The sequence below is a fragment of the Citrus sinensis genome, chromosome 3 (assembly GCF_022201045.2).
Source record: "Citrus sinensis cultivar Valencia sweet orange chromosome 3, DVS_A1.0, whole genome shotgun sequence".
NCBI classification, from domain to species: Eukaryota; Viridiplantae; Streptophyta; class Magnoliopsida; order Sapindales; family Rutaceae; genus Citrus; species Citrus sinensis.
Genome location: NC_068558.1, coordinates 51,761,452 through 51,831,216, shown reverse-complemented (window position 1 = coordinate 51,831,216; position 69,765 = coordinate 51,761,452). Strand labels below are relative to the sequence as shown.

The window sequence follows — 69,765 nt, the reverse complement described above, 5'->3', positions numbered from 1 at the left end:
ACTATAAGCAGGACCTCCCTCTGCTTCAAGCCAGTGGAAATACAATTAATTAAAGTCCTTAATACAAATACGCTACACTACCCATGTAACAAATCGTTCGCCCAAAAAAAAAAAAGTGTCTAAATACCACTATCTACCACAATCCAACCTTCCGGCTTTTCAAGGTTCTTCTGCTTCAACACATCATGGGCCTGAAAGAAGAGGTAATATTGATATTGTTTAACAATGTCCAAGTAAAGATGAACTGCAAATTCAAAAAAAAAAAAAAAGAAGAAGAAGAAGATAGTAATACCATGCCTATCCACATTGCATAAACATCTCGACATTCTTCCAGAGTAGACTGCACTATTTTTCCTGTAACCACAAATACCAACTAGAAGTAAATCCTAGTTTCAAGCTTCAAGGAAATGCACTGAACCATCTATTTTAGCAAGCAGGCAAACCAATATTCAGCAAGCCACAGCTACCTCCCGGCACCCCAAAAAAAAAAAAAAAAAAAAAAATCTAAAGTACATTTCCCTGATTGCAAATCTCAACAAGTTATTAAATAATTTGCTCAATTATTTACACTATGTCATACACATTAGAAAAATAAACAAATCAACATAACTATTTCACAATCATTACTTTCAGATATGAAAGTAGCTGTTGCCTTTCTTGTAATGAATCTAACTCATCAGACGGAAGCAATTCTATGGAAGTACACTGTGTCAAGAGTTGCAAGTCAAATCACAGTGCACTGTGAGAAAAGGAGGAAGCATAACATTCCAACGTAATTCAGATGAGCACAGCATCACACGTGCAACAGAACACGACAAGTAGGTGATATTAACAAATGAATAAGCAGTGGCAAACCTTTCCAGACAGTTTTCTTAGAAAATGCCACATTTACATATACCCGCAGAATGCAACCTTCTTTAGATCCACCATCATCTCTCATTACGTCCCAAAGACCCTAATACATGGAAGATGAGGCCACATTCATTGACAAAATCTAGTCGAATTCAGAGATCTTAAACTTGAAAGGAGAATTTTCAAAACAAAACAATCACGATGGCACTTTCAGAGAGTCACAAAGACAATGCTAGTCAGAAATTTAAGCTGCATAAAATATCGTTTATGCTGCATACCATTTGAAAAAGCACAAGCTTTCTTTCCCTGAAATCCATATATAATTTTTATTTGCATAATTATATATTAATTGAATACAAAAAATAACTATTCAAAAAAGTCTAACAATACAAAAAATGCACGGATGTTTGACACCAAACTTCAACTTAGTGGATATGTTTCAGTCCCAAATATACTTTTGATTTCTTGAGACATTGGTTCTATAATCTACAAAATAAACATCAAAATTATATTCTAAGCATGCTGGAAATAATTAAAGTTCATTTTAGATATGCCTCTATGAGAAAATAATCTCCATATGGTGCGACATTGATTTCTTGCGATGTATTTTAAGCATGATGGAAATAATTGAAGTTTCATTTGAGACATTACCTCTACGCGAAAATAATCTCCATAAGGTACGTCATGGACTTCTTGAGATGTCTCAATAACCAAATGACTGGGGAAAAAAGTCAGAATGTCAAAAGAATAAAAAACCAGTAACAAATCACCATCGTATATGACAAAAAGTATCTAGGATCAATTATTCTTGAAAATTTTAAGAAAATCAGAGATAATTAGGGGGTCACAACAAACAATAACAAACAGATCAGAAAAAGAAAAATTGGTGGAAAGAGAAAGAGAGAGTATGAAACTTTAGCTTTAAACTTAGCAAGGCTTCAGAGAGTTCAAAGACCGTGTATTATAATTTCTTCAATCCTGAAGCAATTTATGTTTATCTTTATTCAGATAACAATACAATAATGAGGAAACATGTCTTCAATTTTGGGAACACCAGGAAGAGATTCTACGTCCCAAAAGAAGGGAGTTGAATCTCATTGCGATTCCCAGTGGAAATAGAAAACAATAACAACTATGAAAAAAAGCTTTTCACAGAGAGAGACAAGTCCTCAGTGTACTCTACAGGGAAAAAAACAACATCACCCTATACGAATATACAAAAATGACATAAAATTGATGTCTTTCAAGTATATAAAGTTTATTATTAATATTGTTTTAAATAGCTGAGGCAAAATAATGTCAGAACACACATATGAATATACCTGTTTCTGTAGACTCGAAATTTCTGAGTCTCCTTGCAGCTACCAAATTTAGCACCTTATTGAAACACAAAAACTCTGTACTAATCAATACTGGAAGCAAAAAGAGTGTAACCTCTATAGACCATCTACCAATCCTTCATTCATAATAAAAATATAAAGAGATAAAATTAAAGAAAATATAAATCCATACCAAAATATACTTTTATTGGATGTTGAAATGACAAGTCACGGGAATACCCAAATTCATAATGTCGGTGCCACGAGGTGCACTTAAATTCTGAGATAAAAACAGGCGAGCAAAAGAATTGCAAAGTATAAAATTAACCTTAATTAATATAAAAATTCAATGAAGATCGAACCTAAAATATGCCCTTAGGAAATAATAATTTAATAATTCAGAGCAGATTACCTTTATCTCCACATTTTCTATGAAACGATTCGATAAAATTAACAGTGTCATCTGAGAAAAACAAACTGTAAAAATCCTCTACCTTCATCTGCAGTCCATTCAAGAAAAGAAAATCAAGTCTCCACCTTCCAATATTAATTTAAAATTATAGGATACTGTAAAACTTAGTACATGGCTACATGCATGATAATAGGAAAACATGACACTACCTGAAAATTGGTTTCTGCAACCTTTGTGTAACATTCTGGTACTGCATGTCAAACAGAGCCAGTTCAGATTAATAAGATGTAATAGAAGTGCCTGCCATCTTAAAGCAATTTGTGCAGAGTGATAAATGCAAGAAAGATAAAACAACTAAAACTAGCATGTTTGAGGGTTTGTTTGGCACATCATATTACATGGGACTACATTGCATTAGCAATGCAGTCCCATGTTTTCCTGTTCACATTATGGTGTATTAAGATACACCATAGTGTGAATAGTTCCGCATTAAATAAACCCGGGGGAGGGAGTGGGATTTGTGTAATAGGCACTGTTTACATTTGCTTTTTTTTTTAAAAAAAAATTTCTTTAATTAAAATAATGAATATAAATACAAATATATAATATTAAAAACTCAAATATATCTTAAAGTATTAGTTTAATATAAATATTAAAATAAAAATATATATAATACAATCCATATTACACCAAACATAGTATTGCATTACAGCTTAATACAATATAATGCAATACGGCTAATTCAATACAATACAATGAGTACACTCAACAGGACCCAAACCCTATACCATATGGCATGAGATATACAATTATTTCCAAGCCCATAACAGAAACTACTTCAGTATGCTTTACAAATTTGTTAATGCCACCTTCAATGTCCAATCCTTTCCTACATTAGAATGTCAATCATAACACAGAGAAACCATGATAAAGAGCCCTTTTTTCTCCATTTTGGGTAAAGGGTTATCAAACATCTCACTTTGGCATCTATGAAGACTCAAAAACTCCATGTGTAGGTGTCACCTTTAACCACCCATTACTAGTTTCTTCATCAACAGATTCCCGCAATTCATCTCAAGTACTAAACAACTTCTATTAATTCAATTTTAGTCCATTGAATGGTGATCAGTTTACAAACCTTAAAAAGTCTTGCTCAAAATTCTAAAGACTTAAAAGTTCATAAGTTCTCATAATTTCAACCAAAAGCAGGCTGGATAACTGATCAGTAATGGTCCAATGTCAATAGGCAATCACATAGGAACTAAAAAGCGATGAAGATCTTCACATGACCCATCTTCTAACAAAGCTCCTACATTAGCTGCTAAACAGTAGTGAACAAGGTTTGAATCAAATAATACACAGGCTCTCACAGAAAAGATCATCTTAAAATCCCAACAATTTAGCCTACCCCCAATTACCAAACAACCATCAAAATGGACCCTGCACCCATCATCTAGTTTGTCAATTCTAGCGTACATCAACAAGTTTCCAGAAGCCACTACAACTAAAACTTCAACACCCAAAAGACCTAATATTAACACCCTGCACCACTTAATCTAGAGTTGGCTAACACCATGGTGCAACACAAACTTCGAAAATTAAAAATAAAACAAACAAACTTTGAAAATTAAAAATAAAACAAAGGTACCAAAACAAGATATAGCAGTGTTAGTTGACTAACTCTTAGGCGCATCAGAATTCTCTATGTTCCATGACGAAGTCTTTATTGGATGCAAAGAGTCAGTATCTAAAACCGGTTCAAAATCCTGTTCCACATTATCATCTTGCATTTCCACAGGCGTCATTTCAACATTAGCAGGAAGCTTAGAGTCACTTGAGAGATCCTCTTCCCTGTATCAGAATTCCAATACAATAAGGAGGAGATTTAACAGGATCATCAAAACCAAAATAAATAACTTTATTTCAGCTTATAAAAGTACCTTATAATGGAATCTGATTTGGCGATGGGATCTGCAGAGCAGCAATTGACCTTTTCAATTACAACAGGTCCATTCTGTGGGCTGCTAGTTTCAGATGATGAATCCTGAAATATGATCACCAAGAAAAGAAAATTCAACTTAGTGAATAGTGATTCTCAATGTTCTACAGCACATGATATAACAAAAAGTGCTGTGCAAAATGTATCCATTGCCTGGAATCAATCATGAAGTACATTAAATATATACTTATTCCTTTATTACAACACAAACTCAGAATTTTCAAAGATCATTAATATAGTTGCACAATATAATTTCTATACTAAGATTTACTTAACAGAGCATGTCATTTTAGATGTGACATACATTATTCACTGCCTATCATCATATTGTGTACCATAAAACAGCCAGAAAACTATAGCAATAACAAAAGGAAATGGTATGAATCACCAACAGGCTGGTGTGGGGTAGGATTTCTCTCAAAGAACACCTCCAATAATTTCAAAACTCACACAGCCAATTATATTCCGTCAACTACCTGCTGTTCTGCACTTGCTAGGGAACCACTGCCATGCTGTAACCATCCATCAGTAATGAGCTTGAATGCTTCATCCCGGGACAGAAATGATGCAAAGAAGTACTGCCAGATCAATAAGTGGGTTTAGATTTTGCAGCTGTTAGCGAAATTTGGAGGTAAGCAAGCAATATTGAGGACAGAAACTTATAAGACATTTCCGAAAGAAATCAATATAGCACAAAAGGTAATGGTAAGAGTACCTTCTTCCCTGCAGCAAAAATTTCTATTGCATTAGGGAAGATGCCAGCTGTCTTCGCTCTTCGTACGGCTGTAACTTCATAGAATGGGATAATTTTCTGAAGCATAAACTCATTAGAAATTGCAAAACACGATTGATACTGCAATGTTGAATTGCAACTAGCAACATAACACTGAAACTTTGAAGTTACCTTTGTCTCAAATCCAAATATGTTGGAATAAAAGCAAATAAAATGGACAAACAGGTACATATGGCCCTACAAAAAGATAATAATTTGTAAGAATCAGGAAAGATGCACAATTAGACATTACAACCAAGTTAAAAAAAAAAAAAAATGAAAGAGTGTGACAGGCCAAAAATGATGGGAAAGAATTCCAAATGCCATCTCTGTACAAGAGGAGGAAGGTGGCATGACCACCTAAAAAATCACAGCACTGTAAAGTAACTATGAAGAAATGTAAAAAAATTCAGACGCAGAAGCTATTTTAAATAACAACATTACCTGAAGAAGGATACTCTCCTGGAATGCACAATTAAAATCTTGAACAAGCACCTAAATTTTAAAAAAAGAAGTTAAAAATTTAAACATGTTTTAGGAAATTAAACTGTAAGGAGAGCATGTTTTTCTGTTGACAGGAAAAACTATCACTCACTTCCTCAGATGGGAGACGAAACAGTTGCCGATACTCTTCACTTCTTAGCGTCACCGAAGACTGTAAAATAAAACAGCATATAAGATATGCATAATGTCAGTGAATAATCAAAATACTTTCAGGATAATAAAGAGGGCTTGTTCAAGAAAGAGAGAGATCTACCATCTAGTTTAACTGAGTTGATAATTTCATTTTCTTGAATATCAGCAGGTAACACAGAATATAATTCAAACAAATTAAATCACAAAGCTAACTATACCTGAACTTCAACGTCCCCGTTAGGGATTGGAGAAGTACTGAACTGGACATTGCGATCGGGTGGGTCGGCAGCGCACGAGACATTGGCAGACGACGTCGCTTCAGAGGTTGATCGTGAGGAAGACGGGTCCGTAGGTCCACATAAGTTGATCCTCTCTGTGCTCGCAGACACCAGTGCCATGGCGGCAATTTAACAGAGAGAGAAAAAAGATCTAGACCCTCTTTTTTTCTTTCCGAATACAGAATTTTGGACGATTTGTTGAAAGAGACAGGAAGGGATCTCCAAAGAAAGCAACACGCCGTGAACAAACGAACTGGTTGGTTTCGGCAACGGACAAAATAGAGGCACCGTCGGTTTGAGTCCAGTTTCAGTCAATTCATTGCCAAGGAACCGAAATGTTGACTTTTTTACACGTGGCCTTTTTGCCGAGCGGATAAAACTATCAACGGTCGACGGGTCACTTTTGCGTATTTCCTTCGCATTGCGCTGCGTTTGTTGGTGTGAGTGTGGGACCCAACCTTAGTCTGGCTCTGGTTGTGAAGTCAAGTCGGTTTTCCCAAACGGACGGCCCAGATTTTCCAGAACCTAACAAGGTCCGACTTTGGGCCGATCTTGGGTTATGTTCATGAACGCCTCGGACTATTCCAAAGATTTTCAATTGAATCTTTAGATTCTCGGCGACGGTCATACTTCCCTCTTTTGGACCATGGCCTGTGCAAGTATTTATTTATTTTTTTCATTGTTTCCGCTAATCACTATTATTCTAATGGTTTAGTTCACTGAATAATGCTTTTCACACTCCTTTAATATTCATATAACACCCTTTTTTCTTAATTATAATTTTATTATCACTGAAATTATATAAAAGATAAATTTAAATTTAAATAAACTAAAATATCCTTGTAAATCAAGAACCACTTGTCAAGAAATTTTAAAACCCAATATCTTGTAAGTAAAAATATCAAATAAATAATAAATAAAAAACAGATGGAAAATAAAACTAATCACACAATACAAGAATTTAAGTGAAAAACTCATATACTAGAGAAAAACCACGGCTGTCAAGGACAACAAGAGAAAATTCATTAAATAAAAGTCATTATAATCATTCCATTATTTTTTCTCTCACCTAAAATTCCAATAACACACAATCTCTCAATAAACTTACCGTTTCTCTCACACTAGAAATTGTCTACTTAAAGATAATAGATGTATTATACAAATAAGTGAACCTAACCTCCTTATATATAGTGATTATTTCTTGTAAGAGAAATATTTATTTTCTTATATTAAATGTATTTCTCCTTGAATAAATCAAATTTCAAAAGGGAAATTGCTCCTTAAGGTACAAACAATTAGAGATGTTCTTTGTCTGATATAAATTTCTAGCCTCTCCCAAAGTTCTTTTGCCGACGAAATTTTTCATACATTCACTATAACATTCTTTGCTAGATATAATCGTATAGCACTTGCTGCTCTTTTATCCAATATCATATAACAATATGCATGCATATTAATAAAATATTAATAATACATCATCTCATTTATGTTGCAACTTATAATAAAATCAAGAACTCCACTAACTTAGCATATAAAAGAGGACTCTAAAATCCCATATAAGTCACATGTTCCTAAGAAACTTTTAGAGTAGGCTTTAATAAGTGGATCATCCAATATGAGTTCAGTAGGTATATATCAAACTGATACGTAAGATTGAGTAATTTTCTCTCCTATAAATAAATATGTAATATCAATGTGCTTGGAGCATGAGGAACTCCTAATATTATGAGACAAAGAAATTGTCGTAGAAATATCATAATATATATTCAGTAACCTTAGTACAAACATCACAAAGTCCAGCCTCGCAATAAAATTTTTCATCTTTAATGCTTGACGTTTAGCTTCAAAACATGCTATGCATTTTGCCTTTATTGTTGAAGAAGTTGTAATTGTATGCTTGGCACTTCTCCATAACATAACTTCTCTTTCTATCATAAAAAAGTAACTAAATATCTAAGCACTTTCTTTACAGTCTCTCGGTATTCAAAACTCGGATTGCTCAAGTATCTCTTACGCATTCAAAAAGCAATAAGGCATGTACAAAATTGAGCATACATCAAGCTATCCATAACTGAAGCATATGGGACTGTTTGTTTTTTAGCTTTATCTACATCATTATTTAGATATTGAGACTTAGAAATTTTATTGTCTTTCATAATTGGCGCTTTCGAAGAGCACAAGACTGAAAATTAAATCTTTTTAAAACACGATCATAGGCCTTCTAAAGACAATCCTAAAATACCTATAGATTTGTCACCAAGAATCTCAATTCATAATATGCAATGGGTTTCACCAAGATTCTTCATATTGAAGTTATATGATAGCATGTATTTTGTCTAAAATAAGAATTCACTATCATTAGCTGTGAGGAATATATCATCCATATAATAAAGCATTAAAATAATACGCTTGCTCCTACTGACCTTCAAGTATATATACTGGTAAACAATCTTTATATCAAAGTTATATGACAACATGTGTTTAATAAATAAGTCTATTAAAATTACATTTTAGTATTCGAAATGAGTTACATATGAATCAATAAAAATATAAAATAATTATAATAATTTATTTGAATCCCCACTATGTCAGAAATAATGACATCATTGTAACGCAAAATTTCTAAAGCAAGAATTAAGACCCTTTTTGCTTAGTTTGACGAGAATTTACAGAAGACAAAATTGGTGTCTATGGTAACCACATCTACGTGGGAGGTAAATAAGCAAATGAATTGGCGAAGATGGAAAGTGTCTGCGTGGCTTAAGGCTGCATTTACTTGCTGGAGTGGGAGTGAGGAGTGTGGATTCCTCCCACTCCAGTGTTTACTTCATCAATTTGGAGAAGGATTAGGAATCTCACTCCGTAGTCCCCACTCATTTTTGGAGTGAGGAGTGGGAGTGGGAATCCACTCCCATCTCTCCCGCCTCTCCCATTTCTACCATTTTTCTTATTTAATTTAATATTCTATATTTAATAAAATAAAATAAATAATATTATATTTATTTGAATAATATTATTATATTTAACTAAATAATAATTTGCATTGATTCTAAGTTAAAATTACTTAAAAATAATATTATTATATTAATAGAGAATTAATAAATATTACTATATGCTATCTTCATTTGAAAATTAATAGTATTATATTTATTTATTAATAATTATTAATAATAAATAATTTATTCTAAGAAAATATTAATTTTGTACTAAATAATATTATATTAAATAAAATAATTTTTCATTTTATATTTACCCTTCTTTTTTACCCTCCTTTTATTAAATTTACTATAATTATATTTAATAAATATTTAAATAATATTATATTTATTTAAATAATATTATTATATTTACCTAAATAATAATTTGGTTTGATTCTAAGTTTAAATTACTTAAAAATAATATTATTATATTAATAGAGAATTAATAAGATTACTATATACCATCTTTATTTGAAAATATAATATTATTATATTTATTTAAAAATAATAGTAATATATTTATTTAATATCAATAATTAATACTAATAAATAGTTTATTTTAAGAAAATATTAATTTCGTACTATATTAATAGTAAAACTGTTTCATTTATATTGCCCTTATCAATAATTTTTAATTTAAATAATTAAAATTAAAATTAATAAAAATTTGTGATGTACATAATTAAGAATATTAATAATTATTATAATTTTACAAATATAATAAAATAAATTTTTATTCATTAAATATATATTTTTATTAACTTTGTGATTAAAAACTATAATTATTTAAATAAGGATAAAATTATAATTTGAAACTATTTACTCCCAATCCAAGATAAAGTAAACACATAAATTGGATTCTGATCTCCATTCCATGCTTCCATTCCAGTGTAAGTAAACAACCTACTCCCACTCCCACTTCACACTCCCAATCCTAAGATTCCCACTCCTCATGCTTCCCACTCCAATCCAAAAAGTAAACGCTACCTAAGATTCCAATAAAGAGATTGAATTTGATTTCATTATGGGCAATGGCACCACAATTTACCGAGTATTTTACGCAGACATTAAAGAAGAAGTGAAATAGAAGAATAGAAGTTAATATTACAGACTGTAATTATTCGTCTCCCGCGCACCATTATTGCGTAAATAGGATTTTGTGTTAATGAATTAGAGACTATATATATAAAGATAACCTAGAGGTAGCAAATGTTTAGAATATTACTAGACATTCATCAATTGAGTATTATTATTTAAAATTTGTAAAAAAAATATTAAGAAATATTTATACCTCATTATTTAGAACAAAATCTTAAAATGTGCACCGTTAGGGGAAGTGACTAGAAGGGCACAATTTTGCCTAGTGTTTTATGTCTTGGTTAAAACTCGCACAATGCTGCTTTATCTATGTGCAAATAAAGTGACCCAAATTACAATGCGACCATGCTGGTGACAAAAGAAAATCTTTGTACAGCCCTGGACACGTTAAATGTTCGTCAGCAGAGGGTTTTAGGCCCAACCCATTCTGCCTAACCCAAAAAAAATTTTTTTTTTTTTAAGTCTAGCATCATATTCCGCCTTTACAGTTTATTAAGACTGAAATCTTGAAAACAATTTGACATGCATTTCGAGAAATCTGGATCCCAAATACTATGATTAATTAGCAAAGCCCGAAACTCAGAGGCTTCTAGAATCTGTAGAATTACATGTAATAATGCATGATTAAAAATTACTAGTGACACTAACTATATATATATATATATATATAGTTTTGTCTCTTACATCAAGAAGAATCGATAAAGTGACACCTATGATCCTCATTTGGTGCAGGATTTACAGGTAATCACTAAGAATAGCCACTGAAAAAGCTTATGGCGGGCCAAACTCGAAGTGAGAAAGGAACTATGAAAGAAGCCACCTTTGAATTGCTTCCCTTTTTCTAATTCCAATACTCAAAGCCCACACTTTCAAACCTCTAATTTCCTCTTTTCAAAAAGCAAGGGGAACAACTAAGACTTACAAGGCCCACTAAAGATTACAAAACACTTCTTTTTCGGAAATGTGGGTATGAGTTTTTAGCATATACGAGTGGTAAAATATTTGATCCAATCATTTTAATCACTAACTATACCTTTCATGGGATTTGAGTCTCTCACATGACATCTTCACCAACTCATCGGGACCATTATTATTAACTCAATATTAAAAAAAAAAAAAAAAAAGAGTCCCCCAATCATGATCCGCCCACCATCTTGCCACATCACCTCCAATTTTTTTTTTTTCCAATGACAGAAATTTAAAAGAAAAGAAAAAAAGATTAAAAATAATAAGATTAAGATGTGTGAGTGAAAATTGTCCGAAGCGACTACAAGGAAGCTGACATATCGCTGTCCTGGCTAAATGCTCACTCGTTTTCATTGGTTAAAAAATCCCAAACACAAACAGGGCGTAACATTTTTCTTTTGTCTATTGTTGACCGGCACTGCCATGCAATTGCAAGCAAAGACATCGATTGACCATGCACGCGCACGCCCTTTCAACTTCAGCCAAAATTCCTGCAGTATATCCAAGTGCTAGTGTACTCCCAACACCACGTCGCTTTTAATCCTTAGCGCCAACTCATCAACGCTGTTCATAATTTGGACATTTGGACTGGGACTGGACCTTCGTCTTTCTGAGTGGCAACGTAACTGGGGTCCTGTGCAAACAAACAATGAGACGACCGTAGTTAATTATTACCAGAACAAATGTCGCTTTGAATAATAAAGGTTTATTAATAAATTAGCCATAAATTAAGCGACCAATTGCTTATGCTAATAATGGGTTTTTGAAGATTTGATTGGTCAAACATTTCTCCTCAAGCTGATTTTCTTTTTTGTGGCAAAATAGAAAATTACGATTCGGTGGCGGCAAAGGTGCAAGGTAAATAGTATTAGATGGGGACATGCATGCGGTGGGGCGCATTCAAGTTTGGGACCGACTGTGGTGGACCAGATTTTATATTATATCAAATTATCAATAAAAATTTTGTTTATGCTTTTTTTTTTTTTTGTTTTACGCGTATGTTCTAATTAATTTTAACAGTATACACAAATATAATAAACAGTAAATAAATAAAAATAATAATACTCCTAAAACGCCAAAAACCTTTTTTCCATTATTACAAACGGTTTTCTTTTCTAGCACTGTTAATCTTAATTTGGTAGTTTCATATACTGAGGGTCAAGTCAATTCTAACGGAGAGCCGCCCTTTTAACGCTTTTTCTATGCTGCGTAAATCGTAGTAGACACATTCTTGAGTATGAGCCAAATTTATATTTGTTGTTTCGGCAGAACCCGACCGGAGCACTTGCATCCTTAGCATTTGGGTAATCACTAGTTTCGTCTAAACTGTTTGCAGCACAGTACATATACAATTCACTGATTAATAAATGTTAGAAAATTGCAATATTCAAATTATATAGTTTTGAAAAAAAATTATTAAACTAAATGTTATGAAATTCAATAATCTCACCAATGATAATGATACCAATGTCAAATTCATAGTACATTTGACATCACCATTCTTTTTTTTTTTTTTTTCTAAGAAAAAGTTGGTTGATATTTTTGAATTACTGTAAACTACACATTGCTGCCAAATTAAGAATTTGCCAAAGAGTTCAAATATTCTTTATCAAAACAAAATAAACAATTAAACTAAATGATGGAGTTAAAGATTGTTAACAAAACAAAAACAATGTACCTCCCCAAAAGGATACATGTACTAGTTAAATCAACAAATAAATCTTGATCTTTTATAACTAAAAGAGGGTTAAAATTAAATCTAAATCTCATCATTTCGAACAAATAACTACTTATAAAATAATGTCCAATTCCAAAAAATACCATCTGTCGTATATTTTTATAAGCTTGTATATTTATTATTTCTCTTTTTGATATTTTTTGATTTATTTTTCCCTCACAGTCACAGGTAACGAAGTGAAAATCAACATGTGAATAACACTAAGAAGATAACCTAACCCACGACAGAATTATAATGTCGATGAACGAATCAATAAAAGGTCTAATGGTAGATTAAAGGATCCAATCAATTAGCAGCCAAGCCTACCAGTAGATGGAATGGTTATGGTGGGTGGCGGTGAATTGAAGAATTTATCACACGGACGACGTCACAGCAGCAGTATCACAGCCTGGTCATGATTTACACGCGCCGTTGAAGCGGATGTTAATTGCAGTTCAATTCATCATTAAACTGAATCCAAACCCGAAATACTGTGAAATGGAATCGCGGTTGTGACACGGAGGGAGGAGGAGCGCTCGTCCCCACTCCTGAAAATAAGTGTAGCTTAAAGAAGAAACACATGTGGGCCATCGGCCCCACTCCACGGGCCCCACCAACTCCTCCACAATCACATATCCTCTGTCCGATTCTCGTCTCACTCAACAACTAAATTAAAAAATAAAATTGAAAGAAAAGAAAAGAGAAGAAAAGCAAAAGCTACATTACAGTAACCTTCAACAAGAGCTTTAGCTGCAGTAGCAGAGTCTGTTCACGGTCTAGTGAAAGAAAAGAAGGGAGAGAAAGTAGGAGCTCGAGCTCTAAACGCTCGGGCTCTACAACTTTATAATTTTCACTTTAATTTTATTTTCAAAGATTTCAGTGAGAGAAAGAAAATTGTAGAGAGAGAGGGAGAGAGAGGACGTGAAGGTTCCCATTTTCAATTTCAGCTGAGGACAAACCCTAATTGAAATGCTTGCTTGATTCTTGAGCTTGCCCGTACAGATTCTTGTTACTGATAAACCGGTGCGTTTTGTTTTCTGTTCTTTTTAATCTCTGCTACTGCTAGGGTGAAATGAAATGGCTGTGTGTGTGTGTGTGTAGCTTTTTTGTGGCTTCAAGATCATTCTCTGTACATTTACCGACTTTGAATTCGTCGGATTCTTCTTGTTTTATTCTTCTTTTGTTGAAGATTTGCGTAGAATTCAAGTGCGTATGTAGAGAATGTGCTTTCAATTAAAAAGGGAATATCGTATTTTTCGCTTTTTTTGAACTTCAAGTCTTTTGCCGCTTTTTATCAATTTTCTTAAATATGGGCTTCGATTTAATAAGAGTATTTTTTTTTCCTTGTTTATTACTCGATTGTTAGTGAAGATAAGGATTTGACAACTCATTTGCTTGATCTGCTGAGCTTTCTAAGCATTGACTCAGATTAGCGCCTTTTCTACTTGCTAATGCTTTTGCAAGCTCTCAGAGGCTATAGCAAAGGGTTAGTGATGATTTTTTTTTTTTTTTTTTTATATGCCAGTTGAAGCAGGCTTGTCAGTTTCTGGGTTTGTGAGTGCCTGAACTTTGATGATGTTCTACAATTATCATTTCCTTTTCTCCCTGATTGATCATTTCTGATTTGATTGATGACGCTTCTGCTTTAAGTGATCCAACAAGGGAAATTCATATGCTGATTTTCTGTTGATGATTGAGAAGGATAATTTCATTGAATGATTTCTCTAAATGACTGGTTTATAAGGCTTTTAGTTAGAATACCATTAAGATCTAACCAGCAAAATTAAAGTAGTCATTAAACTCTTATCTCTTTTCCTTCTGCAGGGCTTTTGTCTGATTGATTTTTCCATGTAAGTTATGAGGTCATCACACATGGAAAAGGTTCCAGAATCGAAGGCACTTTCTGGAAAATTGCCTGCTGCGGTCCAGGTATCTCATTTATGTGCCAGCTCAGTGATAGAGGTAGGTCAGGTATCAAATATGCATGGAGGTTTGGTGAGAGAAGAAGTGGTTCGATTGAACAATGTAAGAGACTTCAAAGTCTCAAACACCCCTGCATCTGTGAGGACATGGAAGGGAAAAGATTCTCTGCCTGAAAGAGAGGAAATTGTGGCTGATACTTTGATATTAAAAGGTAGTGATGATTTTTTTGAGGAGGCTGGCCCTAGTTCTTTCTCTGGGGTTAGTCATCCTGCAGAACCTATTGATACAGATCTAATGAAAACTGTTTACGTACCAATCAGTCAAAACAAATCTGATGCTGCCTGTCTAATGAAGAGCTTGTCTATGAAGGGACCTTTCCTTGAAGACCTTTCAATCAGGGTTCCTCCAAAGAAACAAATCTCGGCTGTTCTTTCACCAGCGGAAAGTTTGGTTGAAGAACCTAGTGAATTAGGTGCATTGTCTTCTCCATTTTCAGTTCCTCGGGCATCTCAAAATACAGAGAATTCGCTTCTTCCACCAGATTCTGAGGAGAAAGAGTGTGTGTGGGATGCTTCTCTGCCTCCAAGTGGCAATGTAAGCCCACATAGTAGCATTGACAGTACTGGTGTTGTCACTGCTATGAGCATTGTCAATAGTTGTGCCAGTACATATCGAAGTGATGTGATAACAAGTGATGGCATGCTTAGTATGGAGAGGAATTGTGAGAGTACAAAAGGAAGTGTTAGAGGAGATTCACTAGAGAGTGCAAAGACTAGTATCAGCAGAGCAAGTGATAGTAGTGGCCTTAGTGATGATAGTAATTGGAGCAATATTACTGGGAGTGCTAATAAACCTCACAAAGGAAATGATCCTCGGTGGAAGGCTATTCTAGCCATTCGAGCTCGGGATGGAATCTTGGGCATGAGTCATTTTAGATTACTCAAACGACTTGGTTGTGGTGACATTGGCAGTGTGTATCTCTCAGAGCTGAGCAGTACTCGTTGTTATTTTGCAATGAAAGTAATGGACAAGGCGTCCCTTGCAAGTCGGAAGAAATTGACTAGGGCTCAGACAGAAAGGGAGATTTTGCAGCTGTTGGACCATCCATTTCTGCCAACTCTGTACACCCATTTTGAGACTGATAGATTCTCCTGTTTGGTCATGGAATATTGCCCAGGGGGCGATTTGCATACCTTAAGGCAAAGGCAACCTGGGAAACATTTCTCCGAATATGCTGCAAGGTATGATTTATTTTCCTGTGAGAGTTCTCATACCCATTCATTGTGTGTGTTCGGATATGTACATATAACAAATCTTTGTTCTCATTAACCAGAAAGGATTGCCTTCGGTATTCCTACTGCCACTAACCAATGCTTCTTCTTGAGAAAGAACCATGTCTGGACTGGAATCTTCGGTGTTCTCTCTTTTATATATATATATATATATATATATATATATATATTTGCTGTATAAAATCCTTGTTGGGTTTTAATCTCGCTAAGGTCCACATTACGAACTAGGCACGTTATAATAATTAGTAAAAAAAATGAGAGAGGCTATGGAGCTTTGGTAACTTGTTGGATTTTATTATATGTTAATGCGATGGTTTGACTTTAAAATGCCAGCATGCATTTAGTGATTAGGAAATTCTGAGGAGAAAATAAAGACAAGTGTTTAAACAGTGCTAGCTGTTATTTCCTTTTCTATTTCTCTCTTGATTTAGGATGATAGTGCATTTGGATACAATTTAGGAATGCCAATGGGAGACGGACAAAAGTACAAGCACCTTACTGGGCTCGGTGAAGTAAAATCCTCTTCCTTCCCTGATTTTGTTGTTTCTCAATTATTGAACAATAGGCATGTTATATGCGTTTTCCCACTTCATGGTATGGCAGTACTTCTGGAATCCTGTACAGAATTCTAGGTTGGGGTTCCCTTGTGTTTTTGGAGCTACATATATTAAGAAACCCATGGATTTATCTTATCTTGGTGTAATGGTTTTTGTGATTTCTGAGATACCATTTTTGTCTTCAATTCATTGTTTCTGGCTCAATACTGTTGTGTTATCATCTCAATGTGCTGAAACAAGTTTATACTCAAACTGAATTAATTTTTATCAGACAAGTTGTGAACTGTTGTCTAAGTTGTGTTGTCTTTCTGTATGCAGATTTTATGCTGCAGAGGTACTGTTGGCACTTGAGTACCTCCACATGCTTGGTGTTGTCTACAGGGACTTGAAACCTGAAAATGTTCTGGTCCGTGACGATGGCCACATAATGCTCTCAGATTTTGACCTTTCTTTAAGATGTGCAGTTTCCCCAACCTTGATAAAAACCTCATCATTGGATTCTGACCCTTCAAGACGGGGACCGGGGGGTTCTTTCTGTGTTCAGCCTGCCTGTATTGAGCCCTCATCTGTATGCATACAGCCCGCCTGCTTTATTCCTCGAATATTCCCTCAGAAGAACAAGAAGAAAACACGAAAACCTCGATCTGAGCTTGGGTTACCATCAAGTACACTTCCAGAGCTTGTTGCAGAGCCTACTGCAGCCCGTTCTATGTCTTTTGTTGGAACCCACGAGTATCTAGCCCCTGAAATTATCAAGGGAGAGGGCCACGGTAGTGCAGTTGATTGGTGGACGTTCGGTATTTTCTTGCATGAACTACTGTATGGTAAAACCCCTTTCAAAGGTTCAGGAAATCGTGCTACATTGTTCAATGTAGTTGGGCAGCAGCTGAGATTTCCAGACTCACCAGCAACAAGTTATGCTAGTCGTGATTTGATAAGAGGCTTGCTGGTGAAGGAACCACAGCACCGGCTAGGGGTGAAGAGAGGAGCAACCGAGATCAAGCAGCACCCATTCTTTGAAGGTGTGAATTGGGCTCTAATCCGGTGCAGTACACCACCAGAGGTTCCCAGACCAATGGAAGCTGAGCTTCCCGGAAAATTTGGGGCAGTTGATCCGGTTGGGGTCAGCAGCAGCAGTAGTAAAAAGATCGTAGGGACAGACATGAAGTCGGGAGGTAAATATCTGGACTTTGAGTTCTTTTAGTTGGAGCTAAAGGATTGCTGTGCCCTTTTGAATGTGTAACATCAATTGTTAATCCTGCGATGAATGTGCCTTTGCTGACAATTTAGTTAAGCTCACTATCACCTGGAGGAAAAAGGGAAAAAAAAATTCACGGCTACTGAAAATTAATAGCTTATTTACGAAGCATGTTGGGCTTCACCTGCTCACTTGGGTGGGTCGGACATGACAAACAGACATTGTATAACCCAAAATCTAATTCTTAAATATCATTCGGATTCAGTTGAGTTAATAGCTTCTTTAGTTTCCTGGCAGCCCAAAGTTTGCGGATATTGCAGGCTTAAATTGTTTACACTTGATCGTAAATTGTAATGAATGTGACAAAAGATTCCATCACAGTAATAACTAATTAGGAAATGAAAGTTAAAATTAAATTGGCACATAATCATTATTAGTTGATAACAATTAAGTTGTAAATATGTTTTTGGGCTATACAAGCTCATCGTGTTGATTATAGCAAAATAATTCCAACTAAACCCAACTTTTAGAAACTCTTTTCTTTGAACATGCTAAGAAGATCAGATCCCCAGGATGCAGAAGGAGAAATTTTGATCAACCCAGCTTTGACATGTTTAATTTGAGGATCACTCACTCCAGTTACACCTTCAAGTAGGACTATTCCAACAGTAGCTTTAAAACTGAGCTACACCGTCGAACTAAGCCGAGAGCAGCTCAAATAAATGAAAGGAGAGGAGAAAGAATAAGAGAAAACGAGATGAATTCTAGGTTAAATCAAATAATGAAATTGAGGTTGGTTCTCTTTTTCTCTCATTTTCATTCCTCTTATCTCCTCTCATTTTTAAAAGAAAAGGAGATGAAATTCAGAGATGAGAGGGGAAAAAAAAAAGAAAAAGAGAAAAAGAGATGATTTCTAAATTAAATCCAATAATGAAATTGAGATTGATCCAGCAGTAGTTCTATCATTTTCTCTTCTCCTCTCTCATTTTCATTCCTCTCATCTTCTCTAATTTCTTCAAACTAAATATGGGATTAACGTCCCAACTTCCTTGAAATCTCTTATAGATTTAAATGTGAAAGAGTAATGATATTTGAAAACCTCTATTCATTTCAACCAGCCCCTGCTTTTCAATTTATTTTCTAAATTACCCTTGTGCTTCTCTTTCATACATCATATACTACTTGACACTTGACAGTTGCATATGGGCTTGAACTGCTCTTCCCTAGCAGAGCGCCAGAGCCGTAGTGGCTCTAAGATCATCTGTATATTAACCAATTATCGGAACCATATTAACTTTCCGATGTCAAAGCAAGCGGACATAAAATTTGTAAAAGAAAATAATATGTAATTTATATCTACCCAATCAATTAAAAAATTTAAAAGGAAGTTACAAAAGTTACATCATATCATATGTAATTTATATCAACCCAAAATTAATTTTTTATTTTTTTATGACTCAAGTGTAACTTGTCAAATAACTACAGAGTCGAAAAACTACTTTAAGTTATCTGTAATTTGAATGAGTTAAAATCTAAATGAGAAATAAAAATCAAAATGAGTTATTTATTTAAATTACAAGAATTATTATTGAAATAAATTGTATTAATACTAATGTGTTTATTTTGTACTTTAACTAGAATGGACTGTTATAAGTTATCAAAATGTCCTAAATTATATATTTGTTCATCAACATAATAAAGAATAAATATTTTTAATTTTTTACTATGAATATTATTACCATCATAATAATAATAATAATAATAATAATAATAAATTTTATAACGGAGCAATAATAATGGAAAACCCAAAAAAAGAAAAATTTACAAAATTAAACATAAAATTTTTATAATTTTCAAAATAAACACCTCTAACTTTTAATATCATAATTAACCAAACACGCACTTTTCAGACACAATACCCTCACCACTCTCAACAAGTTACCAAATCTACGGAACTCCATTACCCTCCAACAACTCACCACACACTCAGCCATATTTCTCATCATCTCTTTCACATGCATCATATGGTAACGGCGGCAAAAGTGAGAGAGAGAGAAATAGCGGTTTTGCACGGGAGAAAAGAGTGGGAGAAAGTTAGCGAGTTCGCGAGAGAGAGAGAGAAGTTTATAAAACTTGGCGAGTTGATTTCTTAATCTTGAATGGGTTTTGCTTGTAGATGATTGTATCTGTTCATAGGGTTGTATTAGCTGAAAAAATAAATAATTTTCTTTCTTAAAACGATCAATTACGAAGATGGCACATTACGTGTTTGATGAAATGTTTCTAACACATTTTTTTACTTTTTTTTTGGGGTGAATTTTTGACACCTTAAATATTGGTAGCTATGAATTTGTGCTGAAATAATTAACGGGTGTATGTTGTGTTGGATATTTGAGCAAAGGGAGCAATGACATGAATTTCAACTAAGGTGTTTGAATGGTCATGGCTTAAAAAAAAAGCGCACAAGGGTTGGGCGGCAGCACCATCACCGGCCACTGCCCAAATTAAATGACTCACGGCATGTCATATTCCTAAACCATACCGTATGGGAGATAGCGAGCATGTGTGACGGTCGGATGCTGGTGCCACTGAAGCCTAATTACAAAGACCTTTGTCAGATGGGGCCCGTCGCGCAAACTAAAGACCAAGTTGGCTTTAAAACTTATGCGACAAGGGAAGAAGCATGTAAAAATTTGGGCATTTGTGTTTGTGTTTTGGTACAATAGGCACCTGTTACCAAAAGCACTGCTTTGATGTTGCACTAAAATACAAAAGCTCCGGGATGCGACAGGAAACCCAAGTGCGACAGCTATTTATTGGACAAGCTCATATGCGATGAACACCTATCGCGACGGACGCTGTTCGTCTTCCACTTCGTTTTTATTCAAAATTTGTTTATTTTGAGGTTTTTTTAACCTATTAACTCAAACTAAGTATTTTATATCCATATTATAAAAAAAAAATTTACAACATCCATGTCAATTTGTTGAGAATTGTGAATTTTAGAGATTTGTTGAGAGTGGTGAAATTTGGTAATTTATTAAGATATATTAATTTGATGATTTGTTGAGAGTAGTGAGGATTTTTTTTTGGTTAAAAATTATATATTTAACTAGAGAGGACAGAAAAAAATTAGAAGGGCTAAATTTGAAGAATTCAAAATTTTTTTATGTAGTTATGTAAATTCCACCAACCAAAAAAAAAAAAAAATGTCCGATGAATTGACAGCCTTTACGTTGTTATCTTATTCCTACGTATAAGTAAAGCGTTGATTACTGAGGCCCACCATTATTTCTTTGCTCTTATTTATTTATTTTTAATTTTTAACTTTTTTTTTGTCTAAACCATGAGGTAGTCTTGAGTGGACCCCAATTGTATGAGGCACCTTTAAGTTTGTACCACAATTCAGACTAATCTCTGCTTGCACTGAGTCGGCCCATAAGAGGTAAAGTGCTGGCCAAAGTGGTGACTTCATACGAGAACGGGACTTAAATCCTGACCTCTCTTAAAGAGTGAGAACACCTAACTACTCACGCCAACCAACTTTGATTTTTAATTTTTAACTTAAGTATTTCATTTAGTTACTCGGTGGTCCCCACTTCCACTCTCCGAAAATTACAGGTGACAGGATTGAGCCGAACGGCGCCGTTTGGACCTTTTTTTTAAATTTTTTCATTTTCATTTTAAATTTTCAAAACACTGTCAGTTTGGCTTTCTCGAAGTGTGGACTCCGTATCTTTCACATGCATTCTTCATTGCCGTGCCACGACAAATTGACAATCACTCACTCATCATCCCTTTTCTATTGTATTTCTATTTTGTAGCGTAACGGGTTCTAGAAGGTAATCACGAATTCACCATCGGCTGATCATATGACAGGCCCCATACACACACGCACACACGCACACACGCACACACACACATATATAAATATACATTGTAAATGACGAAAAAGATGTCAATGCACAAAATTGAGGGCCAGAGAATAAAAGACAAAATTATTGAACCAAGAGAAGAACTGTTTGCTGTCACCACTCTATTTGTTTTGTCTCTATTTTAGTTCTGTGTACCATTAATTCAAACCAGAATTTGGGAACAAGTTAGAACTCAGATTGCTTTCAGAGTTGAGACCCGGAAAATGACATCAATGCATCCTTTTGTTTACAACCTTTTTGTTGATTTATAAATTTGGTTAGAAGCTTTGCAACCAAGATCAGATGTGATGATAACACAAACATAATGAACAAGCGGACATTGTGAAACTCATAAGCATATACTTTCCTAATTAAATGATTACATCGCCAACCACTGACAGTTCATAATAGGCAATGTAGGTATGGATCCTAACTTTAGCAAAACCGTAAAAGACAAAACCAATCTTTGACTATTTATTTTAATCACAGGGTGCACTTGCATTTGATAAAAAGAGCAAATGGCATTAAGAATTTAAGATACATTTTCCTGCTGTGTCACAATGTCTTGTGTTCTTTGAACGAAAAACAACTCCTCCCCCATTTTTAAAATTAAAAATTAACAAAGAAAAAAGAAAAAAAAATGGGTTGTCTGGATGTTTTCTTCCATTGACCAATAACAATCCAAGCAATTTCCTGTACAAAGACATTTTCTTCCACTGACCAAAAACAGGATATCATAAAACCACAAAAAAAGAATCCACATATTTACATATCAACTCCCCCTTTCCCACCAAAAAGAGAACAAAAACTGCAATAATTATAGGAGCCTACAGGCAAAAATTCCAACTCTTATGAAATTCAACTTTAAAAAATTCAAGTGGAAAAATTATGGTATATCTATTTGATAGCATAGGAACGAGTGCATACCATCTCAAGTGCTTCAGTAAATAAGGTAGAGAAGCTGGTCAATGCCTGAAAAACCCCTGGCAATCCTGTCTGAAGATTGTTCAGTGTATTTGCTCTGGTCACCTCTACTGCCCTGGAATGCCTCAGCAACTCATCTTCCACCCGCCTTTGACAGGCGGCAAGCTCCAATTTTTTCTCAGCAAGTGGGTCTCGAGCATCTAATACATGTCCATTATCAGGCCCAGGATCAGGAAGCCCAATACCTACCATGGAGTATGAATGGTAGAATTTCCTTTCTATGTTACGAAGAGATGAAGCCTTCTTCTCAAGTTCCTTTGATGCAGTTTCAGTTCGCTTTTTAATCTTCAGCTCTTCAGTTTGTTTTACAGATATCACATGAACAACATTTATGAAGCTCTTGATGGCCTCGGAAGCAACTGTGTCCGGAACACGCTCAAGAGCAAGCTTCCACTCATCGAAGAAACCATACACCTCAGAAGGTTCCCTTTTACCACTCATGTTGTCATTGCTGACAGGGATAAGGGTGAGCTTGAACCAGCCATGGAGGGACCGGACAAAATCACGTTGAAATTTTATTAAGCGACAGAAGCTGGAGTGCCAGGCAGTAATAGCAGACTCAAGGTTACGAGTGGCCTGTCGATGCATATCAGAAGTTGATTCACCCTTAGCTGCTTGGTTAACGAGTCCACGGACTTGCTGTACAATGTTGTTTTGAACTTCATGGTACTGATGCATTGCTTTCCACATGTACATGAATCTGCACTCAATATATCAGATATTAAAATACATGGTTTAAGTTCACATCAGTTAAGCAGCATGATAAATCCACTGAACATGTAACAAAGACAAGAAGTCACTGTATCACAACAATCACTTCTTTGAACAAGTTACAAGATAAAAAATGGTGATTGTCAGGTCCAAGATTTATTGCCATAGACAACCACTATCTTGTATATACAGTGTAGTCACTTTCTAGGAACAATTTCAGCTTTTAAGGCTTCTTGAGCCATAAGTTTGATTTCCCAAAAGCATATAATTGTGAAGAAAGCATTAGCAACCAGCAAGCAACATTAAATGACAATTAAGCTACAAAGTTAGCTAAAATTATGATAATCATATTCTAGTGAGGCAATGCTTATCATGCATGACTATTAAGTCATTTGTGGTTGAATGATGAGAACACAATGAAACATAACTTTGCCTTCAAGACTGGCACAATATAATAACAAAATGACTTAGATTGACACATTCTGCAACCAGTCCTTGAATATTTTCCTCTTGTGGGGCTTAGTACATTTTTTTCCCCCCTAAGAAATAGATAATGGTGGTGGACCATATCAGTTAATTTGATCTACCTAACTCCACTCTATGATTTGATTTTGGCCACAAAATATTTTGGAACCTGAGAAAATGAAATGTAGGCAATTAGGCATGGTGCGGTGCTGGGCCACTACATAAGAGGTAGCTAGCAGTTGCCCAGTTGAGAACAAGTGTGCTGGCATACAGAACAAAGCAAGTGGCAAAAGCAGAGCAGTGTCTCATAATGATTTACCAACCAAGCAAAACGTGAGAGATCCACAGCATTATGTTTCAACAGAGAAAACAACTTGTACCAAATCAAGACTAAAACACACTAATATATTAATCCATTACTAATAAAAACTTGGACAGAGGGAAAAAAGGCCAGCAGGCACTTCTGAATTTTGCTACAACATGAGCCAACCCAAAAAAGTTATGACTCTTCGTGGGGTAAAAGAAATCATTCAATTTGAGTTTAATAAACCATTGCTCTGATCGAGAATGAATAAGATTGAAAAGAAAGGGACTTACCCATGGCAAAGATCAACAAGCCGTGGAACAAGGTCACTGTCTCTGAGACTGATGATGGCAGATGAGGTGGTATCGACACCTTGAGATGCAACAGCAATTAGTGACTGTAGCTTTTGAATTGAAGCCTTGGTCTTGTCTAGCTTGCTATCATCCTCCCCCTTGTACTCTTGACTTTGCAAAGCTGATAGCTTTCTGTCATGCTCAATCTTTGCACCTTCTCTAGCCTAAATTCAAAGCATTTTGTCGACTCATCGTAAATCAAATGCTACATCACAAATGCATTCCACAAATCTGGCACCAAAACCGATAAAAACTACACCCCATCTTCTTAATCAATTTTATTAAATCACTTGTTCATTACATTACATCATTCAATTTGATGACCATATTCAGATTTAATATTAATAGGGCTTGTTATCAAGAAAAATGATATAATTGGGCATTAATTATTTATGCATGCATATCTAGTAGACCCACAACAGCCACAAGCACGTCGACAGATGCGGATTATGAAAAGAAGCAATGATGTAAAAAGTTTGACAAACGACAGCCGCCCAAATCACGACAATACCCCCAAGATGCAGCCTACAGCCTAATCCCACCGCAAAGAAGTTGTGAGTGTGGTCGATCACGTGGGGTTACAATTTCCAGGGGCATTTTAGTAAGGAAAAGACAGCTAGCTAGGACGGTAAATTACTTAAAATTAACATCGTCCACCACGAGTCAAATACTGCGGTCGACTTACGCTACCAACAACGATGGAAATCCTAGTCATCACTTTCTCTCCACTTTTTGCCTAGTGTTTTTTATTATTATTTTTTTTTACACAAATTAATAATGTGTAAGTTTATGTTTACCTGCCACATTTTCCTATTAAATATTAATTAATAATTAACTTAAAACTGTTCATATATATGAATTTTTGAAAGGATTGAAACAAAAACGGGGGAAATAATTGCTTAAAATTTTCTACCTTGACTTCCCCGTACAGCTTCTTCTCCCACGCCAAGAGCCGGTCTAAGATGGAAAAAAGACTCTTCGGACCGCCCGGTTCGTTGAGAGAATCAATGTCGAGCCGGTACTTAACTGCCAACGGCGGTTTTGAAGTCCAGCTCGAGCTCAGGTTACTGAACAAACTACTCGAATGATACACAGTCTCTGCAGCATCCAAAAATAACTTTTTAATGATTTAACTAAAATTGAATGATAAAATTGTTAAATGATTTTGAAATTTTTTTTTTAACGACCCACTCTTCAATTGTTTAAAGCTACGATCAAGTTGAGCTCGGCCGATTTCTAATATCTCGAAAAGCTGGTCGCCGGCAGAAGCAGCTTTATCGAAATAGTCTTTAAGAGCTTCAACGATCTCTTTCAAATCCTTGTGTCTGATAACCAGCTTCATATCTGAGATCTCCCTGTTCCTGAAACTAGCCGAAGACGACGCCGCATCGTCGAATTTTTTTATCGGCTCTTGCTGCTTCCCCGAAGACCCGAAGTCCGACCGGGCACCCATCTCGGATCTCGACTCCTTGTCCATTTCCTCTTCCTCGTCGTCAGACGATGTCGTCGTGCTGTAATGATCCCCCCACTCGCTGCACTGAACCTCTTCCCTCTCCGTCTCCTCATCAGCAACGCTGCCGTTGTAATTGAAATTGTTTGGGAAGGGGCGGCTTTCTCTTTCTTTCTGTTGTTGTTGGTGTGGCTGGAAAAAATCGTACTCGGATCTCTCGGCCTCTGTTTCGGGTTCGGACTCAGATTCCGGGTCGGGCTCTGGACGCTGCCGGCTTTTTTGATTGAAGAATTCGGAGTCGGGAGGAGAGGGCGGGTAAAAGTTTTCCCAGTTCCAAACAGAGGAAGCTTGTGAAGGCGTGCTCGAGTAAGTGGAGTTCGATTGGAAAGCTGTTGGGTAAAAGTTATTTGTCATCTGGCTTCTTGGAGTCGAAGCCAAGCTTGAGTCTGATAGAATGTGAGGGAGTTTCGGCGCTGGCTTGCGACGTCGTTTGGGAGGTGCTGTCACGTTGGGTGTATGGGAAAACGGTCGAGAAGGTGGCGCCGGTGTATGATGTAGACTGGGGCTGGGGCTGGGGCTGGGGCTGGGGCTGGGGCCACGGCCGGGACCGGGGCTGGGAACGGGTGATGGTTTGACACGTGGAGGTATGTGATTGGTCGTTGGTGCTTTTATTGGTGAGGGGTTTGGTGGGTGGAGGAAGACGGCGGGGGTTTGGTCGGAGATGGAGAGATGTTCGCCGGCTGCGAAGTCGCAGAGAGCCGAGCCGGTGAGGCGGAGGGTTCGGGAGTAATCGGCGTGAGCTGCAGCCATGTGGTGACGAGCGTAGACGGCTTCTTTCATTAAACGACGCCGTTCTTTGCACCGCCTGACCGTGTCCTCGTTGTCCAGCTTCGATGCCGTACAACCCATTGTGTCTCGGCGCCGCGCCGGATTTCACCTCTGCGTGTGTTTATAGAAAGTGAACAATCAGTGCAGTGACAGGATTTGGAGCTTTTATATTACTTCTCTCAAATAATATTATATATAAATTTTCATTTTCATCTTTAATTTTTTTTATTTTTTTAAAAAAAAAGGCTCACTGATGGCAGCGCACTCGTAGCTTGTTTAGTGGGTAATTAAAAAGTATAGGATTTGATTAAGATTGAATGAGGGAGGTTGGTTGGTTGATTAATAATTGAATATTGTTTGTTACCGGGGGGGGGGGGGGATAATGCAGAAGAAGGCTGCCTTTTGTTTTTGTTAGGAAATGGGCATGACCGTAATGTATAGTGGGAAAAAGCATTGTGGTCCCGGATCAGATGTTGATTAATTAATTTTAAAGTCTTTAAGGCCCATAGGTGATAGGTAGGTAGGGCCATAGGCAAATGTACTGTTTGGATTTTGTTTTTCTTGTTAGTTGGAATTTTTGCTCTTGAACCAAGCAAATGTTATTACTAATTTATCTGGAAAGCAGGAAAGCAACTTTGACGATGGATACACTCACGATCTCGGCAGTCTTATTATTGTAGGCTTCTGCATTTAAAGTTTTATACAAGTAAAAAAAAAAAAAAAAACATGATCATAAAATTTCTGTTGTGACCACACCCACCAGTAATTTAATAATAAAACAGTAAAAAAATAAAATTAAAAAAAAAAAACGAAAATATTATCCGTCACCCACACTCGCTGACACACTCATTCTTCCCCAACATATATTTGTGACCAACTCATTTAGCAAAAATGCACACTCCTTTAATTTTTCTTTTGCTAGACTCGATTTTCATTTTTTTTAAATTTTTTTTTCCGGGTTTTGGAAAGGCTTATTCCGCGAGGAGCCCAAGTCAGTGTAGCATAGAAAGCTAGAGGCGCTTAGATATTCCACAAACAATGAATGGATTCTTTTCAAAATTTTCTTTTAAAGAAATAAAATAATAATAATAAAAAGAAAAGAAAAGAAAAGAAAAGGGAGATGGTGAAAGGCAAAGATTGAAAACGGTGAAAGGAAGTTTTTTCCTTCACTTTCTATTCCATTCAAATTTGATCCTCACTGGACCCAAGCATCTACTCCACATGCACCGCCCTTTCTCCTCTTTTGTTTGTAAATTATCTATGCCCATTTCTTTTTCTTTGAAAGTTTTGACCTTTTCACCTTGCCGTTAAAATTAACGAGGTGAAAGAGACTTTCTTGCTTACAACTTTCTTATTAGTAGTAGTACCCACAATTTTTTGTTCGTTTGGTATCTGATTCTTCTTGAATTATACAAATGGGTATGGGCTCCTATCAAATTATTCCTCACCTTCGCCTTTAATCTGTTGTCCAGTTCTGAGATTGGGAACTTGATCTTAGGTAATAAACCGAGGATACTCGATTGCACAAAAATCATTTTAATCTTTTCTTGGAAATAGGTAAATATTTTTTTTAGTCCCTATATTTTTAATTAAATGTGTGCTTAATCCATATATTAAAAAGAAAAAAAGAAAAAGAAAAACATCAAATACCTTATTGTTAGATATATTACACTTCTTATTCTTTTTTTTAATAATAATAATAATACCCATACTATAATATTTTTAGAAATATTAATTTGTCAAATTAACCTTAGAAAGTAATATAAAATTTCATGTAATTGTTTTTCTTTTAGTATGTCTTAATTTTTTATAAAATAATTATTAGTAAGATTATTAAGAGATATATCTTAAAGACATTTTTTTTGTGGAAATGATTCAAACTTGTTTATAGTTCTGCTATACCGTTGAAGATAGCCAGCCAGATTTAGATTGCCCAACTATAATTTGGGAGTAAATTTTAATTAAAAACAGTTCTGTCATAAAATATCAGAGACTGAAAATTAAACAACGGCGGCAATAGTACCACTACTTGTTCCCGGAGAGAAGAACAGAAGGACAAAGAGGTGTTAAATTAACCAAATCGAGATTCAGAAATCGTAAAATCAGTTCAAAGAAGCAGACCCAACTGTAAACAAAGGAGTTGCCAAAAGCTGCAGCCAATAAATTATTAATTTTCTCGTCCGGACTCCGATTGTTGTTATAAGCATCCAATTCCAAGCAGACGCTTAAAGTATAGAAAAATAAATAAAATAAAATAAAATAAAGAGGAGAAATGATTAAGTCATCAAACGAAAACGATGCAACCGTTTTAATTCCTAAAAAGGTCAACAACGTGGGTCCCATCCAGAAATTGGTTATCTCCACTGCCCCCTCGCCCATCCACCCCAAGGCCACTCTCCGCCACCTTCCCTCTTCTTTTCTTCCTCCTAGGAGGTGGCGGGAAAAGTTCTAATTTCTGCAAATACCTTGTGAGTCTGAGAAGTTGGCCTAAAATATAAATGAACCAAGAATAATGAATGGGCAATTTAAGTACAAATTTAACAATATAAATTTCAGACAATCCTCAGTGCGGAAATTAGTACCATCTGGTGGTACGAGTTACTTCTGTACGTTGGCAAAGAAATACGAAACGACAAATTCAACTTCTAGTTAGTGGTTACTTCTATCAACGCAACAATGAACCATCGTATTTCTTTCACTCAGATATCTTTTTCCCTTTCCCTCTTTATGGCACAGTCCACTGATCTAAATACTGTGGCAAAATCACCAAAAAACAATGAGAAGATATTCTTTCCTTTAGAACGGTATGGTTGTAGTGTGGGGCCACTAAATTTGCTAGACAGCACTCATAATCTCGCGAGGGCATTTTGGCCATCAAGAGAAAAGAGACACAAAGGCAAACGAAAGAGGGGATGAGAATTGAGAGGGAAGAAATTTATTAAAAGCAACCAACCGTGCAAATATATTACGTTCACATGACAATGACCCTACAAAGAGGCTAAGTGTATGCATCATGTATGACACTTTTGGTTTTCGGTCAGGTCCCACCACGTTTCTATGCCAAACAGCTAAGCAGGAAAAAAAATTATAATCATAATCATAATTATTATTATTTAAAAAAAAAAAAGGGGGAGAAAAAAGAAAATCTGTTTTCCAGATTCAAGCAAACAAACAAACAACAATAAATAAACTGAGAGACGAATCCACACAAAGTCATCAATCGTTCTGGGACTTTTTAGCTAAAGACCAGCTACTGGGTGGGGAGACCCTTTTTAACCTGACCTGTTCCTGCTAAACGGCACGTGCCATTCACACGTGCTTCTATACTATTAATCGTTGCACCAAACTTGGCAACCAAGATCTTGACTGCAGTAGGCCTCGAGCTTTCATGGCGATCCAACTGAGAGAGGAGTTGAGGAGGCGCTCTTAGTCTTTTGGAAAGCCAAAATCCCCAAACAACCCCTGAATCATGAAAAACATAACAGGGATTAATGAGTCTGTGAAACAGTCCAGTCATTCTGATACAAATAATCAAGCTCCAATAGACTCAATTATTTGTGCACTAGTACTCAAAAATGTAATTTCATAATATCAAAAATACACACATGAAGGAATAAACAAAGATGATTAGAATTGAGGTTCGTGATAGACATACCATGGCATCATTGATTGCATGAGCAACACAATAGTGCTCCTGAAAATCAGCAGTTTGAGACAAAGTTAATACTAACAGAAATGATATAGTAAGTCACAGAATAGCGATGACGATAGCAATTACTTAAGCACAAACTGATAGTTATGCAAACCATCACAATTCACAGGACCATGTGAGGAGTAAGTCAGCCTCCCAATTACCGACATTGGGACCTTTAGTTACTAGCAGCCCCACACAAGTGGATCAGAATGGCCTCACACCACTAGTGTTACTGTATTTGTGTGTGTGTGAGAGGAAATGACTATTTGGTACAGGCGTGCAGATCTGAACCATATCATCTTATTAATTAAGAGCAACAATTTGCTGTCTTTCATGGCAGGGATTAGGGCGTTACTTGCCTGCATCATGTGCCATTCTTCAAATTCATCAAACAGTTCCAGCCGTTCAATCCTAATCACCAGAAAATCACAGTTTAAAAGGTAAGCTTCCTAAGGCAAAGTTTATGTGAAAGAGGCATAGAGATGGACAGAAACAAGGAAAGGCATTTACTTTACGTCCTACAAGTGATTCAAGTAGAATTGTGAAAAGAAAACTTCTTAAAGGCACCACCAGGGATTCTCCACCCTAGCAAAGGAAGCATCTCCAAAGGCAGCAGAGACACACACACACACAGAGGTACAGCCAAAAAGGAAAAGAAAAGATACCAAACTTTAGTTTTTCATTTTTACTTACATCTCTTTACCTAAGTAGTGAAATCTTAGACTTGACTCAAATTATAAAAAAGAAGCCACCCTGCCTTGCACGGCTGAACTCATAACAAGTGATCCATTGGCACGACTACAACTGACAAGCACGTGCACCTTCTGAGTGTATAATTGCATACGTGCTTCTACATTATTCAGAGAATATCCCCATGATTTGCATATATAATAATTAAAACAGCAGGCTCAGAAGTGATATTACCAGATTAAAACCACAGTAGGGAGCACCAGAGCATGATGTGCAATATGTAAATTACGATAATATAACTAATTCAAGATAATAACATTCAAGCAATTTATTTTTATTTTTAAGTTTATATGAATCCATCACATTAGTTAGAAAATAAATAAAAAAATCCAAATAACTTTTCAATTGTTTTTGTGCCAGTTTCCATGAAACAAAAAATATAGAAACCCTTGTATTTCCAGAACTAGATATCAAGCAAGCAAAACGTCAGGAAACAGGTTCATTCAAATGCAAATATATACTTTATTATTGAATGTGTTAAGCTTGTGTATCGAGTCTAGCCAAAGAAGAAAACACATTCTAGACTTAGAGAATATATAGGGACACCATTTTCTTGGAAGTTTGCAATTACATCCAAAACAAAAATGGATTTAAGCTTGGATTCATATGGTACTGCCAAACAATCAATGATTAACTCATAACGCCCATCAAGCATACTAAACTTCTGGATCAAATTGTCTGAAACACTTTCAAAGATAAATTCAAGTAGATACCTGCGTCTCTCTTGAGGGTTGATAAAAGTACTATAAACTCTCAGCATGTCCCAGGCAACAGCTTGCTGGTACCTCAAATAGCAAGTATCACCAAAGATGACTATGAGAAATTAAAAACTAATAACAGAAAGTAAAGAAGAGAAGCAAACTATCAGAAAATTTTGTCTATGCAAATTTCTTATATACATGAAATTTAAAGTATCTCAATAGCAGCCCAAACACTAGATGGCAAATCCACCGTCTACAGTGTTCTTAAGATAATCAAGATTGAAAAATAAATCCAGTAGAATGCAATTTTGAAAAATAAATCCATTAGAATGCTAAACTGTCAGCCTGGCATATCTAGTTTCTGTCTTCTGCCATCCTAGATGACTCCTCTACTATCATTTGGGTCATTCTCCATTAAAAATGAGTAAAGCATCATTCATCTACAATCTATGCACTTCCTTTTACTGTGGAAAAATAAAATAAAAATAATAAAAAAACAAAAGAGTAGCAATTATAACAAAAGACCATTAATATATAAGATATACCTGCCAACCCTGGTCAAGAAACAGTTTTTCCTTTGCAAGTAATGTTGGTGTAGCGTTAATACCCAAGAGTGCACATCCACGACTCTGAAACAGAAATGCATAAGAGGTATTATATATATATGTATACATACACAGATACAAATGACTTCCCAGAACACAAACTGTAGAAGATTTGTGAAACAGAATAACAAATTCAAAGAAACAAATATCAACATAAACACTGAGAATTGTGAGCACTGATTTAATTTGCTATGCAGACAATAGAATGATGAAACGCCCAAAGCAATATTGCCCTACTTATTACCGGTCTTCTACAATTTGCTCACAATTATTCTCAGTTTTCAAAATCATCTTTAAAATTTTACTTATAACCAAATAAATTATTCAAGAGAAAGTTAAGTAAACCTATAATTTTAAGCCACACTGAAAACAAAAGAAGATAACTGAGAAAAATAAACCTCCAAATTTCTGATCATTTGCTGTCCAAAAGCATCATCTGGATGGATCTGTTAAAAAAATATTAATAATAACTTTTAACCAACCATTGAAATTGCAGTGAACAGATAAAAATCTTAGGACTGAGAAGGCATAGAACCTGCTCATATAAGAAAAATACAGCTGTTGAAAATGTTTTTGAAGCCCAACCAACTATAGCACGGCTTGAATCTGGATCCAAGTATATTAAAACACATTCTGCAATTATAAATGTCGGCAGGCTGATAAAACATCAGAATGAAGCAGCTTAATCACTCCATTAGGATTAAAGGAAAACTAATGACTAGAACCCATATAGAAAATGCAAATTAGTATATAAATATAAACAAATATGACAACAAATAAAGATTAAATAACATCTCTCAATCAAAAAGTTTCCAAGTCTCACAAATCAAATTGCGCAAGTTGGCAAGGAACAGAATTTGGTAAAGTCCAAAGTATTATAGTTTTACTCAGAAAATAAACTATGATATAACCTAAATACTCCAGATCCAATGCGAATCCTCTTAACAAGTACATATGGATGAACTGACTAAATACAGCTGGAAAGCATCCTAATCATTATCCAAAAAGGAACTCCTAATCAATACCATATATTTTCAGTAATTGAATAATCCTACAGGATCAATTGACTAAAAAGCAAAGGTGACAGAAAACACACTAAGGAAATTTACATAACTTCTGAGAGAATTCTGTTAACTAACCTTGGATCCATATTAGCCAAATTTATGACTTCATTTAACATTTGTATGTCCCTCAAATCCACAGGGAGTAGCTTGTAATTATCACCAAGCACTTCTCCTTTAGCTGCAAAATCACAGATAGGATATAGTGCAAACAGAACAGTTAGAACTTCAATCATAATCACGTTCTTGACTGTTCAAACAAATGAGTTGGAAAAGCATTGCCAAGGAGGTATTCCATCGAGTTATCAGCAAATGGCAGACATTAGCTGCTTGCAACCCTTATATCCAATATGATGCACCAAAGCAAATACTCTGTGATTACCAGAATGTTAAAGAGTACTCCCCCAGGGTCATGACATCAGTTGACGAGGGTAATTACCTTGCGAGATTGATGCTGTAACACCAACTTTGTCCTTCAATTCGCCATGAGTTTCAATAAGTGCTGCCTTTTTACTAGTTACCTGCAGACATTTGTTCATATTAGTTACATGATAATAAAAATAACACATTACTTAAATTTCTTGTGTGCTATAAAAGTAAGAAACACCATCATGCAGACAAAACAAAGTTGCTGTTGGATAGCTAGTGATGCTTGGAAGTTTCAGTCCCACTCTATAACTTTTAAGACTTGACCCAACAGACAACACATAGCCATACAATAAACATAAGCAAATTTCCAACTGAACCCAAAATAAAGTCTCTAAATATTCAAACTCACACCTCTATGAAATCCAGTTCTACATATAAATGCGGCGCTTTTCCCTCAGCCTGTCAAAATAAAAGTTGTAGATCAGAATTTTTTTTTTTTTAAGTCAGTAAATGGACTGGAGAAATATTTCCCACAGAATTTCAGAGAACTGTTACAAGAACCACACAAATATGGAAGGGAGGTAGGGGTCAAGCACCTGCAATTGAAAATATGTGGTATCAAAGCCAGCTCCGAGTGATAATATTTGCTTCTTTGTATGACATTTTTTATCACCGTCACTTCCACAATCAAGAAACTGATAGAGAAGCCTTCTAAGAGCAGCCCAACGAGCAAAGTAACCTTTAAACATGGGAAAGAACAATCAAATCCAAGAATACCTTGCAAGCTGAAATGTTCAACTCTGATATTTTTCTAGGTAACTAACTCATACCTCGGTTGATTATGGGAGATCTCCTCACAGGTCTTCTTACAAATAAATGGATGTAATCATCTTTCATATATCCCTTCTTCACACATGATCTTCAAAACATACAATACGCCAAAATTAATAGGTAATATCTCCAAATATATAGCACTAATATCGTACAACTAGAAGAAATACGAAGAGATCGTTTGCAAATCATTCCTTCACATGAACGAATATAGAATCGGTTGAATATGCTTGTGCACTGAATCTCGAAGCAACCAAGCTTATTCAACTCATTGAGTCTGTTGAGTCTCGGTATACAACTAATACCGTTTCTCCATAACGAAAGAACGAAAGATTATATTTCTAATCTTTTACTGACAAGCAAACAACGGATAAAGAAACTTAACAAGAAATAAGTTAAGGAACAAAAGAAAAATAAAGAAAGAAAGGGAGAGGAGGAGCACGCACAGTTTACTTGCAGAAGCGTCGTCGTTTGTGGCTTGAACGGCAGCTTTATTACTTTGTGAATCAGCAACGGGATAGGCCATATTCAAACAACCGTTTGCGAGAGGCGATTCGAGGTGTTCAGAGGACAGCGATCAAAATTCTTCTTTCGAATTTTTGAGGCTCAAACGTAAGACTGCGAAACGGCGCCGTTGGCTTTATTAGGGCGTGTTTGTCTCGACCCTTGTTGAGTACCATCATCCGCGCCAAACGACCTCGCAATATTATATTATTAGGGAAATTTACAGAAACAATCCTTCAGCCTTTTCAATTCTCAACTTTTCTTAGGTTTTTTTTTTTTCTTAAGTCTAAATTTTAAATATTTTCAGACATATAAAGTTCTTAATTTATTTATTTTCTATAACTTATATCTGGTTATAAAACTTTTAAGTCTAAATAAAAACGTTAAACATTAACTTTTATCTGAATGAAAATATTTGAATAAAACTTTTATATTCTCTCTTTTTAATACTTTTATTGAAGGTATATATTTCTTATTATATAGATTATCTTTTTATCATTTTTTTAATTATCCCTTTCCTTTGTAATTACTGTTTAACTATTATTATTTTTTTGTTAATGAGAATTTTAAACAAAATAAGACTTTAGGTGAATGTATTTTATAATATGTTCATCTATTTGTATTTGTAATTACAATTTTTATAATAGATTATGAATTTTATTTAATGCATTAATTTCGATTCAAAAGATAAAATAATTTTTTAATGTAATTAGCAAGAAAATATAATCTAATATACTAAACATGATAGTATAAGTATCATATATTAATGTCAAAAAATATATATGTGTCAAATATTTTTTTATGATTTATTAAGGTATACATTATCATATTTAGACATTATCTTTTTAGGAAACAATTATCTTTTTTAGAAAACAAATAACTTAACACTTATATTCAGATGTTAAAAAATAAAAATAAAAATGTCACTCAAATATATGCATTCAGACAAATTCATATTCCAACCAAATTCAAATTTTAGATAAAAAAAAAAAAACACAAATGCTATGTTACTTTATTACTTTAACGACTAAAACGTTTGAGTTTCGAGTCTAGATTTGTATTACACAAAACTCTCTTCATTTTAAATTAGAATTATCATCTTTGGATCTAATCCACTAGTGGAATTGCAACTAACCATCACGATGAGGATATCGTATCCCCTAGTTGTATTGATAAATGAATAATTTGATATACTTTACTTATTAACTACTAATCACCAATTGAAGTTTTCCACAATATAATATTAGAGAATTTTAATCAATTATTTCGCTCACTTTAAGTGCTTTTCGTGTAAAGCACGATATCAGTGTCAACATGATGGTATTGTATTAAAATATATTAAATTTAATATCCAATTGTATTATAATATATTATATTTTTATTTTTATTAAAATATTACTTTTTTAATTTATTATTTAACAATCAACAAACCGCATACCATTTTCAATCACTATAAATAATTTATGGTTCTATTTATACATTATAACTAAAAACGAATGGTATATAACCTTTAAAAACTTATAAGAACTCAAATACGGAGAGGATCTCTCTCCAAAAGTCGTCATTTATGCGAGACACTAAGTGTTTGTTTGGTATGACTTATTTAAGAGGTATAAGTGCTTATTTAATTTTATAAGCACTTTTTAAAATTTTTTATTGTGTTTGGTTATTTTTTAAATAGAGTTTTTTTTTTAACTTAAATAAGCTAATTTACCTCTACTAGCAAAAACCCAAAATTTGAGTTTTTGAGAGTAGAGGTTAGAGAGTTTTTCAAAAAAATATATAATATCTAAAATATCCTTGACATATTTCACTAATTACATAGTACCATATTTTGTATAACACATACCCAACGAAAATTATTGCCGCCACTTCACTTTTTCTCTCTTTAAAAAAAAAAAATAGGCAACACTTTAATTTTGCAATCCCTACACATACCCAACACTTGAGAGAGCAATCATAGTCATAGCCAACGTTTTTGGTGAGGAGCATGCCATGTAATTTTGATAATTTTATTTATTTGGGAGAATACATCAATGATGCAATTTTTAATTTTGAAAATTATAGAAATGATTGAACTGATTTTTTCTTATTAATTGATAGCTTGGATAATGCATTTTGTTACATGTTATATAATTATGAATACATATCCTTTTTGGTAATTTAACTACACAAAAACGCTTTTAGTTTTACACAATCAAACAATTTAATGGTTAAAAAAAGCTTTTTAATTGACAGCCAAACACCTAATGACTTTTTGTCCAAAAGTACTATTAGTATAAGCTCTACTCCTATAAACTTTATTGTTATAAGTTCTATTTAATAAGTTGTACCAAACGGAGTCTAAGTGGTATTTGCACCAACATGCTCGTATACAAAAGCAACCACTCATAGGCAGTGTTGTCGACGTGGCACATTTCTGTTGGTGAATTTTAGCTCAGGTAACGTGAGTCACAAGCACGCTGGCGCCTATAAATTTGGGTCGAAAGGCGCTCGCGTCGCTCCAGTATTAGGCCCATAATCAGCAAAACTTGCCCAGTTCCTAGAGTCCATTTCTCAAACTGAGCGAGACAAATTACTAGTAGTAAAAGTTTAGACACATAGTTGTTGTATTTGAGAATTCTGAATTCTTTTTATTTTAAATTCAACCGCTAAAATGAGTTGTTCTTTGATTTGTTCAATGAATTTAAACGGATTTTTAGTCAATAATAAAAACAATTTTCAAATATGCACTTTGTTTTTAATTAATTGCAATAATTAGTAGTGGTAAAAGTTTAGACACATAGTGGCTGTATTTGAGAATTCTGAATTCTTTTTATTTTAAATTCAACCGCTAAAATGAGTTGTTCTTTGATTTGTTCAATGAATTTAAACGATTTTTTAGTCAATAATAAAGACAATTTTCAAATATGTACTTTGTTTTTAATTAATTGCAATAATTTGATTGTTTTAAAAAAGCGGTATCGATGGCGATGATGTGAGATCTTGCCACATCATTTGTTACCGCGCTTGGTAGCACTGACACCTTGATACCCTGTAAAAAGCCTCTACAAACGATGGTGCCAACCAGAATTAAACTTTTTCCACAGGCATCATCCATCTCTCATCTAATCTCACTTTTGCAAACAAACAGATTCGAAACCTTAAAGATCCGTTCAGTTTAATAGAGAAGAAACTCGAAACCCTAACTTTCCTTTTTTGCGTTTTCTTTATGACCTAAAAACTCATTCTCGCTGTAGATTTAATCATATTTTAAGATGGACATCGAACAAAGACAAGCAGAGCTAATCGATCACTTTGTAAAGCAAGCTTCGAATCAGAAGGGCGCGGCTCTCGGCTCCGTTATCGTCGAAGCCACTTCACAACCCTCGCTCTTTGCTTTCTCTGAGATTCTCGCCGTTCCCAATATTGCCGAAGTAAATGAAATGTGCAACTCTTTTAGGGTTTTATAGATTCATTAATTTCTTTATTATGTTACACGCACACATACATAAACTTTGTGTTGATTGAGTTAGAGATTAAATTATGTGGTTTTATAAGAAGTTTACCTTCTGTTTTGGTCTTTGAGAAAGTAGAGGAAATGATTAGGAAATGAAATTAATATTCGTTATATGGTTTATACTCGGTACTAATTACAATATGATTTTAGTGTTTTTTTTTTTATGGTTTTGACTACATAACTTGTGCAGTTTGAGGGAACTGAAAACTCTAAATACCTTGACATGCTTCGATTGTTTGCACATGGGACTTGGAGTGATTACAAAAGTAAGCGTTCTAATTTTCATTCGTTCAATCTATATTTCTCTTTGTTACTTAACACTTTTCAGTTATTCGGTTATATGTTCATAATGCTTATTCGTTTATCAGATGTGACGTGGAGAGTCAACAGGACTTAAGAATTTGTTTCTAACTAACTTTTTTGAGAAAATAAATTTAGGGGTTACTTTTGTCGTCGCATCCTTGGTCTTCCTTTTATGTTTTTCCTTTATGCTCTGTAAGGCATTTTATGGTGAGATTTTGACAGTTGAATCTGTTTGATTTATAGATAATGCTGGCCATCTTCCACAATTGGTTCCTGATCAAGTCCTCAAGCTGAAGCAGCTTACTGTGCTTACACTGGCTGAGACGAACAAGGTACTGTTCCTCCAAGTAAATTGATATGGTCAAGCTCTCAAGCTTAAGCCTACTTTCCTAAATTGATACGGTCACAAGTAAAAAATCTTTTACGACATTGTAGATTCCCGAGTCCGCATGAAAATTAATGTGGGCATCCGCACTTGAGCACGACTTGAGCTGTCAATTTCTGGGCTGTCTTAGATTGTCTTTTTCTAGTATTTGCTGTCAAAATGACAATCAATATTGTGTCTCTTTGAGTCGCCTGATAATTTTTACAGATTCCTGTCCTAGTTGGAGTGAAAATGAAAATTGGATGTGACTGGATCATTTTATTTGCATTATGTTGATATACTGGATATTTTATATGGCATAGAGTTGGAGTTATGACGTTAAGGAATTTTATGGCTCATACTTCTAAGCCCTTGTATTGTATTTATTCACAAAGGTTTGAAAGTTAACATTCCTGTTATTTTAGACTTTTATGTATATGCATACGCAATGTTGTTTACTTGAAGGTCAAACCTTATCTGATTTTAACCGTATTCCTATCTTACAATCATAATATTGATATCTCTTTTGAGCACATCCTGACCTATTTTGTATATTTTTTTAACTTCTATATTGATCTCTCTTTTGCAGTTATTCTTTCTTATATCTTAACTGACATGCCTTTTTTTTGGGGTGGGGATTTCCTCTTTTAGGTGCTACCCTATGATGAATTGATGGAAGAGTTAGATGTTACAAATGTACGAGAACTTGAAGATTTTCTTATTAATGAGTGCATGTATACAGTAAGTATTCTTCTGTTGTGAGCATTTGTGCCCCAATTAGCTTTGTCTTAGCATATTTTTCATTTTGTTAAAAGCATCTTCATTGATCGAAAAGAGGGTTTGCCATTTGTATTCTGTTTACATGTGGAAGAATTGTCCTATTTTTTGTTATGTTTGATGCATGATCCAAATGGTGTTTCAAATTTCATGTATCATTTTCTTTGAAATCTTTTTTTTTTTCCTGAGTAATTTAATTAATGACTTCAACCACATTATGGTTATTTAGAGCTCTTTGTTTTCAGTAAGTTCTTCATTCTGGAAATATATACACTGCTTTTCTGTCTTGAGGGGGAGGAAAGTCGGGTTACTATTGCTGGAAATATGGAAGAAATGAGGAATGGGCAGATGGTCTGATGGTCTGACCAGTTTTTATTTTCTTTCTTTCTGCTAGGGCATAGTGAGAGGAAAGCTGGATCAGTTGCGAAGATGCTTTGAGGTATGCACTGTCCTCGTTAGGCTTTGACTTCTTCTAATTGGTATCAGATTCGACTAGTCTCTACTGCTTGTTGTTGGATGTAGGTCCAATTTGCAGCTGGAAGAGATCTGAGGCCTGGACAGCTTGGGAGTATGATTCAAACCCTATCAAATTGGTAAAGTTTCTGATTCAAATGCCTTTAAAATAATTCTGTGTTCTTGGCTTTATTTTGTTAAAAAATGACTATTGATTTGCATCCAAGAATTTTACCATGTGAACAATTACAGAAAATCCTGTTACACCTCTGACCTTGATATTATTAGCATGTAAAGATGATGCTATAATTTTGTATCATATTGCTTTTAATTTATTTCTGTTGATGATTATTTTTTTAATGATTTCTGAGGCAACTGCTTAGTATTTGCTTAATTTGACTGGCAAGTTGAACTCAAGTGATGTTCCATTTGATTTTGAGGCATAACTTTTATTCAGCTTTCCTTCTGCAAAATGTAAAAAATGTTATCATACAGTATCTTTTTGAACAATCTGATGGATCTTTGTATCTAACATCTCTGTATAATGTAAATCTAGGCTGACTACATCTGACAATCTTCTAATATCAATCCAAGAAAAGATAAAATGGGCAGATAGTATGAATGAAATGGACAAGAAACACCGGAAGGATCTTGAGGAAAAGGTGGAAGAAGCAAAGAAGTCCCTCTCGCACAAGGTCTGTTGAATTCAGTTTATTGAACAGTGATAACATATATATAAATTGATTGGCTAGACAGAAACAAAATATGTCATAATTTATTTATTAATATTTTGTCTGTCAATCCTACATGAGCTTTTAGTAGCAGAATTCCATATTGTGCAATTTTTAGTTCTTTGATGCAATGTGGGGTCATTGTGAATGTTGATTCTGAGAAAGGACTCGTTGCCTGGCGATGAGAGTTGGAGGGAATTTTTTTTTGTTTTTGTTTTCATTTTTCAAAGGTTGGGGTGATGGATTCACTAGTTATTTTTCTATATTATGCCAAGGATTTATTACACATAGTATGTTGCTTCTCTTTACCAATGGGTTATCCTCTTTGAATGCTTTTGTAAAGAACCAGATGGGAACTTTATGCATACTGAATGATACTTTTGCAACTGTAACTTTTATTTTCCTCTTCTCAGCCTCTCGAATTTTTTTTTAATTTTTGGGGGCGGCCGCGGGGGGGGGGGGGGTTAGGGGGGGGGGGTTGGGGGAAGGGCAGTTAGGTGCTCTTTCCTGTGTGCCGGTCAAATGAGAGGAGGAGATGGAGAGCTTTTTATTTTGAACATTTTACTCACAAATTTGGGCTTAGAACTATTCAAATGCCGAGATCTGTTGGTCGATGTGTCTTACTTACATTGTGGCAGAAGTTACACACTGTAAGCAGGCCGACGTTGACTGCCGAGGGCACGAGGAGATCTACTCTGAACCTGGTGGAGTGATGGATTATGAGGAAGATCGTGGCCGGCCCAAGAGGTAATTTAATGTGCCTTTGCTTTACAAATTTGTCTCTAAGAATTATGTTTTATCGAGAGCTTCCAACTCAAAAAGTTGGAACTTGGAGGTCAATATTATATGGTTACGGAGTTGGGCTTGTTAGTAGTTAGTCATTTGGACATCAATTATTGCCTTTTAAGTTGCTTTTGACTTGTCAAATGGGAAGATGCAGGAGGCGACATCCGTTATCCTGAAGACAAATGTAGAATGTGGGACTTATTGTATTAGGTGACTTGCTACATTTTTGCTCATGGCAAAATCCAACAACTAGATGGTTTATGCTCTTGGGACAAGGCTATCCTCTTTGATAGTGAATTTCATTGTTGACGCTGATATCTGAGAGTCGATGACCTTTCTAGAACCCATTTTTATTTCTATTGAGTTAGCAAGAGTAAGAACCGATATTGTCATGCGGCTAAAAAAATTTTCATTAGTAGATTTAGGTACTCGACTTTGTAATTTTCTTTATTAAAGTGGTCGATGTGGATGCTGTGATGAGAATGGTTTTTATAACATTATAGGCATTAATGCATCTCATTTTTCTCAGCATGTTCTATTCCGAATTTAAATTGATTTGCAATTGGTTGTCTTTATTTATTCTTGTTTGCTTAAACTAGATTTTTGCAATTACTCCTCTTGACTCATTATGTCCTTGAGAAATTGCTGCAACTGTGCCTCAACTGGGACTGCGTGAAAAAATTCAAAGTTTTAAGAATTTCATCGAGCATTGAGAAAACTTAGGGTTAGTGATTGATCATTTTCCTTTTTATTATTATACCCCACATGCTTCGACCGTGCACGGTATAAGCATTATTTCTTATTTTTATTATTTAACTTTTATTTCTTAAAATCCATCGAAGCATACTCCCATCCCACCCCCTCAAATAAAAAGATAAATAGATGGCCTAAACCCAAATTATGAAAGCATAATAATGTGTTGCTTTTTAATTAAGTGGCTGTTGAGTTTTATCGATTTATGATTCTGAAACATGGGAAGATTCAACAGACAAGAGTAAGTTATTGAACTAAAAGGAATTAAATATGTAACGGTTGATTTCATATTGAACAAATTAAATATGTAACCATCTATTTCTTAGTGAACAATAAGATATATTACAAATTATCGTACGACTTTTTTTTTTTTTTTTTTTTTTAACAATTTGAGCTTACATATCATCAATGGATTGGTTGGTTAGAGCATCAAAGAATTTACATAATTATTTTCATTAACTGCTTTCACTTATTAACTAATATTTAATATATTACACGTAAACCAATGCTTAAATATTAGGTAAGTCACCACTTTGGACTGTACAAAAAAATTTATACAGCAGTTTGTAGATATTAACAAATTGAAAAAGACTAATAATTCATATAGTTATATGATGAACTTAGCAAGGTTTTTGATTTTGTAACATGAAAAAAAAAAAAAAAAACAAAATCTCTTTATTTAACATCATAAATGAGGAAATCAATTACCTCTTATCAATAAGATGAGATGTAGTGAGCCCTAATCGTTGGTTATTTGTATTTATAATTATATGTGGTTCAGAAAGCAATTTCCATTTATTTATTGGATCTCCAGTCTCCAACGCGATTTCTGATTTGATTCTCTTAAGCATACGTATAAAATTATAATCTGTGAACAGTACGTATTATTTACAAAATTTTCAAGTGACATCAACTTACGTAATTTGTTCCCGACTGGGACTACTCGGTAATTTTTTTTTTTTAAAAAAAATGGGATTGCCTCTTTTCTTCTGAAGAGTAGTAATATGGACTAAAATTCATACTTATAATATTCAAATAAAACAAAATTAAAATTGCCCCTTATTTTTCGAGAATAAGAAAGATCCTTTTCAAGTTTCAATTTGTTCATTTGGAATCTGGGTTCTTCTACTTCATTTTCATTTATTTATTTCTTTATTATTTTTTTCCCTCGCATTAAGATGAATAAGACAAAAAGAGGGTCCATCGTTCATAAATGGTATATGACTGATTAATCTCGCAAGCTAGAACTAGATCAGATGAGAGCATCCGTGTTCAGTACGTGTCGTTGTAGCTCTTTCTCCGCTTGGTCTCGGGACCGTTCTGTCGAAGAAGAAGACTCATCATTACACACAGATTCAAGGAGGTGGGGAAAATTAAGCTTAGCTTTTGAGCCGCGCATTTTGAAAGCGGCCCTATCATAAGCCAACGCTGCACCCTCAGGGGTCTTGTATGTCCCAAGCCAAACTCTTGCGCCCTTTTTCTTAGGATTAGAGTCTCTTATCTCTGCCGCATACGTTCCCCACTGTCTCCTCCTCACGCCCCTGTAATGCCTGTCCTTCTTCGCCGGCGGCGGTTGGGTATCAGGCGCCTCCACCACGTTTTGATCTTGCGACGCCGTACCTTCGCGATGCCCAGCTTCCTTTATAAAGCAGAGCATTGTTTTTTCATAACCATCGTCCGACTGAGTATGAATCTGCTGCCCACTCCCACTCGCCTCTGGAATAATTTTGTTCTGCATTTTTGGTAGGCAGATGATGGATAAAGTATAATACAGCAATTAATGATTCAACTACCTGATCAGGGTTAATTTTCTTTTCTCTTCATTTTTATACAGCTAGCTCGAGAGAAGCTGCTTCGTCGCAACCACTGGGTATCAAAATAGTTCACTAATTAATTAATAATGGTGTTATTTATTATTCACGTGTTTGTCGATCTCGTTTACTATTTGTTTATCTATCTGTCAAGCTAAGCATAACGTTAACATTTACTTCTATCGGATTGCGTTATTTTATGTGAGTGATGACCTGGACCATGTGCCGCCTCTGCCTTCACTCCAAGTGATCGCAACTAATTTTAATGTCTTATACATCGAAGCACGGGGACATTAATCGAATAATCTAAAAAAGATAATTGATTTAAAAAGAATATAAGCAATTAAAATTTAAACATAAATCAGGTTGTTAATGTTATCTTAGATTAGTTTATGAATTTATGATAAATATAAAATATTTGTGTGAATGACAGTTCATATAAAAGAGTAAACAACACACACGCGTGCAAACACACACACACAGAGCAACGATGCATTAAATCGCTTAGTAAAAATACATGTATTTAATAAAAGAATGAGAATAAATAAGTTTATAATATAAATTATTAAAATTGTACAATATGAAATTATTCTTTATTTTAGCGATAGAGAATGCGATATATTTGAACAATTTGATTTAATGAAAGAAAAATAATAAGTATGATTGTGAAATAAATAAACAGTAAAATTATGAAAATATTTTTAATTGTCATTATATCATTGTGTGACTTTCTAATACTAGTGACGTAGTCCCTCTAGTAAGGGAATTCCTTACTTTATAAAGTAACCGGTAAGTTAAATGGTAGAAAACACAAATTTCAATACACTATAACAGAAAATAAACTACATTGGAGTATGTATTTTTTATATTTTCTAATCTCATACTTTATTAAAGTAAGAGATTTTTCTTGTTGCATTTTTTTATTTGCTTTTTTTAATTTAGCTAGCTCATTAGTTTAATTAATTATTTTATTTTAATTTAGATTGAAATGCACTATTAAGATTGTTGTACCAAATCCTATAACATCAATTCCTATGGAGACGATCTATATACTCATCAATATATTACTTGTTGTGTACACTTGCACATTGACATCTGTAACAATAAACAATAACCTTTAACACCATCAGAGTAGCCTAGAAATTGCTTCTTTGAGCTATAGGATCAAGTTTTCCTTGTTTCACATGAGAATAGACTAGACAACCAAAAATTTTGAGTTTTTAGTAATCAACAATCTTCCTGTCCACAACTCCATTGGAGTTTTATAGTTTAAGGTAGTTGAAGGACTTTTGTCGACCAAATAACATATAATGTTTAAAATTTCAACTCAAAGTTTGTTTGGCAGTTTTATACATATCAACATACACCTAACTTTGTCCATTAATGTATTGTTCATCTTTGTTGAGATGTGTATGTAGTAGTCTTGTGCTTCACAATGCCATTTTTTTGCACAGAAATCCTTAAACAACTTATTACAATACTCAAGTCCATTATTAGTTCTAAGCACTTTGATATTTCTATTAGTCTAAGTTTCAAAGAGAGTTTTCTAGTTTTTAAACTTCTTAAACACTTTATCTTTGCTTTCACATAAACCTAAACCATTCTAGAAAAATCATTAACAAAAGACATAAAGTATTTAACACCACCTAGAGAATTCTTTTGTGCATACTAGCACAGATTTGAGTGTAAGTAATCTAGTTTTTTTTTTTTTTTTTTGAGAATGTAAGTAATCTAGTTATCTTTGGTAGTTTGAACTACATTTCAAACTTTATCCTAAAAGCCTTACTTAGGGTACATTCTCACATAATTCCAAAGACATTATCTTTTCATTACCAAACACCCCCTGCTTTAGTAGTTCTTTTAAATCTCCTTCACTCATATGACCTAGTCTTAAGTGCCTTAACTTATTCCTACTTTCTTTAAGATTAATGACTCTTACTTCACTAACAACGTATTATCGTGTAAGAAATGCTAGCCATTATTCTTACTACTTTCCATAATCACCATCAAACTTTTAATGATCTTTAATGTCCTTTTTTCACCCTTAACCGCAAACACTATTTGATATAGGATTCCTAAAGAAATCAAGTTCCTCTTGAAATTAGAAACATGCTTAACTTGAGTTAGTTCTTTAACTACCGCATCAAACATCTTAACATTTACAATACCGATACTAATTACTTTACGTGTGGTATTATTTGTTTGAACACATACGAAAGGTTCAACCACATTAAGAACCCATTGACCTTGAAACTTCTCTCTTGTTATTGATTATTTCTTGGAATAAACTCGAGATTCGAGTTCAATAATATTTTCAGATTTCAAATCCCTGTGTGAGTATTTGATTTTAGCTAACTCTTGGTATTCTACGGAATCGACGAGTGTTAAATTCTTTAAATTCTTGGTATTCTTTTGAATCAATATGAATTTAGTTTGTTTCTTTTTATTCCAGTATTCTCTATAATCAACAGAATATTTTGAACATTAAACTTCCACTGCATCACTCTTCCCCCACATTCTCCTTTTCTTGATCCCTGATCTGTATCCGTTGATCGTGAACATGAAGATCACTCAATAAGCCTCTTGAAAAGGTGTCATTATAGTATAGATATGGTGATGATGAAGATGCATGATTATATTTATTAATGCTGAAATCAATTACTGATGAATCAAAATCATGTGAAAAAAGATTCTGGCAAATCGACTCTATAAGACCCAAATGACAAATCTTTCTCTAATAACCTCCTATCTTCGTAATAGATAGATATTGGTGTATTGATTGCTCGACCTGAGTTTGTTCGTTTTTCGCTGCATTCGTAACTCTGATTGTTTATGTAGCTAGCTAGGTTTAGAAAAATGCAGCTTCTCTCAATGAACACCTTAATTATTTATTATTATCATATAATTGTAACTTCGATTATGCAGTTTCATCATTTCTATGATTAATTACTTCAACTTTGCATACTTTTCACGTGTTTATTTTATCATTTGTGAATATTATTTTTGTTTCTTTATTCAGTAGCTGTACCATTATCGCGTTATTTAATTTTGGGAAATTATCATTCATATAACCTACACATGCTCTGTTATCAAAAATACTACAACACTTTGATGGTGTATCAATCGTCCATCTTAAATTGACAAAATGTATCTGTCGTCCACCAAACTGTTACTTGCCGTTTAAATAGGATAACGTCAGAGGGGTAATTTGGTCTTTTCATATGATACAAGTAATAATTTAAGGGTATACAAGTGATAATAAAAGAATTTAAGGGTATACAAGTGATAATTTTTAAGGGTAAAATCGTCAATTCACTATTATTCCGTTAACTTTCAAACGGCAGCTAACGGTTTGGTGGTCGGCAAATAGCTTTTGTCAATTTAGGGTGGACAATTGATACACCCTCAAAGTATTGTAGTATTTTTGATAATAGAATATCTATAAGGTATATAAATGATAATATCCCTTTAATTTTTTCTGTTTGAATGAGGAGGCATATGGGTGTGACAACTATGTATGTATGTATGTATATTTATATTCATCACTTATCAATCTAATGTGACGCTGATTAAACATGAAGACAATTAATGATCAATCAACACATGTAATTAAATTATAAAGTAGTAATTGAATAAATTCTGACACTATCTGATGCGTTCAACATGTTTTTTAATTTTATTATCAATATAAAATGAAACGGTGTTCATAACAGTATTAATAAGAGAACAAGAAGTCTATGTAATAATGTTGCAATTTGACGTGTCTTGAGATTAACGCATTAGTATGATGTTATATAACTTATCTAAATAATGATTGACGATACACACTATGCATTACAACTATATAATATTTTATAACTTATCTAAATAAACAAATCTCATATAATCTCAAGTGATTTAAATTGGTCAAATAAACTGATGTAATCCCATTATTAATATTTTCAAAACCACCTTTGGTCTAGATAAATTAGAGTGGTGATATTGACACCCCTCAAATATGTTCGTAAAACCCCGATTCTAAGGAACCCCACTAAAAATAGTTTAAACAATTTTTCATTCTAAAAGCAGTTATTCTAATTCCGCAAATGACCTTGCTCTCATCTCTCTCAATAAGCCACAGTAAGATTTTGATCATCTCTCTTCATCTACTGAACTTTTGACGTTTAATTTAAAATTATTCTTTCAATTTCTGAGTAGCATTAGAATTTTTCTTGTTATTAAAAATAACTCAAATAAATAAACACATCAGTTTATCATTATTTTATTAATAAGTAGATCATTGGTATTTTTTAAGAGAGAGAGAGATTATCTTGCAATCACAATACATAAATAGCTCATAAGAATAAAAACAAAAAAAAGTACATAAGCAAAAAAAAAACTGAAAAATCCATCGTCTTCCACAATCAATTTTCATTTAATATCCAAACCCAGGTTGAAAAACCCATGCACAAAATAATGACGAATACCTTTTATTTATTCGCCAAGAACAAGTTGTATCATATTAGCCTTTTTTATTTCATTCAAATGGTTCTTTTGTGGAATTAGTCCCACGTACGTTAATCTTAATGTTTATTTGTAAACGAAAGCCTCAAATCAAGATATTAACAATAAATTAAAAAAAAATTGAAATTAATGTCTCTTCGTTCGATTAAGGTTAAAATTGTAAATGTGAGTGTGAGGGGTTTCATAATAGTTTTAAAGGGTGCCAATAGTTTAACTCGATAAATTATTTGATACCTCCTTTATTTGAAAAAAAAAAGAAAAAAATCTTTAAAGGAGCCCTCCAGAGTTTCGAATAATCATCAAGTAACATTAACTGACCTAAGGGCAGTCCCCGGTGGCAAGGAAATTGTCCTTAGAGTCCCTGTAAAATATCATTTGAGCCCTTAATAAAACGTCAATTAAACCCCCGATGATTTGACTTTTTTGTCTTTAAGTAGAGCAAGGGAGTCTGTTTGATATAAGTCCCTAAAAACGCATTCCCAGTGCTCATAAATTTTTAGATCTTTTTTGGTTAAACCTTTTAAATAAAAAAAAATGAATCACCTTCACTTTAAAACATCATCTTAATTTTATAAAACGATGAAAATACTTGAACTTGTTCATATAAATTCAATATTTTTTTGTATATCTGATATATTATTGGTGTTATTAGAAGTAATTTCTTTAAGTAAAATATTTGGTCTATTATTATTGAACAATGATAATTATCTTAAATTTTATGTTAAATAATATGATATGTAAAGTGTTTGATAATTTTTTATAAATATTAAGTAAATTAATTACTTAAATTTTATTGACAACTTGACTCATTGCCTCTTCTCTCTCTCTCTCTCCATCTCTTTTATTTAATAGATCCGAATCACTTTGATATGCTCACTGTCTAATTTTTGTGCACGGGTGTCAGACAAAGCCATGTTCCAAGTTGCAAGGACAGAATTTTCTAATCCTAAAAAGTTTGCCGACACTTTCAAATGACGACGAAAATGTTGTTAAAATCGAGCTTTCTCGTGGCATAAATAAATAAATTAATTAATTAAATAAACAATAATAATGATGATGATAAATTTGCCAGTTCGATGTTTGACTACAGAGAATCTACCCGCAATGTGGCAGGTGATGAGAATAGTGAGTTTATTAAGGAGAAATTCTAATCATTGGGTTTAATTATTATTATTTTCAAAAAAATTACGACCATACAAGAAAACGTTAAAGTTATATGGTTCTCACTGGACATATGCTGATTGCGACGCTGGTTAAGAAGTTTTAGATAAATATAAGGGATACATTAGTAATTGTCATATATCATTTATCAAGGACATAAAGTGATGAATCCAAGAAACCTGCTTCTAGAAGTGACATTTTGCAAAATAACGCGGATATTATTGAACATTTTCCCAGTTCACATCAGATGTACAGAAACTTATCCCATAATTTCTCCGCTTAGGCTTGGGAGAATCGTAACTAAGCACTGTGAACGACGACGACGACGACGAAGAAGAAGAAGAAGAAGGAGAAGAGGGCTCCGGAGATTCACGCTTCTTCGTAACTCTGCCGAGCGGCACAGGCTCAACATTAGAGCCAATGAGGTGAGGAAAATTAAGCTTGGCTTTTGAGCCGCGCATATTGAAAGCGGCTCTATCATAAGCCAATGCAGCATCCTCAGGCGTATTGTAAGTCCCCAGCCAAATTCGAGTCCCATTCTTCTTTGGATCCCTTATCTCAGCAACAAATTTTCCCCAAGGCCTTCTCCTTACACCCCGGTAACGCGCTCCCACGAGAGTGTCTCGTGCCACCTCCGTCCGATCAGGAGTACTCTTGGTGGTGCTGGTGCTAGTGCCATCGGTTTCATCATCAATTTGATCAAACGAAATCCACCCCACGTTAATGGCATCGTGTAAAGCTCTGTAAGTTTCCATGTCATTGGAGACATCTGAATTTTCTGTAAACGATAAAGTTTCATTGCTATTAATGGTTGTTTCTGAAGGAGACGAAATGGGAATTTGAAAAGACGTAGCATCATCATCGAGAAGATACTGGCTGATTGACTCCAAGAGAGCTAACTCAGATGGAGAAATATTTTTTTTGTACATTTTTTTTCAGTTCAAGCTGGGAAGATTTTAGAAGCGCTTCTTGTTTAATTTCTATTGATCACCAAAATTGTTGTGGAGATTGGAGAATTGGTTCTTGTTATTTATAGTGCACATGCCATTAGGGTTTTATTTTATTATTTCTCTCGGTGCTTCCCTGAAATTTCATTTATCTCAACTTAATCACGTGTTTCGTATGCGTGGGATATGTAATTTTTTTCTCCTTTATTTATTTATCTTTTAAAATAAACCTTGAGCGAGGTATAATATATTAAATGAAGAAAAAAAGGTTCAGGAGTTCAGTTAAAAATGATTAAACCAAATCAAATCCTAATGGACTAACAATAATGGGATTAAGAAAATTGTTACTTAGGCATTCCCCAAGAGTTATCAATTAGAGACTTTTTAGTTTTTGATGGAGGAAAATCTTACCATGTCAAGTGGGAAAAACTCAACTAATATTAGCCAAGTGTCTGCAACACCGTTACCTTCTCGGTAGATATGAGAATAATGAAATTCCATAGACTTTATCGTAATTAGGCAATTGAGTAATTTAATGCAGAGTTGCCAAGGAGGAGAAAGAATGTAAATTTTTAGGCAAGAATAAGCAGTTGTCAAATCACATTCTAACTACAATGAATAGCAGGCAAATTGAATAGCACAAATGGTAGCATAAAGTTCTAAATAAATGGAAGTTTGATTCTCAATTAGCATAGCAAAGCACCCCAAAAAAGTTCCAAAAGGACCTCTATAAATATCACTACAAGAAGATAGACTTGAATTTCCTTTAGAGAGATTGTCAATATTAACTTAACCCAAGAAATGATCGAAGAATGCCATAAAGAGGTTTTAAATAGGAAAATGGTCAATAAAAATTATAAAGTCTAGACATAACTTACTCAAGAGAGAGAGATATAACCCAAATACTGATGCTTAATATTATAAAATTTAGACATAACTTACTCAAGAAAGAGATATATAACCCAAACACTGATGCTTAATATGTGTAATTGAAGATCAAATATTCTCAATTTTAACTTATTTCTAGCCTTTTAAATATGGTACAAAATCACAAAGGAAGATATCAACCACATCTGATATCGCAAACATTACCATGTGGTGGGAAGCATGTGTTAAACAATAATAAAAGCTAATCCCAAAGTTGTTTAGCAAAATGGCAATTGAAAAAAAGATGAGTAATAGTTTCCTCGCACTGCATAGTTGTACAAAGTTGGCAATTGATTGTGTGTGTGTGGGTGTGTGGGTTCTATTTTACTTGATTGTTTCTAACTATTTTTATCGTTTCCATTATTCCATATGCATGGTTAATTAATTAATATTTTTAAGTCAATTAATTTGTTGTTACAATCAAGCTTTTTTTAATGGAAAAAATTAATATATACCTAAAGTTTGGGGCCCATGTGATGATTGATTGCTTTACCGAAACAAATATATTTTTTACATTAAAAAGAAATTATATTTCGCATGTGCCATGTGACAATGATCCAGCCTCAGCAATTTCTATTTCATTGAATTCAACAATGTGGCCAAGGTCAAGTTGGTGATTTCGCCCTAAGAGCCCAGGTATCTTGCATTCTTGTGAGCCATTGATTTTTTTTAATATTATTTATAAACGTACCATCAAAGTCCAACATTGAAAGTCCAAACCTGAAGTATACAATTGAAGCTCAGCAAAACAAGTCATTCCCATAACCATTGCAGAGATTTGAAACTTTCATTCAGGAGTTAAGAGAAGAAGGTATCGATCAATCCAATCAAGCGGTTGTTGGTTGAATCCCTGACTAAATAAAAGGAATCTGGATTTAGCGTTATGCTAATGAACTTAATTTTTCTTGAGCTTTTTATAATATTAGTGTAATGATAGCTATTTCAAAATTTTGTGATAAATTTTATCTTAAATAATGTGGCATGAGATGCACCATTCAAAAATTGATTAATGATTTTTCACAAGTTCCAAGAGAATTAATTACATAATCTCACCATCCACCTAATGAATGCAATTAAGATGAAATTTTGGGATAAAATTTTGGTATATCTAACATTATTTGTAATATTATGATCCATAGTTATTGGATAAAATAATAATATGTAATTAAGTCTTTATACTTTTATATATGCACACACGGCAAAAGATTAACACCAGATTCATGTTCACATAAAAGGACCTTGCAGATTAAAAGGAAAGCATGTTGACCTACCTGATTTTTTTAGCCTAGACATTCAAATTACTCTATATATATATATATATATATATATATATATATATATATATATAACAAAAAAATGTTCTTATATTTGAGTTTGCTAGAGCTACAGACTTTTTATACAAATTGATGTGATCTTCTATCATTGGTTACGCGAAAACATAGAGTACTGAAAATAATATTTTCATCCAACCAATACTGTTATTCAACCTTAACTTTTACGAAGATTGTAGTTTTAGCATTATTGATTGGCTAGTTATTATTTATGTGAAGAGTAATGCTACTTACACAAATTCATTGTACAAGATGATGTAGTGTAACAATATTTAATGAAAGAAAATAAAAATAATTAATAAATGAAATTATAAAATCATGTGATGTTTTCATCTAAAATATTGTGTTATACCATATAAGTTTGTACAAAATTTTTTTATCTCCAAAATTACTATTATGTCAATATAGATCCAAATTAAGTTTTACCCTGAAAAACCTTTACTGTTACAAATATTTCTTTAAGTGTAAACTTTTTACACAATCAACGGTTTTACTTTGATGAGTCTAGATTTGGTTGAGTTCGAATTTTAATCCCGACCACCCATAATTCTTTTGGAGGGATTGGAACCCTCGTCCTAGCTTCAATTATTATTGGGTTAAATTATTGGCAACTTACTAATTACTTCTTCTCGCTCTATCGTCTTAATCAGATTCGAATCACTCATAAATGTATTGTCTAACTTTTGTGTACGGGTTCCAGACATGAAATGAATGCAAGTTACATGTCTAATTTAAAATAGTTATTATTATTTTATAATGCCTACTTTCTAATTAATTAAGAGAAATTTTATTCCCACCAACAACATCTATGAAAAGATTAGAACATCAGGAGATGTTCACCCCTAAATTTGTCATTGTTGACACTTAATTAACAATAATAAATTTGTGATTGTTTACCGATAATCAAAAGGTTTTATTATTATTTTTCAACAACCACGACAATCCAAGAAAAAAGTATTGCAATGAAAGAATGGGAAGCTACAATAAATCAAAGAGATTAAAGTCAGATTTATTGTGAAATTTACAGAAATCAAATAATATTTGTAGAACAAACTTATTAATGAAAATGAACCCACAACTCTATTTCTTACAAGAAGAAAAAAATCATCATTTTTTTTAATCAAGCTCTAAAAAGTAAATGCCACCCGTATGTTTTTGAAGAAAAGGACACACACACACACACACACACACAGTAACATGAAAGATATGCACATGCTTTATGGAAGCTATAGTTGACCATATACAGCGTACTGGATAGTTCTACTCATTGATGCTATCCAAGAATTACCAAGACGCAATGGGGAAACAGAAGTGAAATAATTGTAAAATAAATTTCACTCACTCGATACAAAGATGTGAATTGACGGGTCTAAGTTTGATGCGTAGGTCGTGAAATTAGATATCGCTTTAGGACTGATCAATGACATATTGAAAGACAAAACGATTAGAGACGCTCTAACTCAAATTACTCTATAAAAGAAATTTTGATAGATAATTTTAAAAAAATTATAAAAGACGGATTTTTATTAGTCAAAATATCTTATAATAAAATAATGACAAGATTTCCCTATTTAAAATAGGGTACCCGTACTTTCCCAAGCTAGCTTAAATAGAAAAATTAAATTAAACGAAAAATAAAAGACTAAAACATATTTCTAATGAGACATGAATTAAAATAGAAAAATATCAAAATGTTCTAAAACAATTAAATCTCAAAATTTCCTAAAAAGGTCCAACATCATTCTCCCCTTCTAAAAAAATAACATCATTCTCCCCCTTTCAAAAAATAACTTCTTCTCAAGTTTATCTCGAGGATGAAACTTGAAGTGGAGAAGCAATGCATCTTTTTATTTTGAACTTGTAGCCTTTGTCATCAATCTTTCTTGAAATTTGAAATTCTATATGTTTCATCCTTTTCTAGTACTTATGAGTAACTCTTGGAGAAGATGAAATCTTGTACGAATAAATGACTTCCAAGCCTCTCAAGTTTTTTGCCAAATCTCGCTTAATTTTCTCACTAATCAACTTTATCTTTGGAGTCAGATCTTCTTAAAGAACAACCTTATCGTCTTCAACGTGGATAGGCATAATCATATCAATCATTGCTGTGATATCTTCAACTTCATTTTGCTGCACAAACTTGATCATACTATTAGACTCAATACTGAAATCACAAAGAGGTTATATCTCTTCTTTAAAAATCTCAAACAAATTAATATTCTCATCATAATCATTAACTTCTGCTTTCAGGGGAATGAACCAAGATGGTTCAACATCATCACAATAAATAAAATGAATCCTTGATTGTTGTAAATCTCATAAAAAATAAAAGAATGGCTTGAAGGCACAACAACTTTTGATGAAGCAATTTGAAAAAAATCAACTAACATGCAAATCCAATAACAAATATCATCAAAATATGGGATACCTTCAAACTCAAGTAGATAATATAATCCATGATACTCTATCTTTATTTATTTTTTTCTCAACTTAAAGTACAGCTAATGGCAAAACTATAAATAACCTAAGTTTCAAGGTTTATGTCGCTAACAATAGAGTGGTGAGCATGGGCGGACCCAGTTCAGGCCCAGGAGGGGCTTAAGCCCCCCCTGAGCCTTAACTTTTTTTTAAATTTAGCCCATAAAGCCCCTTCTAATTATTAAGTCCAATAACTTTTCTCAACAAAAACAAAGTATTTTGGGCTTTGAAATTAAACCCATTTAAATAATAAAAACTTTTTAATTTAATCAAATTCTAATTTAAAACTAACTTACAAAACTCATCGTTTTATATTAATAATAAAAAAATTAAAGGAATAAAAAAACAAATCCCAAAATCATGAAACTGTGAATCACCAAATCACAAAGACCGGCCACCGCCACCGACGAACGTTTCCATTCCTGCTGCTAGTCTGCCACCAACTCGTTGTTATCTGTCGCCGCGATCGCTGAGCCTTTGATGATTTCGTCCCTTGCTAGATCAGCCATAGCCCATAGATTGAAACAGGTATTGTGCTTGAATGTTGTTTTGAAGTTTGACTAATGATTCTGGCCGAATGAATGTGCTGCATCTCTCTAACTTCGTTCATCAATTCTTATTCTGATAGCTATATACAAAATTCCAAAAGTAAAAGTTGATTTGTGAAAAGTGAGCAATTCTTTAATATTAAAATTGAAAGGGAAAGTGGTGGGACAGTGGCTGGCACCCACTGGGTGCTCTGTGAAATGATGAAAGTGGTGTATAATTTATTATATAAATTATAATTAAAAGCAATCACTTTGTTAATGCAAATAAATGAGCAATTGAAAAAGTAAAATTTACAATCATGTATCTTTCCCGTGAGCCCCATTGAGTGTGTTGTCAAATAATATTTTTATAATATCAAATTTGTATTAAATTAATTATTCTTGTTCGTTATTTTGTTAGGATTTAGCCTTACTGTGAAATTTAATCTAATAATTAATAGTTTTATTTGATTTGAAACAGATATGGAAAAATTTTTTAAAAAGAAACCACAGCTCCCATCTCCTTTAGAAGAAACTAGTCATGGTTCATATGAAGTCAACTTACAAAATTTGCCTGCTGACCCTGGCTTACGACCTTGTATTGATAGTTATAATTGTAATATTCGAGATCAAGTTCGAAGAACATACTTACAAAGGGGTCCTTTTCAACCTAAGGGGCACAATTTTAAATTTGAGAAATTTGGAAATCAACAACGACGATTTGTTTCGGATTGGTTTAAAGAATTTGGTTCTTGGCTGGAATATAGTATAAAAGAAGAGTCTGCATATTGTCTTTTTTGTTATCTTTTCAAAGAAGATAATGGTGATCAAGCAGGCAGTGATACTTTTACTGGGAAAGGATTTAAAAATTGGAAAAAAAAAGAAAAATTAAAGATTCATGAAGGAGGTGTCAATAGTGCCCATAATCGAGCTAGGCAGAAATGTGAAAGGTTGATGAATCAGAAACAACATATTGCAACATTTTTTGAAAGACAATCCGAGAAAACTCAAAGTGAATATGAAACTCGCTTGAATGCTGTTGTTGATTGTATTCGATTTCTTTTAAATCAAGGGCTAGCATTTCGTGGGCATGATGAGTCTGATGGTTCAAGCAACAGAGGGAATTTTCTTGAGCTTTTACACTTCCTTGCTGATCATAATGAAGACATTAATGCTGTTACTTTCAAAAATACTCCTCTAAATCTGCAAATGACATCTCCAAAGATCCAAAAAGACATTGTAAGTTGTGTTGCAACTGAAACTACTAATGCTATTATTAGAGAGATGGATGGTGCATTATTTTCTGTTCTAATTGATGAGTCTCGTGATATATCTACAAAAGAGCAAATGGCTGTTGTATTACGTTATGTGGATAAGAATGGATATGTGGTTGAACGTTTTGTAGGCATTGAACATGTTTCTAGCACTACAGCTGCCTCACTTAAAGAATCTCTTGACAATATGTTTTCAAGGTTTGGATTGAGTTTGTCAATGTTACGTGGGCAAGGTTATGATGGGGCAAGTAATATGCAGGGTGAGTTTAATGGTTTGAAAACGCTCATTTTAGAGGAGAATGAATCTGCTTATTATGTTCACTGTTTTGCTCATCAACTTCAGTTGGCTCTTATTTCCGTGGCAAAAAAGCATGAGGAAGTTAATTCTTCATTCAATTTAGTTTCAATGCTAGTTAATGTTGTTGGAGTTTCAGCTAAACGTCGTGACATTCTACATGAGAAACATGCTCTTGCAGTTATTGAAGCATTAGGTAAAGGCGAGCTTTCAAGTGGACAAGGTTTAAATCAGGAGATTACTTTAAAGCGTCCTGCTGATACACGCTGGTCTTCTCATTATGGTACGTTAATGAGCATAATTTCTATGTTTCCATCTGTGGTTGATGTGCTTGAGGTAATTAAAGTTGAAGGAAATTCTGAACAAAGATTTCAAGCTAATACGCTATTGAAGTTGATGCAATCATTTGATTTCGTATTTTGTTTATTCTTAATGAAAAATATTCTTGGCTATGCAAATGAATTGTCACGAGCACTACAAAGGAAAGATCAAGATATTTTGAATGCTGTAAAATTGGTTGAAGTTTATAAGCATAACCTTCAGAAGTTGAGAGATAGTGGATGGGATTCTTTATTTGGTCAAGTTTCTACTTTCTGTAGCAACCATGATATCGATGTTTTAGATATGGATGATTTGTTTTTAATTCCAGGGCGATCACGCCGTAAAGCTCGAGAGATCACAAATTTACATCGGTATCGAGTTGAGTTATTTTATACTGTCTTAGACATGCAACTTCAAGAGCTAAATAATCGTTTCAATGAGTCAAATACTGAGTTGCTTATTTGTTTGGCTTGTCTATGTCCAAATGATTTGTTTGCAGCTTTTGACAAGGAAAAATTACTGCGACTTGCTGAATTTTATCCTAAAGATTTTTCTACAATAGATCTTATAGCACTTGAGATGCAACTTGATGTATACATTATGGATTTACGATCTAGTGCAGAATTTTCAGAATTGAAAGGGATTGGTGAACTTGCAAGGACAATGGTTAAGACTAAAAAGGACAAAGTGTACCCGTTAGTTTATCAATTGGTTACATTGGCTTTAATTCTACCTGTAGCTACTGCCACTGTAGAAAGAGTATTTTCAGCCATGAATTTTGTGAAGAATCGACTTCGAAACCGGATGGGTGATCAATGGCTGAATGATAACTTAGTTGTATACATAGAAAAAGATGTATTTGCTTGTATTGACAATGAAGATATTATTCGACGTTTTCAAAATATGAAAACACGTCGAGAACAGTTGAAGAAGTTTTAAAAATGATTATGTCAATAAAATTGAATATTTTACTTATTATTTTTTCAGTTGGCTTTTATTATCTTGTCGAATTTTTTTTATCAATTTATATTAAGCCCCTTCTGAATTTATTTCCTGGGTCCGCCACTGGTGGTGAGGATCATACATTTATCAGAATCATGGTGGTTTTGTCAAAAGACTAACTTAAGAGTAGCGATTGCTTGTGAGGTGGCGTTTTGCAGTAGAGATTACTGTGATGATTGGTGATGGTGATGGTTAGGATTTGATGCGCAACTAGAGTGGAGTTTGATAGCGGTGTCGGTCGACGATAAAGGTTGTTGAACGGCGGTGGGTGGAGTGGTAGAGTTTGCAAGTTTGGGTTGTTTTTATGGCAATTTTGGTTGCAGAAATTGGGGTATGATGCAGGGTTTCGGTGCCCAGCTAATGGTGGCGGTTGCCTCTAGTGCTAATGGTTTTTATTTTATAGTGGTGAAGGCGGTGGCAGCAATTGCGGTTGCAGTGGCTAGGGTTGTACAATTTTGGGGTTTTGATACTTTCTCTTTTTTTTTTTTTTTTTTTTTTGAAGTAGTGGATTCGACAGGGATGGGGTGGGTAGTTAGGAAAGCTATGCAATTGACATAGAACCCTCTCTAATACCAACTGATGCAGTACGGTAGTGAAAGTAAAATAACTGCAAAATAAAGTCCACTCACTTAGCATAAAGACGCAAATCAAGGGTCTAAATTTGATTCGGTGGTTATGAAATTAGATATTATTTTAGGAATGGCGCAGAGTATATTGAAATATTATATGGTGTGATTAGACAATATTTTAACTCAAAAGACTTTTTTAAAGAGATTTTTATAACTATTCACAAATGAAATTATAAAAGAAAGATTTTTATTAATAAAAAAATATATATTAAAACAATACAAGATTTCCTTACTTATAATATGATAAACTTATTTCGCTAAGTTAACTCAAACAAAGAAATTAAATTAAATTGAAAATTAAAAATTAAAACGTGTACTTAATGAGACACAAATTAAAATAGAAAATATCAAAAAGTTCTAAAACAATTAAATCCTAAGAACAAAAAAAATCTTACATCGTACTAGAGGAAGGTATCCTATTTTTTAAGTTTATGGACTTTGGTGAAAAATAAATGGTTATTGATAGAACCATATACAAAAATCGTCGTCGTCAGATGCGAAACAAAGAGAGCCGGCTTCATTATTGGCCGCCGAGCTACTGTGAATATCTTTTCTCCGCTTAGAATTGGGAGATTCACTCTGCAAGTGCAATGTATAATTCGATGAAGAAGAAGATCCACGCTTTTTGGTAACTCTGAGTGGCGGAGCAACATTGGAGCCGATGAGGTGAGGAAAATTAAGCTTGGCTTTTGAGCCCCGCATATTGAAGGCGGCTCTGTTGTAAGCCAAAGCAGCACCCTCGGGGGTATCATAGGTGCCCAGCCAAACGCGAGCGCCATTCTTCTTATTCGGGTCCCTTATCTCCGCCGCAAACTTACCCCACGGCCTCCTCCTAACACCTCGGTAAAACACTCGCACATGACTCTCATGTGTCGTCGCCCCTCTTGTTCCTTCACTTTCATCATCAAGTTGGCGCAGTTGACCAAAGGAAATCCACTCCCGTTAACGGCATCGTTTAGAGCTTCGTAAGCTTTCAGCTCCATCTCGTTAGAGAAATTACTGAAGCTCGAATTAGTAGGGGAGTTGATTAAAGGGTCATCATTTACACTGATGCTTGTTTCGGAAGGAACATTGTCAAAATCATCGTTGAGAAGATACTGGCGGATGGACTCCAATATAGCAAATTCTGAGTCGGAGACACTATTTTCTGTGTACATTTTTTTTTTTTTTGTATGTGAGTGTTCGTGTGTGAAAGTTAAGTTTTGAGAATGGTTCCTTGCTGGATTCGTGAGTGTTTTGTAAGTATTATATATAATTCAACGAATTGAATGGCCGTGGACAATTTAATCGAGAGGTCCTTGGCTAATTTATTTACAGACACCCCAATATGTTATTTAATTATTTCTCTTAACGCAAGTTTCTGTGAAAATTCGCTGCTGTCTATTGTATCTGCACTGGCATCCATGCAGGTGCGTTTAGGGCTACTGGTTCAAATCAATTGCATGTTTTGTGTGGATAGACTTTTACTTATTTTCACTCTTTTTGTTTGTTTGTTTCTTTCAAATTTTTCTTTAATCTTGGGTGAGTTCTAATTAATTTGATTGATTAGTAATCACTAAATCGCATGATTCATACATTGCTGTCCTTGCTTATTCAGAATATTTGCGGCCATCTGTAATCTAACATGCATGTTTCCGTATGATGAGTTCACAGATATTAATAAGATTTTTGCATTACCTTAGCGTTATATTTTTTTCCCCATTAAATTAATAATTAATGGCGACCCTTAAATAATTAATGACGATATCGTGTGATTACTTATGAGAAGCGTAAAAGTGGTAATTAATAAGGAACGGATGGGGAAAAAAAAATAATGCTTTAAGAGCACTCAAAAATTTTCTATGATTTTTTCTATCAGGTTTTAACTGAATTTATTGCACTACATACGTACATATATATATATATATAAATTTACAATTTGAAATGTACTTCATCACTATCATTCTTTTCTTTTGTAACTCTTTCAAACTTGAAGGGCTATTTGTCTCATTTCCGAAGTGCTTGAGAGAAATACGTCAAAAGTCTTCATTGAAAGATAAATAAACGAGATTAAAATTATTTTTACCAGGACATTTATAAATGGTAGTTGACATACAAAAATACGAAAATAATAGATGCAGGTATAGATTACACATGTTAATAATTATTAATTTTTTTAATAGTTTAAAAATGTAGATGATCATCACTTCAGATTATGAAAAGATTTTCGAATAGGAAAATCTGTTTGTCTCTGGTAAGCACATGCATGATCATGTGATATCACCTATAGAACGGTGCCTCAAAATCCAATGCATGCCTTTTACATTTTTCTATACCTCTGCGATGATCTCTTTGAATTTTAGAATCACATGAAGTACATATAATAATAATAATTATTTTAATTACTTTCATTGCCTCGATCGCAAGAATCCACAGGAATAGTAATTACTGTGTTCGCTTGAGGCTAGTGCAATGTGTTTTGGTGGCTAAAAATTGACCATCACTCTCTAGCCACATATTGAGGGATTATTTAGTGAATATCCTAGCATGCATGATGCGGGATTGGAGATCATTTTAGTTCCAACAAATTGAATTAAAAGTAATTTAAAAATTGATGACAACTTATATTTCTTTAAAGATATAGAAATATTATTCTCTCTATGTGTCATAATATATTTCTTTTGGGAAAAAAATTAGAAAAACTGTTCTTTCAAACAAAAAAGTTGGCTGCATGACCAGGGGCGAAGCTAAGTATCATGTCACACGGATTTAAACTATATATATATATATATATATATATATATATATATATATATATATATATATATATATATATATATATATATATATAAAAGCTGATTGAGTTGAAATTTTATCAAATAAAAAAGAGTGAGATCTCCCTATTGTTTGACTAAATTGATCAAAACTCCCCTGTTATTTCAAAAGACATCTAGATTCTCTAAGTGTGGAATTTTTTTATTGATCTTGCCATTTTATCATTGATGGTTGTTTGATATTGAGAATATGAATATCTTTAATAACTTAATTACTTAAAGTATTTTAATCATAATTAATTTAAAAATTAAATTTAAAATATGAGAAAAATCAAGTGAATCGTCATAATTTTTAATTAATTCTGAATTTTTTTTTCAGAATTTATTAGAAACTAAATATGTGTGTGTATACATACATACTTTTTTTTTACTATAAAAAATTTGAAACAATATATATAATTTTTATTATTTCAGATACCCTCAAATCATTTTTCTCCAAAAAAATAATATATTTATGTTTATTTTACATTTTTTTTATTAATCTCAATTTTTTAAAATTAATTGGAAAATTATGAAAAATCTCTTACTTTTTCCAATACTCTAGCATTTATGTTTTTAATTAATTATGATTAAAAATTATTCAATCAATTAAATAATTAAAAGTATTCATATTCCCAAATCAAACAACCAACGAGAGTGAAATGACAAGATTAGCAAAAATGATTACAATTCAGAGAATTTGGATTTGTTTTAAAATATCATGGAAGTTTTAATTAGTTTAGTAACTAAACAAAAGAGGGTTTCGCTCTTTTTCCCTTATATGCACATTTAATGTTGACCCCCAACGCTTAGTTTTTATATTATAACCTACTTTAGTCAATGATTTCTTTCTTATGGTCCTTACTTTTTGTCCTTTTGTTGATTTTATGTCATTGCCTACCAAATTTTAATGGTACATTTACCGATCGATAATCATAATGTGGTAAAATGCGAATATGAAATGAGAATTAAAATAAATTATTTACTTTATCTATAAGAATTAGAATCAGAATTAGCTGCATTACACTTGTTTACTTTATCTTGAAACTGAAGTAAATTGTTACAAGTTAATATGTTGATCTTAGTTGATTATTGCCATTATTAATTATTGTTATTATTAATATTAATAATTATTTTGATAATAATAAATACTATTGCTCCTGCTATTATTATTATTATTAGAATTAAATGGTGTAAAAATGAATTTTTAATTTTTACTAGAGGTAAAAATATCAATTACTTCTCATTTCTCATTCCCTATTCTCATTCTCACCTCTATGAGGAAATGTGATTCTCATTCCACATTCTCACATCTGTGGGGCCTACTCAAATTTTGTTCTCATCCTCTCTCCTTATATTGGAAGTTAACAAATTTCATTCCCTCATTTTCATTCTCCTTCTCAATTAGTAAGCACAAATTAAGGTAATTGAAAATTATCAGACTATATATATATAGAGAGAGAGAGAGAGAGAAACACACACAAAAGAATGAAATTCCCAACTAATTCTTCAGGCCACACCATTGTTCTTGCCGCAGCATTCCTCACAGCTTCTTCAATCTTATAAAATGTTTCGTCGAGTGTGATGAGATTATTTTCTTTGTATTTATGGCGATTATGGTGCAATGCTTGTAAGCTTTGATTTTGTCAAAAGCAACTTGTGCTACTGATTTGATAAGTTTTGTCTGTTATTTACTGGTTTAGGTTTTGGGATCAATTGTTCTATTGCAACATGGTTGAGGAGGAGCAAGTCAATCAATAGTTTCTGGATCCGAATATCTGAAAAATTCATTTGGGTATCACTCATATTCGAACGCGCATATCTTGTTAATAATTCTGCATATAAGGAATATATCTATATTCAGATCCGAATCAGAATTTTCCCATCTCCAATTGTATAGGGAGTGATAGACCCTTGATTTTCATATATTCAGTGTGCAGTTGTTGGATTTTTATACATTTAGCTGGTAACTAAACTAGAGTACCTACTTATAAGTATGATTGGACTAGGTACTTAAATCACTCATTTACCTTAGGGATCTTTAGAAGTTATGCCGATGCTCTACACATTTTTTCTTGTTTTTTATTTTTCCTCCCCCCCCCCCCCCAAAAAAAGAATGCTTTACATAGTTAGGTTACCTAAATGTGTTTAAAATCGGTCGCTACTCTCGTATTAAATAGAAAATGGGGACAAAAGTTCCGAAGCACTCTGAAAAATTATTTGTCGAACCCAAACCAAAGATCTTGTTTTTTTTTTTTTTTTTTTGAAAAGAGATTTCCATTAAACTAAAGAAGAAAAGAGATACATCACTTGTGAAGGGTATGACCCTTTCCACACAACATTCTCGCACTTCTCTAAAGCTAGTTTAGCTAAAGAGTGGGCAATAACATTACAAGATCTAGTCGTGTATTTAAAGCTAACACGTTCGAAGCTTTCCATTAGATTCTGAATTTCTGACACAACCCAATAGATCTCTGATATGTTGCCCTGCTTGTTGTTAACTAAATTGACCACACCTTGAGAATCTGATTCCATGATGACAGCTTTCATGTTTGCCTCTCTCGCCACTAACATACCCCATTCCATGGCTTCTGCTTCTACATAAGAAACATCTCCATGAAACTTAGCAACCTTGATAGCAGCTGCTGTAACATGCCCCAAAACATTTCTGATTAATGCCCCCAGCCCTACAATGTTCTTTTCAAAGCAAATGGTTGCATCAGTGTTTACTTTTACAAAACCAGCTTGAGGGGGATTCCATTTCTGGGGGGGGGGGGGCTTTCTGCTCTGTTCCACTGCAGGCCTCATCTGGAGAATGCACCCTCTTATAAGCAGCAATCAAAGCTTCAGCTTTAGCTACCATGATCTGGGGGGTTTCCCTTTTCCCTTTGAAGATCATCTGATTTCTAGCATTCCATTTAACCCAGAAAATTGTTACCAACAGCTCCAGGTCATCTCTGTTTCTCATCCTTTTCATAGCATGCAGTATGCTTAGAATATCTTGACTGTGAGCTGCACGAATGTCATCATCAAAATGGATTAGCTTCCACACCTTCTCAGCCGATTTGCAGGCTACTAGAGCATGAAAGACATTTTCTGTTCCCATTTTACAGACTTGGCAAGTGGGATCCTGGATTATTTTTTTCCTCCACAGATTCTCAGCTGATGGGAGTTCAAACCAAAGATCTTGTTTGATTCCAAACTTGATCTCTTAAGATTTTTTTTGAAAAACTAATTATTGTAGTTTAATTGAACTTTATATGAGGGCAATAAAATAATCGAATAATGCTCCATAATCAAGTTGACAAAATAGCGAGAGAGGTCAGTTAACAATATATTTGTTGCCCAAAAATCGTGGCGGCGAATCTTGATTTTTGTTTATAAAGATTTACATATTTATATGTATTATACAGAACCGTGTGCGAGTAATTTATAAATGTTTGATTTTAATATTTTCTAATGCCTTACGGAAATCGTGTTGTGTTCTTTAACAACTTTGATTCTTTCCCGACAACTTCAAAAAAATAAAAAGAAAACTGAAGCTCAAAGTAATCAAATGTTACGACTAAAAACAATAAATCAAGAGAAAATTATTATATAGAAAAATTACTGTCAATAAAATAATATTTCATTCAAAATTAATAAATCAAATAATACTACGGAAGTATCTTACAGTAGAACCAAAAATCAATTTTTAGAAAAGAAAAGAAATCGTCTATATTGATTGAAGCTCCAACGCAGCCACTAGAATGGTGTAGAAGAACCTCTTCAAAGAAAAAGAAGAAAAAATTGAGGAAAAAAAGAAAGAATAGTTTAGAAGAAAACAAAGTTAAAATAAAAACATATATGTTATCTTCGCAGTAGCATGTTTTAATGACTTGTCTATCCGAAAGATCTTTGATTAGAAAAATTTTCCATGCTTTACGAAAGTTGTACTTGGTGGCCACAAATAATTGACAGAACATAAGAAAATCGTTACGTACATTGATCGATGGACTGGGGTCAAGTTATGAATTGCACCAGTTGTTACAATTACGGATCATCAAATCACCCAAACGATACATGAAGCAGGGCAGATACATCATACATACATACATATATATACACACAACATTAATATTAATAAAAGGCGAATTAATGTCAATTACTTCAAAAATAAGTAGAAATATTATTTCTCAGCTAATTAAACCCAAATTCGGAGATTTAATCTGCAGCGATGGATGAGGATGACGAAGAAGAAGCCATATTCTTTTTCGTAATTCCGTGAGGCTGAGGCTCAACGTTTGAGGCAATGAGGCTTGGAAAATTAAGCTTGGCTTTTGAGCCGCGCATCTTGAAAGCGGCTCTATCATAAGCCAACGCAGCACCCTCAGGCGTATCATAGGTCCCCAGCCAAAGTCGTGAGCCATTCTTTTTACGATCCCTTATCTCCGCAGCAAACTTTCCCCACGGCCTCTTCCTCACACCTCGATAATTTACACGCACGTGAATCTCACGTGTCATCGTGGCTGCCTTCTGTAAACGAAATCCACTAGCCTGAGCCTGAGGCGGAGCATGAGGCGTCGACTTTCCATCAAGCTGATCAAACGAAATCCACCCCTCCTTAACAGTGTCGTGTAAAGCTTCGCAATCCTCCATATTTCAATGGATTGAATCAGAGTTAGGGCTTGAGTTCAAGAGTTTATGTGTATCACTGAAGCTGAAACTTTAATCTGTAAACGAAAAGTTAAGCTTGAATTTAATTTGCCGGGGAATATGATGTTATGATTTTGCTGTGTTTTCTTGGATTTGAGAGTGATCTGTACTGTGTATGTTTCAATTAATTGCAGCGCCTGAAGATTTTATAAACGTTTTACTATATAATTATTTCTCTTAGCATGCATTTCCAAGAAGTTTCATTGCTGCATTTCCATGTGGGGTTACCGCGCTAGATTTTAAATTTCTCAATTTCGCGTTTTATATGCTTGGATTTTTGTTTGTTTTAAGCCTTTTCATATTTTTTATCTTTTTTTTATTGTCCACTAATTTTTACTATTGAGTGAGGTATAATTTGACTAATCAGTAACGACGAAAATGATTCATTCATCGATCGTTCTCCCTTATCTGAAATTATTCGGAGCAAATAGTCGTTGGCGCAGGTATAGACACATGCACATGCATCATTCATGGCTCTCCACTCCCTTCGTTTCAAAAGTCAATTATGTCGGCTAGGCTATCGAAGTGACTTCTGAGAATGGGATGGATTTTCTTCTCTCTGCTCTGGCTCGAAAGTGATTCTATTACGGCGGCGCTCACAATCTTGAATAGCTCCAACTTCAAACTTCAATATATATATATATATATATATATATATATATATGGGGTCACACTAGAGTATAACTGTGGTACCGTGCCACAGTTACACTAATTGTTGGATTTACTTAAATGAGTGGAGTTCATTTAAATAAGTAAAAATTCAACGGTTGGGTACAACTGTGACACGGTACCACAATTACACTATAATTTTATCTATATATATATATATATATAAAGTCCATTAATTCTTAATAAATAACATAATTGTCTTCTTTGCATTTTTTCGGTTCCCATAATTATGTAATTATTTTTATGCATTATTGCTTAGCTGACATGGGCTTCTCTTTTCTTTGTTTTACTTGGTGTGCTGATTTAAGGCGTTAAAAACTTTTAAAATAATACGGATCAACCCCTCCTTCTTGCCCCAAAGATCTTACCATTTTCCGCAGGAACTGGAGTCACATCTCTTTTCCATTTCATATTTAAGAATGAATCTAAACTGTTTGGAAGATAAGAAAGTTGAGAGAAAATTTGAGAGATAGAAACTTCTAGCTCGTTCTTTCTTATTTACATCCGAATCTTAATAAATATGTACACAACTAATTACTGCTAATTATAACTAACTATAATAACTTCAGCTGATCATCACATGCACAAGCGATCACATAAACACCGGGTGCCAGCTGGCATGCCATGTCATCAACTCTTAACTATATGCTACAGCTGCCACTATCCTCTGCTTTGCTGTCAACGCTGCAAACGTGAGCTTCCTTAACCCAAATAAACAGAAATTTAAATGACGGAAGGTTTCTTTTAACTTAAAATTTTGATTTAAAAAGGTGACTTAATTTTTATTTATTGGATCCATTTAGTTAAATGGTGGATGGATGGACACATAAACATAATACTACTTTTTAACTTTACTTTTTAATTTTCATTTCCACTCACTGTAAACTGATAATTGAATCCTTTCCAATTACGCTCTTCAACTCCGGAACAATTCAAGTAAGCGTTGGTGAAGTACTTGCAATGTATTCTGACAATCAAGTTATAGGTTGAAAGAAGGAACTAAAGAAAGAACTGAATGAAGTTAGAGAATGAATTATATGAGAATTTGGCTATCAAATATTTCTAGGCTTTTGCTACCTTACGTTGCATGTAAGGTACAGCCTCTCACAAACTCAGATGTGGGTCCCACTTGGACCCACCAGCCTTGTGAGAGGTTGTACCTTACATGCAACGTAAGGTAGCAGCTCCCATATTTCTATTGAAAAACGATAGTAAA

At 33.9% G+C, this 69,765-nt stretch overlaps 10 protein-coding genes across 26 annotated transcripts in view; 3 read left to right on the top strand and 7 right to left on the bottom strand.

Moving 5' to 3' along the window:
• LOC102625753 (protein VASCULAR ASSOCIATED DEATH 1, chloroplastic) overlaps nt 1–6,887 on the bottom strand; it is a 7,772-nt gene extending 885 nt beyond the window's left edge. The window contains exons 1-17 of one of the 6 annotated variants that reach the window (XM_052437959.1): nt 6,209–6,887; nt 5,950–6,009; nt 5,799–5,849; nt 5,487–5,552; nt 5,298–5,393; nt 5,059–5,160; nt 4,524–4,627; nt 4,265–4,434; nt 2,793–2,833; nt 2,584–2,671; nt 2,365–2,451; nt 2,175–2,229; nt 1,504–1,570; nt 856–955; nt 293–354; nt 138–191; nt 1–23 (exon numbers count right to left, since the gene is read on the bottom strand). The exon at nt 1–23 is cut by the window's left edge and continues 185 nt beyond it. In XM_052437959.1, the coding sequence (XP_052293919.1) occupies nt 1–23; nt 138–191; nt 293–354; nt 856–955; nt 1,504–1,570; nt 2,175–2,229; nt 2,365–2,451; nt 2,584–2,671; nt 2,793–2,833; nt 4,265–4,434; nt 4,524–4,627; nt 5,059–5,160; nt 5,298–5,393; nt 5,487–5,552; nt 5,799–5,849; nt 5,950–6,009; nt 6,209–6,388 (1,406 nt within the window). In that variant the 5' untranslated portion in view covers nt 6,389–6,887. Of the gene's footprint in view, nt 24–127; nt 192–292; nt 355–855; nt 956–1,503; nt 1,571–2,174; nt 2,230–2,364; nt 2,452–2,583; nt 2,672–2,792; nt 2,834–4,264; nt 4,435–4,523; nt 4,628–5,058; nt 5,161–5,297; nt 5,394–5,486; nt 5,553–5,798; nt 5,850–5,949; nt 6,010–6,208 lie in introns of all 6 variants that reach the window. The other 5 variants (XM_052437960.1, XM_006464355.4, XM_006464357.4 and 2 more) reach the window with 5 other exon arrangements.
• Nucleotides 6,888–13,374: 6,487 nt separating this feature from the next.
• Nucleotides 13,375–18,271, top strand: LOC102626820 (serine/threonine-protein kinase D6PK). Of its 2 annotated transcripts, none has more exons than XM_006464359.4 (3): nt 13,375–14,050; nt 14,852–16,191; nt 17,118–18,271. In XM_006464359.4, the coding sequence occupies exons 2-3, from the start codon at nt 14,885–14,887 to the stop codon at nt 18,001–18,003; spliced, it is 2,193 nt and encodes a 730-aa protein (XP_006464422.1). In that variant the 5' UTR covers nt 13,375–14,050; nt 14,852–14,884; the 3' UTR covers nt 18,004–18,271. The 2 variants fall into 2 exon arrangements, with proteins under 2 accessions (XP_006464422.1, XP_052295031.1); XM_052439071.1 differs by lacking the exon at nt 13,375–14,050 and adding an exon at nt 14,135–14,513.
• A 4,141-nt stretch (nt 18,272–22,412) lies between these two features.
• LOC102627291 (nitrate regulatory gene2 protein) lies at nt 22,413–27,213 on the bottom strand. The gene is made up of 4 exons (XM_052439070.1): nt 25,920–27,213; nt 25,642–25,826; nt 24,669–24,892; nt 22,413–23,595 (listed from the first exon to the last, which is right to left on the bottom strand). Exons 1-4 carry the CDS (start codon nt 27,085–27,087, stop codon nt 22,809–22,811), a joined length of 2,364 nt encoding a protein of 787 aa, XP_052295030.1. The 5' UTR covers nt 27,088–27,213; the 3' UTR covers nt 22,413–22,808.
• A 2,924-nt stretch (nt 27,214–30,137) lies between these two features.
• On the bottom strand, nt 30,138–35,744 carry LOC102627581 (leucine carboxyl methyltransferase 1 homolog). Of its 6 annotated transcripts, XM_006464363.4 has the most exons (13): nt 35,464–35,730; nt 35,017–35,105; nt 34,783–34,925; nt 34,598–34,645; nt 34,257–34,338; nt 33,896–33,998; nt 33,292–33,412; nt 33,155–33,202; nt 32,697–32,780; nt 32,164–32,228; nt 31,060–31,111; nt 30,662–30,700; nt 30,138–30,468 (listed from the first exon to the last, which is right to left on the bottom strand). In XM_006464363.4, the coding sequence occupies exons 1-13, from the start codon at nt 35,541–35,543 to the stop codon at nt 30,433–30,435; spliced, it is 990 nt and encodes a 329-aa protein (XP_006464426.1). In that variant the 5' UTR covers nt 35,544–35,730; the 3' UTR covers nt 30,138–30,432. The 6 variants fall into 6 exon arrangements, 4 of the variants coding, with proteins under 4 accessions (XP_006464426.1, XP_006464427.1, XP_024955795.1 ...); XR_001507620.3 differs by lacking the exon at nt 31,060–31,111 and having other exon boundaries at nt 32,164–32,235; nt 35,464–35,738; XM_006464364.4 differs by lacking the exon at nt 31,060–31,111 and having other exon boundaries at nt 35,464–35,735.
• Nucleotides 35,745–38,400: 2,656 nt separating this feature from the next.
• On the top strand, nt 38,401–42,962 carry LOC102628457 (COP9 signalosome complex subunit 7). Of its 6 annotated transcripts, none has more exons than XM_025099114.2 (9): nt 38,401–38,937; nt 39,211–39,286; nt 39,567–39,655; nt 40,339–40,428; nt 40,859–40,903; nt 40,987–41,057; nt 41,474–41,612; nt 42,290–42,395; nt 42,583–42,962. In XM_025099114.2, the coding sequence occupies exons 1-8, from the start codon at nt 38,779–38,781 to the stop codon at nt 42,359–42,361; spliced, it is 741 nt and encodes a 246-aa protein (XP_024954882.1). In that variant the 5' UTR covers nt 38,401–38,778; the 3' UTR covers nt 42,362–42,395; nt 42,583–42,962. The 6 variants fall into 6 exon arrangements, with proteins under 6 accessions (XP_024954882.1, XP_024954878.1, XP_006464429.1 ...); XM_025099110.2 differs by having other exon boundaries at nt 38,403–38,937; nt 42,589–42,962; XM_006464366.4 differs by having other exon boundaries at nt 38,404–38,937; nt 42,307–42,395.
• A 1,200-nt stretch (nt 42,963–44,162) lies between these two features.
• LOC107174722 (ethylene-responsive transcription factor 13-like) lies at nt 44,163–45,070 on the bottom strand. The gene has a single exon (XM_015525845.3). It carries the CDS (start codon nt 44,923–44,925, stop codon nt 44,440–44,442), a length of 486 nt encoding a protein of 161 aa, XP_015381331.1. The 5' UTR covers nt 44,926–45,070; the 3' UTR covers nt 44,163–44,439.
• Nucleotides 45,071–50,762: 5,692 nt separating this feature from the next.
• Nucleotides 50,763–51,709, bottom strand: LOC102627191 (ethylene-responsive transcription factor 13-like). The gene has a single exon (XM_006464775.4). The coding sequence runs from the start codon at nt 51,589–51,591 to the stop codon at nt 50,881–50,883; it is 711 nt and encodes a 236-aa protein (XP_006464838.2). The 5' UTR covers nt 51,592–51,709; the 3' UTR covers nt 50,763–50,880.
• Nucleotides 51,710–57,355: 5,646 nt separating this feature from the next.
• LOC127900871 (uncharacterized) lies at nt 57,356–59,701 on the top strand. The gene has a single exon (XM_052436130.1). It carries the CDS (start codon nt 57,356–57,358, stop codon nt 59,699–59,701), a length of 2,346 nt encoding a protein of 781 aa, XP_052292090.1.
• A 1,148-nt stretch (nt 59,702–60,849) lies between these two features.
• On the bottom strand, nt 60,850–61,550 carry LOC107174735 (ethylene-responsive transcription factor 13-like). Its single transcript, XM_052436129.1, has 2 exons — nt 61,440–61,550; nt 60,850–61,329 (listed from the first exon to the last, which is right to left on the bottom strand). The coding sequence occupies exons 1-2, from the start codon at nt 61,548–61,550 to the stop codon at nt 60,850–60,852; spliced, it is 591 nt and encodes a 196-aa protein (XP_052292089.1).
• Nucleotides 61,551–67,149: 5,599 nt separating this feature from the next.
• LOC102629320 (ethylene-responsive transcription factor 13) lies at nt 67,150–68,108 on the bottom strand. Its single transcript, XM_006464370.4, has one exon. It carries the CDS (start codon nt 67,821–67,823, stop codon nt 67,389–67,391), a length of 435 nt encoding a protein of 144 aa, XP_006464433.2. The 5' UTR covers nt 67,824–68,108; the 3' UTR covers nt 67,150–67,388.
• Between the last annotated feature and the right edge of the window lie 1,657 nt (nt 68,109–69,765).

Excerpts from the sequence above, each read along its gene's own strand:
- LOC102627291 (XM_052439070.1), bottom strand. The coding sequence starts at position 27,087 with ATGGGTTGTACGGCATCGAAGCTGGACAACGAGGACACGGTCAGGCGG. Across the intron at positions 24,893-25,641 it reads AGCTGTACGGGGAAGTCAAG|GCTAGAGAAGGTGCAAAGAT; the intron begins GTAGAAAATTTT and ends CTTTGAATTTAG. Across the intron at positions 23,596-24,668 it reads CTTGTTGATCTTTGCCATGG|ATTCATGTACATGTGGAAAG; the intron begins GTAAGTCCCTTT and ends TATTGAGTGCAG.
- LOC127900871 (XM_052436130.1), top strand. The coding sequence starts at position 57,356 with ATGGAAAAATTTTTTAAAAAGAAACCACAGCTCCCATCTCCTTTAGAA.
- LOC107174722 (XM_015525845.3), bottom strand. The coding sequence starts at position 44,925 with ATGCAGAACAAAATTATTCCAGAGGCGAGTGGGAGTGGGCAGCAGATT.
- LOC102626820 (XM_006464359.4), top strand. The coding sequence starts at position 14,885 with ATGAGGTCATCACACATGGAAAAGGTTCCAGAATCGAAGGCACTTTCT. Across the intron at positions 16,192-17,117 it reads TTCTCCGAATATGCTGCAAG|ATTTTATGCTGCAGAGGTAC; the intron begins GTATGATTTATT and ends TTCTGTATGCAG.
- LOC102629320 (XM_006464370.4), bottom strand. The coding sequence starts at position 67,823 with ATGGAGGATTGCGAAGCTTTACACGACACTGTTAAGGAGGGGTGGATT.
- LOC102627191 (XM_006464775.4), bottom strand. The coding sequence starts at position 51,591 with ATGTACAAAAAAAATATTTCTCCATCTGAGTTAGCTCTCTTGGAGTCA.
- LOC102628457 (XM_006464366.4), top strand. The coding sequence starts at position 38,779 with ATGGACATCGAACAAAGACAAGCAGAGCTAATCGATCACTTTGTAAAG. Across the intron at positions 38,938-39,210 it reads CCGTTCCCAATATTGCCGAA|TTTGAGGGAACTGAAAACTC; the intron begins GTAAATGAAATG and ends TAACTTGTGCAG. Across the intron at positions 40,429-40,858 it reads TTAATGAGTGCATGTATACA|GGCATAGTGAGAGGAAAGCT; the intron begins GTAAGTATTCTT and ends TCTTTCTGCTAG.
- LOC102627581 (XM_006464363.4), bottom strand. The coding sequence starts at position 35,543 with ATGGCCTATCCCGTTGCTGATTCACAAAGTAATAAAGCTGCCGTTCAA. Across the intron at positions 34,339-34,597 it reads TAGAACTGGATTTCATAGAG|GTAACTAGTAAAAAGGCAGC; the intron begins GTGTGAGTTTGA and ends AAATGTCTGCAG. Across the intron at positions 32,229-32,696 it reads TTCTTGACCAGGGTTGGCAG|CAAGCTGTTGCCTGGGACAT; the intron begins GTATATCTTATA and ends TTGAGGTACCAG.
- LOC107174735 (XM_052436129.1), bottom strand. The coding sequence starts at position 61,550 with ATGTACACAGAAAATAGTGTCTCCGACTCAGAATTTGCTATATTGGAG. Across the intron at positions 61,330-61,439 it reads CTTCCGAAACAAGCATCAGT|TGGATTTCCTTTGGTCAACT; the intron begins GTAAATGATGAC and ends CGTTAACGGGAG.